Source organism: Bos javanicus, chromosome 10 (assembly GCF_032452875.1).
Source record: "Bos javanicus breed banteng chromosome 10, ARS-OSU_banteng_1.0, whole genome shotgun sequence".
NCBI classification, from domain to species: Eukaryota; Metazoa; Chordata; class Mammalia; order Artiodactyla; family Bovidae; genus Bos; species Bos javanicus.
In genome coordinates, this window is record NC_083877.1 from 95913130 (window position 1) to 95985218 (window position 72089).

Below are 72089 nucleotides of genomic sequence, written 5' to 3' on the forward strand. Positions count from 1 at the left end.
CGCCTGTGATGCAAGAGACCAGGTTTGATTCCTAGGTCAGGAAGATCCCCTGGAGGAGGAAATGGCAACCCACTCCAGTATTCTTGCCTGGAGAATCCCATGGACAGAGGAGCCTGGCGGGCTACAGTCCATGGGGTGCCAAGAGTCGGACATAACTTAGCAACTAAACCATTGTTCTTTATGTTGGATCTTTTCATCTTCCCAAACTCTAAACATTGAACTATTCTTTTTTTTTTTTTTTTTTTTTATTCTTCCAATTTTATTTTATTTTTAAACTTTACATAATTGTATTAGTTTTGCCAAATATCAAAATGAATCCGCCACAGGTATACATGTGTGTCCTGGTCCCAGCACCAGCCCCAAGCATTCATGCATCGAACCTGTGGCAACTCGTTTCACATGATATTTTACATGTTTCATTGCCATTCTCCCACATCTTCCCACCCTCTCCCTCTCCCACAGAGGTTCTATACATCAGTACCATCTTTCTAAATTCCATATATATGCATTAGTATACTGTATTTATGTTTTTCCTTCCTTACTTCACTCTGTATAATAGGCTCCAGTTTCATCCACCTCATTAGAACTGATTCAAATGTATTCTTTTTAATGGCTGAGTAATACTCCATTGTGTATATGTACCACAGCTTTCTTATCCATTCATCTGCTGATGGACATCTAGGTTGCTTCCACGTTTGGCTATTATAAACAGTGCTGCGATGAACATTGGGGTACACGTGTCTTCCTTCTGGTTTCCTCAGTGTGTATGCCCAGCAGTGGGATTGCTGGATCATAAGGCAGTTCTATTTCCAGTTTTTTAAGGAATCTCCACACTGTTCTCCATAGTGGCTGTAGTTTGCATTCCCACCAACAGTGTAAGAGGGTTCCCTTTTCTCCACACCCTCTCCAGCATTTATTATTTGTAGACTTTTGGATCACAGCCATTCTGACTGGTGTGAAATGGTACCTCATAGTGGTTTTGATTTGCATTTCTCTGATAATGAGTGATGTTGAGCATCTTTTCATGTGTTTGTTAGCCATCTGTATGTCTTTTTTGGAGAAATGTCTATTTAGTTCTTTGGCCCATTTTTTGATTGGGTCTTTATTTTTCTGGAGTTGAGCTGTAGGAGTTGCTTGTATATTTTTGAGATTAGTTGTTTGTCATTTGCTATTATTTTCTCCCATTCTGAAGGCTGTCTTTTCACCTTGCTAATAGTTTCCTTTGATGTGCAGAAGCTTTTAAGGTTAATTAGGTCCCATTTGTTTATTTTTGCTTTTATTTCCAATATTCTGGGAGGTGGGTCATAGAGGATCCTGCTGTGATGTATGTCAGAGAGTGTTTTGCCTATGTTCTCCTCTAGGAGTTTTATAGTTTCTGGTCTTACGTTTAGATCTTTAATCCATTTTGAGTTTATTTTTGTGTATGGTGTTAGAAAGTGGTCCAGTTTCATTCTTTTACAAGTGGTTGACCAGATTTCCCAGCACCACTTGTTAAAGAGATTGTCTTTAATCCATTGTATATTCTTGCCTCCTTTGTCGAAGATAAGGTGTCCATATGTGCGTGGATTTAATTTTATTCCATTGATCAATATTTCTGTCTTTGTGCCAACCATACTGTCTTGATAACTGTGGCTTTGTAGTAGAGCACAGGTAAGTTGATTCCTCCAGTTCCATTCAAGATCGCTTATTCTTTTTTGTATTTCCAGCTAGCTCTGTGAAGAATACTGTTGGTAGCTTGATAGGGATTGCATTGAATCTATAAATTGCTTTGGGTAGTATACTCATTTTCACTATATTGATTCTTCCAATCCATGAACATGGTATATTTCTCCATCTATTAGTGTCCTCTTTGATTTCTTTCACCAGTGTTTTATAGTTTTCTCTTTAGTTTCTTTAGGTAGATATATTCCTAAGTATTTTATTCTTTCCGTTGCAATGGTGAATGGAATTGTTTCCTTAATTTCTCTTTCTGTTTTCTCATTATTAGTGTATAGGAATGCAAGATTTCTGACCTGCAACTTTGCTGTTTTCACAGCTGAATTCCTAGAGTAACACCTATCCTGGAAAATTGCTGATCTTCCAAACTCATTCTATGAGGCCAGACAAAGAGAAAACTACAGGCCAATATCACTGATGAACATAGATGCAAAAATCCTTAACAAAATTCTAGCAATCAGAATCCAACAACACATTAAAAAGATCATACACCATGATCAAGTGGGCTTTATCCCAGGGATGCAAGGATTCTTCAATATCCGCAAATCAATCAATGTAATACACCACATTAACAAATTGAAAAATAAAGACCATATGATTATCTCAATAGATGCAGAGAAAGCCTTTGACAAAATTCAACATCCATTTATGATAAAAACTCTCCAGGCAGGAATAGAAGGAACATACCTCAACATAATAAAAGCTATATATGACAAACCCACTGCAAACATTATCCTCCATGGTGAAAAATTGAAAGCATTTCCTCTAAAGTCAGGAACAAGACAAGGGTGCCCACTTTCACCATTACTATTCAACATAGTTTTGGAAGTTTTGGCCACAGCAATCAGAGCACCAAATTGTTCTTTATGTTGGATCTTTTCATCTTCCCAAACTCTAAACATTGAACTATTCTTTTACTTCTTTAAATTCCTTTTTCTAATTCCACAAGTGATTATTGCACTCTCATGGTTTTAAACACATCAATACATTAAGATATCATTAAGTCTGTCTCATAACTACCCCTTATTTCCTACTGAACATCTTCTCTGGATACATAAGAAACATTCCCAAGCTAACTCTTTATTTGCCCCCACCCCACTAGCTTTGTCTTGGCTTGCTATTTTAATAAATGGCAGCCTCATTTTTCTAGCAATTTAGGCCAAAGAAACATTTGGGGTCATCCTTGACTACCTGCTTCTTTTCTCATGCCACATAACTTAATTATCAGTTACCATTGGCATTCATCTCTGTTAAGGCCATTAATTCATACCATTGAAATACCACAAACCATATTCCTCCTCCGTCTAACGCCTTCCATTGGCTCCTTATCTCACTCAGAATAAAAACTTTTACTAGGCCTAAAAGCTCTTACACACTTTCTCCTAGAATAATTATCTTGCCTCATGTCCCTATCACCTCCTCTTCTCTCATTAATTCTTAACTGAGAAGTTCTCTTTGCTGGTCATAAGCCATGCTAATGTGCTCCTACCTCAAGGCCTTTGAACGTAGTTCCTTCTGTGTTAAGTAGCTGGAACACTGACCATCAGAGAAGTCTTCCTTAATCAGCCTGTCTGAAATAGTACTTTACTTTCCCCATCACTTCATCTCTTTATTTTGCTTTACTTTTGAAAAATACTACTATGATGATTAATTTTATGTGTCCTCTTGGGTGGTTACAGTGCCCAGCTGTTTGGTAAACACGAGTCTAGTTGTTGCTGTGAATATATCTTACACATGTGACTAATATCTAAAGCCAGCTGACTTTAAGTGAAGGAGATTACTCTTGATAATGTAGATGGACCTCATCTAATTACCAGAAGCCTTGGGAGCAAAACATGAGTTTTCCTGGAGAAAAAAGATTTCTGCTATAAGTCAAGAACATAGAATCAGAGTGCCCTATGGATTTCAGTCCCAGCCTGCAATATCAACACCTACCTGAATTTCCTGCCCTACCAATAGTCTTGCCAGACCCCACAATCAAGTGAGCCGATCCCTTAAAATATTTAAGGGATATAAAAATCTTCTTAAAAATCCCTTAAAATCTTCTTCTTCATACCACACAGACACACACACACACCTATTGGTTCTATTTCTCTGGAGAACCTTGACAGATATAACTACTTATTACCACCTGCTGTATTATGTGTTCCTTTGTTATTGTTACCTTTTGCTACATCACTAGAATATAAATTTGTGAGACAAGAACTTCATTTCTTTGGGGCATTATTCTTTATCATCTTCTACAAATATACCAGCAACACAAAAGGCCCTTATAAAATGTGTATTGAATGAATAAGTGAAGGTTATTTTGTGAACAACTTAAATCAGGGTAATCAAATCAAAATAAGAGCAAAACAGAACATCAAGTCACCATGAAGTTACTACTGCATTATCTGTTGTGCAACTTTCACAAGCATTTCCAGGAAATGATGTAAAAATAACCAGAAATATCACCCTGTGTATCTTCTTATTTAGCCCCATAATCTTTTATGTAGCTAATAAGTTCCAAGAATTTTCACATTTGTGACATTTAATATTCACAAACATCATACAAGGTTTGAAATTATATTGAAATTTAAATATAAGAAAACCAAGGCTCAAAATGGGTAATGGGGTGAAACATAATTTTGCTGAAGGGAGGAGTAGAATGCTGCATTTAATAAAGAGTCAAATTGAAAAACATAGTTTGTTATTATACCAAATGTAGATAATCAGAAGTAACAAGTATTCACCACTCTTATTAAATTTCCAATGCAGTTGCATGTAGTCTGCCATGATTCATCTTTTTACAAAACAATAATAATATTATGGGTTGGGGAGGTTGTAAAGAGCTACTTCAAGCAATTTATATGACAGCACCTATCATAATTTATAACAGATGTAGAATTTGAAAATTATCAAGTTTGAATCCTTCAAATTCATTCTTGAATTTAAAAGCCAAAGCCAAAGCCATGAATTTTAAATTGACACAAGATTATGAAAATGGAATACACTTATGGACATTTTGAGTTGATATACAGACAAGAGCAAAATCTGAAAAATATTTCTTAGTAGACACCCTGATGTCATTAAGAATATAATTAGCCACTGTGCCAAGGTTACTTCATGTGAGACTTATTTGTATTCTGTCCTAAAAATGTAAAGTTTATATGAAGTTTCCATGTGACCTTCTAACTTTACTACAATGATTTATTGTGATGTATCATTTAAAGCTAAGAAAACAGCTTTAGATATTTTATAGAAATCTTATTCATTCATTTACATTTGTTGTAGAAAGTTCAATTTTATTCTGCTTAGCTCACTATGAATTCACTGATTATGTTATGATAAACTCAACAAGAATAAAACCTGGTAGTAAACACCTATATTCTTTCATGTACCTATTTTTGGAAGAGTTAAAAAAATAATGGGACTTCCCTGGTGATCCAGCGGTTAAGACTCCACACTTTCATTGCAGGGTTTGATCCCTGGTTAGGGAACTAAGATTCCACATGCCACGAGGTGCAGCCAAAAAAGAAACTATATATATAACGGCAATGACACGTCCATAGCCCATCACCAAGTTCTGACTTTTCCTTGATTGTTCCTACCACTTTATGTGGCGGATGCTCAGTAAATCTGAATTAAATGTGAATTACCTTAAAATCTGAGTTCACTGTCTCAAAGGAAAAGATTCATAGTTTAAAATAAGGCACTTAAATTATGCTTTGTTAGCAGTCTATAAAAACCATACATATATATGAGGGTTTATCTTAATCACCCCGATAATTTTCTTCACATCAGCACTGTAATTTGGATGTGTTTTCAAAAATCCAACTATCCCACTGCAAGAATTGATAGCTTGTTTGATTGAAAATTTGATTGCTTGACATTTTACAAATGATGGTGTTCAGAGTCAGGAATTTATCAAATGGCTGCATTTTCCTCATAAGATTTGAGGATTTTTGGAAAACATCTCACTATCTCCATCATTCAAAGGAAAACAGTGTGTTTGCCTTTCATGACCAAAGCATTTACTTTTCTGAAAATGTTTTCACCCAAGGAAAAGGTTTTCATTTAGAAATGTAAACATTTTGGCTATTAGGGTGGCACCAAATAAAAGATTCCTTGATCGCTTGAAATGAGCCATTTAGAAGCCTTTGCCAACGCAGACACAGTCGGTATGCCACAGTGTGTCAAAGCAGCCCACCTCACTGGTGCTCTGTAAATCACACCAGGGATTCAGGTAAATTAAATTGGTTTTTTCACTAGGAACCAGATGTTGCACCTCCAATGACTTTTACTTGGGAAAACAATGCACTATTAAGTGACTATGAGCCATGCAATGAGGAAGAAATATTGCACCTGGCTGTCAAAAGCTATACCAAGTCTCAACCTGCAGCAACAGAAAGTCTTCAAGGCAATACTCAGTCCCCATTGACTGGAATCTGAAATCTAGATTCCAAATATTCTAAATTTCAAGGATGCTTGATAAACTATCAAAAGCAAGTTAGGTCAAAAGCATCTCTAGTAGAGTTAAGAAATAGATTGATGTGTCTAACATAAAACAGGATATGCGTGTGGTGTGTGTGTGTGTGTGTGTGTGTGTGTGTGTGTCTGTGGCAAAAAGACCATATCAAAAAAAAAAAAAAAAAAGACTATTGAAATCAAAGACCTAACTCAGCCAGTGCGTTCAGATTCTAGATGCAAAAGTAATTAAACTGTAGAAAAAAAAAAAAAAGAGAGAGAGAAAGCAAGAGAAGAAGGGAGTTAGGCAGAGGAAAGAATGAAGGGAAACAAAGATAAGAAGAAATAGAGGAGGAAAGGGGGGAGAGAAGAGCAGGGGAGGGGGAGTAAAGAAAGAAGAAAAAAGGAACTTATCATGTAGAAGTTGAAAATATGTTTATCAAGACTGCTGCTGCTGCTGCTAAGTCGCTTCAGTCGTGTCTGACTCTGTGCGACCCTAACGTCAACTATAAATTGTCACTTGCCATCTCCCTATCTACCTCTGCAAGGATTACGCTACACGCTGCTGCAGCTACTGACCTTCAATACCCCTTGAAAGGAGGAGAGTATACCTGAGATACTCTGTGCCCAGGGAAAACCTGGCAAGACAGGTCCTCAGATACTTAGATGTTTTCCTCTCTAACTAATTGTAAGAGCCCAGTTCTTGTATCTCCTCAAATCTAGAGAAGTGCCAAAATCCTTCATGGTGAAGACTGTCCCTTGTGACTAGCAGAAGCTTCATGAGGCTAGCAGGAATTTTCTACAAAAAATTCAGTGCTTGATTGCATGTACTCCCCCTTCACCCAAATCTTTATATAAACTTTATACCTTTATATAAACTTTATATCTTTATATAATCTTTGTACCTTTATATAATCTTTCTTTATATCTTTATACAATTTTTATATCTTTAATCTTTACATGCACACCATCTTTTCTCCCCACCTCTTTGGAGCAGTTTCTCGGAGCTATCTGAAATGCTGTCTCCCAAGCTGTAGTCCCCATTTTGCCCCAAACAAAATGTGACTTGCACCTCTAATGTTGTGCATTTTCTTTAGGTCAACATTAACATATGTCTAAGACCTCCCACATCGTGGCTATGAATAACTGCACTTTTCACTCAACCACAGGACTCCAAATTATTTAAGAACACCCCAGTTTTTCTGAGCATCCTCAAATGAGGGGCCCATATGAGCAAATAGCTTGCCTGCTGCAGTCACCACACAGCAGCCCACAGCCTCTGCCCTGTTCTTCACCTTTGACTCGTGTGTCTACTTGTCCCTGATATGCCTGTGCAGCCAAATGCTGGAAACTCCCTGCCACTGCCCATTACACGTCCTCCTGCCTTTATCCTAAGGACGCTAACCCATGTGGCATAAGGAATCTTCCACGTATCCGAAAGTGTCCCAGAGTACTAGAAGTACACAATACGATGGTTTACAGGAAAGAATAGGAGAATGACCTCTTCTCTAAGTTCCCTATTTCATGGGAGTTGACACAGGCACAGGTGGTGATTACCATTGCTGACATAATCTTCCTTACGTCAGCTTTTGTTCTTTCTTCTCTGCTGCAGAAAACCGAGCCTAACCCAAGATGGCCATGAAACACACAGTTTTCCACATTTTATTCTGGGTTCCTCTACTAGCATTATCTCCCAACCCTGAACTCTTTCCCTTTCCAAATTGGAAAAGAAAACATGTCCTCATGTGCCAAATAGACACAGGTGAAAAGATGTCCATGGGCCAGCAAGTTTGCACTAATACAACCCTAGATCACGTAACTCCTTACATACACGAAAGTGAAAGTTTAGTCACTCAGCTGGTCTGACTCTTTGCCACCCCATGAACCTTAGCTTACGAGGCTCCTCCACTGATGGAATCCTCCAGGCAAGAATGCTGGAGTGGGTAGTCATTCCCTTCTCCAGGGGATCTTCCTGACCAGGGATAAAACCAGAGTCCCCTACATTACAGGCAGGTTCTTTATTGTCTGAGCCCACCAGGGAAGCCTTTCCTGCATACTTAATATATAAATACATACATATTTTATATCTAACTTTACATGTTTTTCCTGGTGGCTCAGGGGTAAAGAATCTGCCTACGAATGCAGGAGGCATGGGTTCAATCCCTGAGTCAGGAATACCCCCCGGAGAAGGAAATGGCAATCCACTCTAGCATTCTTGTCTGAGAAATCCCATTGACAGAGGAATCTGGCAGTCTACAGTCCATGGAGTCACAAGGAGTTGGACACAATTTATCGACTGAACAACAACAGCAATGGATGTATTTATATAACGTGCAACCAGCTCCCATTTTTATGTTATAATATCAGTCATATAATAAGCTTTTTTCCAAATCACCTACATCATAAAATTTGTAATTTCTCTAAAATACCCTCAGTACATTTTATGGAAGGAGGAAAAAGACATTTCAGACAAATTACCCATTTTTTTTTAAAGGAAAGGTATTGACAATCAACATTTCAGAAATATTTTTATTTGATAGCTTCACTGAGTTCACCGATTGTTTTGCTGAGTGTACTATCAACTGCTGAATTTTAAAATTGCCCTAAAATTGTACATAATAGTTTAAAATAAACATGTATTATATTGTACTCTTTGTTTGGTTCGGGAAGTCAGAGGCAATTTTGCTGAGTGGTTGGGGTTTAGGTTGTTTTGTGAGACTGCAGTCAAGGTGTTGGTCAGAGTTGCAGTCATCTAAGGCACGACTAGAATTGGAAGATATGCTTCCAAAATGGTCCATTCACATGGAGGTTGGCAGGAAGCCTCCTTTTCTTGCCAAATGTCCTCTCCACAGGACTGGCCCAGCATCCCTGACATTCATTCAACATGGCACCGTCTTCTCCAGGAGGAATGTAGCCAAGAGAGAGCAATAAGGACATGATAATGCTTCTTACACCCTTGTCTCAGAAGTCAGACACCATCATTTCTCTCACATTCTCTTTACTAGAAGTTAGTAAGTTACTAAGTCCAGCCCGTATCTTAAAATAGGGGAGTTCAGTCTCACTCTTGAGAAAAGGAGTATCCAGGACTTCTGTACATGTTTAAAAATCACCTTAAGAGGAATACGTGAGGCACTTAACAAAAGCTCAAGAAAAGATACGGCCAAGATTAGATGAATCTGGGTCCCCTTAACTGGAGATTCAGACTAAGAAGAAGCTGTTCTTTGAGAGGAAGAGGAAAACATCTTAAGGTATAACAGCATCATTTGACTAATATCTGTGTTGGATCTGTGTAGGTTTTAGCCTGTTTCAAGGTCTTCCTAAAATTGCAATAGAGACAGACAGACTTCATTCTCAACCCTTTAGTCCTTTGCATTGTTGTTAATATGTCCACGATTCCTTTTCTAGTAAATGATGAGAAACTCTCTTATTTCAACAGTGGTGCCTGCACTGGCAGATGGCACTTTGGAGTGGACTGAACAAACCGCTTATAAGAGGCATAAGAATGGCATACACGATTTTCTTATGGGGAAGCCGTAACATTACAGCCCGAACCACACTGCCGTTGGCATGGCAGTTCAAAGTACTCAAATGGACTAGAGGAACATTAGAAGACAAGTGAATATGTTACAATAAATTACATTATGATAAAAATCTGTTTCATCATTACATCTTAGGGATCCCTCAATGTAACAGCAACACAAAAATACACTATTTCATTTTTCCTTCCCTGAGATTAGCAGTTGAATATGCAGGTGGCAGGATGGATAATAGACACCTGGTTTAGCAGAAGCGAGTGGCAACAGTGGCAGCAGGGGCAGCACATTTGTATAACATTACCAATTCAGCTCCAAGTATCAGATTAGCACAGTATTAGACTCATTCATCGGAATATGCTCGGAGGCCAACACTTTTCTCAGCAAAACTTTCAATGAATTTTAAGCAAAATAATATGGTATTTGTCACTGTATGTATCAAAATATGCCATCCAATGATATTAAAATAATCTTATGTTCAGCCATAACCCTCATGTAATTTACAAAATCAAAAATTCATTTGAGTCATGGATCAAACGGAGCATTCTAAAATGGCAGCCCAACTGCTGTTATCCCAACTTTAGACGCTCATGGAAAATCTTGCAATGTCAGCATTTAAGAGAAACTCTGGCTTCTGTCTATTCTAATTCAACTTCTAAAGTATTTAAATTGTGACTTGTTTTCCATTTGTCACTCAAATATCACCTATGAGGTATATAAAATGATTCATTACCCAATTCAACTATACCAAAGCAGTGTCTAGTCTTTCTTCTTCTGCCAAACAAGTGAGGCATCCTATTGATAGAGTTGGTAGGAACGTCCATTTTAAAATAACTTCTTTGAGTTTAATATTTAAACTTTACTTATGAGGATATGGTTACAGTAGGGCCAGTGTTTTATTTTTCCACAAAACCTCATGATGTTTGCTTTCGCCTTGTAACAGATCACACTCAATCCTGGTGAATTAAAACTACCACCATGTTTGACTCACAGTTCTTTGGGTGGACTGGATGATTCTTCTGGACTGAGCCAGCTCAGCTGACCATGACCATGTGTCTGTGGTTGTCTGACGGGTCAGCTGGAGGATGAACAATCCAGGATGGTGTCACACCTGCACACCTGGCAGATGACAGCCAGTCACTTGAGACAACAGGGAGGAGGGTGGAGAGCCTACCTACAGGGATTTCATTTTGCACCCGAGGGAGCAGTATATGAAACACAGGGCGGGAAATGTTTGTTGAGGCATGTTCATATATTGTTCCACAGCCTTCCACACACACACCAGGGATGCCCCATGCACTATTTAGATATTATAAGAGTACTTCACAGGGTTATTTTAAGGGAGTCATGACCCAGAGCAACACCCATTATAGTCCTTCCTTTAAAATTAATTAATGGAAGTACATCATAATACACTGTCTAGCCCCATGGAAATAATGAAAGAAGGCTTTATAAAATTCAGTCCACTGGCCCCCCTCTCACTCCACTCCCTCTGAACCCTGACATCCAATCCACCACCCTCTAACTCTCTGTTGTCTCTGGAATCCACACCTCACTATCAGAAACACAAATGTCAGTTTAATCTCTTTATGTTACACATGTGTCCAATATTTCAGATCACACTTGCCAACATTAGTGTGAAATATCTACTTATGATTACATTTGGAAGATAGGGATTCAATCCTCCTCTGATTATCTACTACAACAGTAGTGTGATTGAAAAACTACATGCCAAGAAAAATTATCTAACTTATGGTGCATGTTCAAAGCGAAAAGGAAAAATATTTGTTATTCCACAAGGAGGATGAGTCCACTTCTACAAAATCATAAAGATCAAAATTTTAATTTGTCTAGGGTAATTATTTTATTTGCATTAAAAAAATCAAGCATACCCCCATTTTAATTCAGTTTGGCTTGTTTTAAGAAATTGAAAACAGCACTTTGAGTTTATATTTATAGCTCTGTTACTTTAAGATGAATACATTTCAATGATGAATAAAGACCAGTAAATTTTTGAGCCTTGAATCTTATTTTATATGTCTTGGGAGGCAATAAATGTTCTTTGAACCAACATTGTTGGTGAAAAAAAAAACATAAGAAAACTTTTGTCTTCTTTTTATTTTTCCCATTCTTTCTACTGTTGTCCCTATAACATTATTTCTTACTCTCCTCCTCACAAAACACCACAAACAAACATGGTATAGAAATTATTCATAATTACACAAACAAATCATTTCCTTCTATTTTTCTGTAGACTAAAATAATAACTCATCAAGAACAGCTTATGCAAGCAGTTCTTTGCAGGGCTCAAAGACTCATGTCTACTAAATGATGATGATTTCACTATATCATGTAGAAATCCATTTCCAATTGTGCAGTGTTGGTATATTAATTACTAGTTGCTCCGTTTTAGAAAAAAAAAAAGGAAGCAGCCATCAAGTATGCCCAAAATATATTAATGATATCTCTATGTAATATATATTTTCATGTTTATTGGCATTTATTCATTTGACAAATATATATTAGTAGTATTAATCTTGTGCTTAGTCACTCCATTGTGTTCAACTCTTTGTGACCCGTTGGGCTGTAGCCCAGCAGGCTTCTCTGTCCATGGGGTTTTTCAAGAATACTGGAGTAGTTGCCAATACCTTCTGCACAGACTCTTCCAAACCCATGGATTGAAGCCATGTCTCCTGCACTGCAGGCAGATGCTTTGCCTGCTGAACCATCAGGGAAGCCCCGATATGCCTTGCAGTTAATCTCACTATATTTCAAGTACTCTGCTAGAAATTTGTAATAAAACATTATATAAGATACAATAGGAGAGACAAGCTTATTAAAGAAAACTATGAAGGCAGAAAAGACAAGCCACTTTACTATTGCTAAGGCTCAGGAGCATCAGAGAAGATCCTACAGAGGTGATGAGTGTAAATAGGGAACAAATGGAAGGTTTAAAGGTTTACAAAGAGAGGAATAAACAGTAAATGAGATAGAACTGTGTCTAAACCCAGAGGTGTGAAAGGCCTTCATGCAATCTGGACCCAGTAAGTGTTTTGATTCTGTAGAATCCTAGGTCCTTGTATAGTTACAACAGGGAATGAGGTACAGAACATTCAGTTCAGTTCAGTTCAGTCACTCAGTCATGTCTGACTCCTTGCAACTCCATGGGCTGCAGCACCCCAGGTCTCCCTGTCCATCACCAACACCTGAAGCTCTCTCAAACTCATGTCCATCGAGTTGGTGATGCCATCCAACCATCTCATCCTCTGTTGTCCCCTTCTCCTCCAGTCTTCAATCTTTCCCATCATCGGGATCTTTCCCAATGAGTCAGTTCTTCACATCAGGTGGCCAAAGTATTGGAGTTTCAGCTTCAGCATCAGTCCTTCCAATGAATATTCAGGACTGATTTCCTTTAGGATGGACTGGTTGGATCTCCTTGCAGTCCATGGGACTCTCAAAGTATTGGCAAGGGCCAATTGATGAAGAACAGTTTTATGCTGGATTAAATAGTTTAACATTAACCTTGAACATATCAAGTACCAATAAAGAGTATTAAGAGAGATGTGGATGAGGAAAATTAATTTGGAAGCAGCATAGAATCTGGATTGATCAATGAAGAAATGATATAGAAAGCTCCCCTAAGTGAACACTGGGACGAATTTTACATTGCAGGAGGGTAGAATGGGCTCTACAAACACAGAAAGTAGAACAAACAATGTTCCTAAATAGGAGTCCCAAGAGTTGGACTAGGGAGACCCCAAAAGTACAGGGAGACCACACTGCAAGTTTGATCAGTTTTTACATAATTGTGCCTAAGGCAATGTTATCCAATTTTTAGTCTCCATTCACAGTCAGAAATACAGTCATTTTAACTTATGAGCCATACACAAGTCTCTGTGACTCTCCATTGCCTAGCCCCTACCCCTTGCATACACCTCTATGTTCAGAAGTCTTTACAAAACCATTACCCATAGTCAATGACATGCACTGTGAAATTGTCAATTCTTTCATATCTATTTCATTTAGAAATGATAGATAAGATCACCTAAACTGACTGTACAACCTTCTGCATGGTGATCAGCAATTTGAACAACACTAGTTTAGAAAATAAGAGAGTTTGAATCACTTGAGTTTGTGGTTGCCTGTGTCCAGGTCCAGCCAAGTGTATGCTGACTTGAAAGGCTGCTATAAAACAGCTCTGGAGCAATTAAGACAGAACTCGCCCAGTCAGCTGCACTTGATACCCAAGAAAAGTCAACGGCTTCTGAATTAATTCTATTCTATCTCTAGCTACTTTATCAGCCACTACTGAGGTATCAGTGGTTCCAACAACATATTTTCTGTAACTAATAAATCTTCCCTGGGCATATCCGAGCACTGTATTTTACAATGGGTTAACAGTAATTATAGAGTTACTGTTACATGAATTGGATGGAGTTCTAATTGATCTTTTATCAAACACTATTTTTTATTTATATCACTTGAAAAACATCCCCAAAATGCGTTATATATGCATATATATATGATATTTTCAATACTAAGCAATTGATGCTTTTGAACTATGGTGTTGGAGAAGACTCTTGAGAGTCCCTTGGACTGCAAGGAGATCCAACCAGTCCATTCTAAGGGAGATCAGTCCTGGGTGTTCATTGAAAGGACTGATGCTAAAGCTGAAACTCCAGTACTTTGGCCACCTCATGTGAAGAGTTGACTCATTGGAAAAGACTGATGCTGAAAGGGATTGGGGGCAGGAGGAAAAGGGGACGATAGAGGATGAGATGGCTGGATGGCATCACCGACTCGATGGACATGAGTTTGAGTGAACTCCGGGAGATGGTGATGGACAGGGAGACCTGTCATGCTATGATTCATGGGGTCGCAAAGAGTCGGACATGACTGAGCGACTGAACTTAACTGAACTGAACTGAAGCAATATATGTCATTATCACTCCCAAAACCACAAAGATTAATTTTTACCAAGCAATCTCACTCCACTAATACTTTTTTATTCTTTTCTTTTTGAAATGTTTCAAATAACACTCTAATATGAATTAGTTTCTTCTTGTACCATGAGTTATACTGGAACATTTGGAGATATTTATCCTTTATCCATAGGCTTCCCAGGTGGCACCAGTGTTAAAGAACCTGCCTGCCAATGCTGGAGATTCAAAAAATGTAGGTTGGATTCCTGAGTTGAGAAGATTCCCTGGAGAAGGAAACAGCAACCCACTCCAGTATTCTTGCCTGGGAAATCCCACAGACAGAGGAGCCTGGTGGGCTACAGTCCAGGGGGTCGCAAAGAGCCAGACATGACTGAGCTGCACACACACATCCCTTATTTAGCTTTGCTGTATCCACAACTGTCTGTGTGTACACCTGAAAGTGAGTCTTACAAGCCTTTTTCAACCTGTTTCCTTAAAAATACAAGTGATAGTTTTTGTTGTTGTTGTTTAGACCAACTGAAATTTCAGTAAAACAAAATCCAGGCAAACAGAAGTTTTTTGTTTTTTGGGTTTTTTTTTTGCCTGCTAAAAGCCTTTTACAACTTAGACTTTGGAGATTGAAGCTTCATTTAAGAAATATTTCTTGAACACCTGTGGTAAGGCAGGTGCTATGCCAGATGTGAGGAGTGTTGAGCAAAACAGACACAGTTCCTTCCCTCATGGAGCTTTCAGTCTCAGGAAGAGGCAGGTAGCAAATAAGTAGTTACAAGTTGCCCAGGACTCTGATCAGGAGAGAGACCAGCTCATGCATTTGGTGGGCCTCAACTTGACTGGAGATTTCCCTGGTGGCTCAGTGGTAAAGTGTCTGCCTACAATGTGGGAGGCCTAGGTTCAATCCCTGGGTCAGGAAGATCCCCTGGAGAAGGAAATGGCAACCCACTCCAGTACTCTTGCCTGGAAAATCCCATGGACGGAGGAGGCTGGTAGGCTACAGTCCATGAGGTCACAAAGAGTTGGACACGACTGAGTGACTTCACTCACTCACAGAGTAGAAAGCTTCCATTCCACTTCATAAAAAAAACAAACAAAAAAAAAAAACAGTATTACTCGATGCTCTGTGGTGACCTAAACAGGAAGGAAATCCAAAGAAGAGGGGATATATGTATACATACAGCTGATTTACTTTGCTGTACAGTAGAAACTAATGTAACATTGCTAAGTAAGTATTGTGCATGCATGCTCAGCCATGTCTGACTCTTTGCAACCCAATGGATTGTAGCCCATTAGGCTCTTCTGTCTATGGAATTTTCCAAGCAAGATCAGTGGAGTGGGTTGCCACTTCCTGCTCCAGGGAATCTTTCCAATCAAGGGATCAAACCCATGTCTCTTGTGTCTTCTGAACTGGCAGGCAAAGTCTTTTATCACTGAACCACCTGGTAGATGATACACAACTATACACCAAATTTATATATATATATATATATATATATATATATATATATATAACCTACATATTTATAAATATTTGTAGTAAAATTCCTTAATATTTACAAATAACCAACCTTCTCAGGAGAAGGCAATGGCACCCCACTCTAGTACTCTTGCCTGGAAAATTCCATGGACAGGGAAGCCTGGTGGGCTGCAGTCTATGGGGTCACTAAGAGTCAGACATGACTAAGTGACTTCACTTTCACTTTTCACTTTCATGCATTGGAGAAGGAAATGGCAACCCACTCCAGTGTTCTTGCCTTGAGAATCCCAGGGACGGGGGAGCCTCATGGGCTGCCGTCTATGGGGTCACACAGAGTCGGACACGACTGAAGTGACTTAGCAGCAGCAGCAGCAGCAGCAGAAGCAACTCTTCTCAATCTCACCTATCCCATCATACACATATATTTAGTTGGTTAGTCGATTAGAGAACTCAATATGATTTAGACTATGTTTATTTCAAAAACTGATTTTATTCTTTTAATTAATATAATTAGGCTCATAATTCACAGTATGAATTTGTAATCAGGCCCCTGAAAACTTTATGTCCCATCTTGGCCTAACCTGCTTAGGCTAATTAGTATTAAATTTTAATTTTCTAATTAATGATAAGCTAAATTTCCTTCTTTGTTAAAAATGGAGATAATGAGAGTATCACCTTATGGAGTCATCATGAGAACTGAATAATCCAGAACTTTTCACATAGCAAGGGTTTATTAAATGTGAGCTATAGTTATTTCAGCAGAAATGTGTGACCTCAGTGCTTTGACATAATAAGCTTCTAACTACATCACCTTCCATCTCTCAACCTGTGCTCTTAACCTTCCATCTCTCAACACTGAAAAGCTTGACTGAACTGCTGGAGTTCATATGAAGGCTGGGGACGGGCTTCATTATTTTGTTAACCATTTGCAATACTTTTTAAGTATATCATTACCTATTGTCATGATTTATTTATTATCGATTTCATAGTGTAGTTTTATAAATATATTATAGTTACTATATTAAGGTTATAATCAAGATATATAATGTGTCCTCTCATCGTCTTCATTCTTTATCATCCTCAGGAAGTAAAAAAGTTTCAAATCAGCAAATCCCCACCAAAATGTAATTAATTAATTAAAGCAAACTGTCCCAATGTATTACTTTCCATAGCTTTGCACACTGAAAACCATTTGGACTTACACAACAGTATTTTCTGAAACAGGGGAACAAAGATTCAAAAATGAAAAATGATAATAATAAAAAAATCCATGATACTGGTTTAAATTCTTCAAGGTCTTTGATTCTGCTCTGCGTAATCACTACAAGGCCAAAAACAATATGTCTGTATAACTGTACTATCACGACAGTTTGATTTGGAATATTGTAAATTTCAGGAATACCTCCACTTTAATTATTATCTTATATGCCTAGAAAAAAATTGTTGTTGGGGCTAAAGGAATTTCTTAGCAAATAGTCCACTCCCACCTCCTGGCCTCATGTTCTTTTCCTCTATCATCATAGGTAGTGACTCATTCGGTTAATTGTACCACAAACAGAACGTCAATTACAGCTTGAGTCTCAGTTTTCAAAGCAAAAGGCTCTGCAGGTTGTTTCAGAAGCACTGGCACTGCAGCGCTGCCAGAGAGGAGCTCAAGGAGAGGCCCACAGGAAGACACTGGACAGGAGGGCAGGGTGGTGGGGGTGGGGGGGGTGGGGCTTTAGCTTCTCTGTAAATATAAACCCAGAGCCAAATTATATTAGTGGACATTGAACAAAATTGTCCAGACCTTTCCAAATCCACTTGCATTTCCTCTTAATTTAAAAAGACATTCTTTACCATGTGGACTAGTATTTCCAAGTGAAAGTGAAAAGTCGCTCTGTTGTGTCCGACCCTTTGCGACCCCATGGACTAGATTCTCCAGGCCAGAATACTGGAGTGGGAAGCTTTTCCCTTCTCCAGGGGATCTTCCCAACCAAGGGATCGAACCCAGGTCTCCTGCATTGCAGGCAGATTCTTTACCAACTGAACTATTAGGGAAGCCCAAGGGAAAAATACTTGGAAAAAATTATTTCCAAATATTTATACTTAATGTCACATATTCGCATTTTAGATAAAACCTGGAATTTTTTCCTCAGATTTTGATTCTAAAAATTTGTGAATTCAGCCAGCCTGAGTTCAAGGACTGACTAGTTCCAGGAATGTAGCCAGTTTTGCCATGTCTCAGGGTCTCAGGGTTCAATCCTTTCTCCTATAAAGAGAAACATTAGACTTTATCTTACAGGCTTGTTGGAAGATACAAATGAGGAAGTAGATATCTTATTTAGGACCTCCCAGGCGAGTCAGCGGTAAAGAATCCGCTTGCCAATTCAAGAGACGCAGAAGAATTGGGTTCGATCACCAAGTTGGGAAAATCCCCTGTAGGAAGAAATGGTAACCCACTCCAGTATTTTTGCCTGAAAAATTGCATGGACAGAAGAGTCTGGCAGGCTACTGTCCATGGGGGTCACAAAGTTGGACATAACTGAGTGAGCATGCAATTCTTGTTTAAGAGTACACAAATAATAACTACAGAAAAATATGAAGAAGTTTTTTTTTTTTTCATTTACAATCTCAATAACTAATTATGCATTTTTAACTGTCACTTCCACAGTCTCTTTAATGCTGCAGAGCAGCATCCTCTTTCCCATCTTACATCCTGTGTCCTGTGCACTTCTGCACATCTTTCCAATGTTTTATCGTCTCAAAATGCAAAAACCAGGATTGCCCACACCATCACAGGTGTCTGCGTGTAACCCATCTCTTGCCCTGAAGGTGATGCTTGATTGGCATTCCAGTGCCTTTCCTGACAACATCTCATGCTGTGTTGTCCCACTTACATAGTTATGGAAGATGAAAGGACTGGGAAAAATTGTGCCCGTTTTAAAACACATTCCTTAATCCACTCTGCTGGGCCACGGTATGGAATGATAGAGAAGGACAACATAGGTGAGAAGGCAGACTCAGCAGCTGCAAGGCAAATGCTACAAGCATGATCCACGAGCCAAGAACAGGAATCAATACGTCAGAGGCCTCTTTCTACACATACAGCTGAGCTGTTTCACTCTTCGCTTTACACTACGCTGGCTGACACTAAACCTTATCAGGGACTGTTCTGCTCACTGACCCAGGTACTTAAGATACGTTTATAATCTATTCTTATATGACTGACTCTGCATTTCTGAAAAGCAATAAGGTCAAGTATAAACTCAGAGATTTCACTCAGTTGCCAGCCTACCCACTTTAAAAAGTATTTCTTAGTGTGTATCGTCAGTGTTTATAATTGCCCTTAGAGATAAACACGACACTTTTGCTATTCCATATTGAAATCAATTGTCTCCATAAAAAATCAACAAATGAAAACTATCCATTCCAGGAATAGCAATTTTTATAATGTGCCTGCAAGGAAGAGCATTATAGTGCATTTTTCAAGTATGACCAGATCATGTATCCCACTTCACCTTTAGCTGTACAAGAACACACCTACTCCAAACCTTGCAAAGTAGCTTAGATCGAAGAGCCTTCCCTTGAGGAAAGGCTGTGGCCACCTGCGTGAATGAGTCATATTTACATTAGGGCTTGCAGAATTGGTTAAGTCGCTATAATTGCAAGAAGGTAGGCTTTGTCATCAAACTTGCCCAGGATTGACTCTCAGCTAAGGACTTAATGTGTGTGTGTGCGAGTTCAGTCATGTCCGACTCTGACCCTTTGGACAGTAACCCACCAGGCTCCTCTGTCCATTGGCTTTTCCAGGCAAGAATACTGGAGTGGGTTGCCATTTCCTCCTCCAGGGGATCTTCCCAACCCACAGACTGAACCCGAATCTCCTGTGTCTCCTGCATCACAAGCAGATTCTTTACCCACTAAGCCATCGGGGAAGCCCCAAGTATTTTTCAGATGATTATTTTAGAAAGTTAGGAACATCTCTGGTCATTTTCCACATTAACATTACCAGGTATACCATATCGTTAAACAATTATTTTTAAATAACTTTCTTCTCTTTTCCTGTAAGTTTTTAACATTTTTTAAAAAGATTTATTTGATGTGGACCATATTTAAAGTCTTTACTGAATTTGTTACAATACTGCTTCTGTCTTTTTTTGTTTGTTTGTTTGTTTGTTTTTTCGTCAGGAGGTATGTGGGATCTTAGTTCCTCCCACCAGGAATTGAACTTGCAGCTCCTGCCTTGAAAGGTGAAGTCTTAACCACTGAACTGCCAGGGAAGTTTCCCTATGAGGCTTTTTTTAACCAAGCCTGCTTACTTTCACTATTCTTTCCCCAGCAACTCATCCATAATCATTTCCTCAGGAGTCTCTAAAGTTTGCCTTCCTGCTTGTATAGATTTTTCTCTATTCTTCAATTTATATAGATATTTCTCCATACTTCAATTTGTTGGCAATTTGTTAACTTGTTCCCTCTTTCAGGAGCACTTTCTGATTCCTCAGCTTCTGTCTGCTTTGCTGCATTACTTGAAACTTGTGTTGGCAATTTCTCTGAGATCCTTGCCCTGGTGGTCGCCCTCCTACCATGAGGAGGCCCTAGACAAACCACCCTGCCCAAGCCCTGCTTAAGGACTAGCTTTGCTCTGAGTTTATTAGCATCTTTCCCACAAGTTTCTTGAGTGATAGGGCAAAATGCAGTATCTACAGCAAAAGCCAAGAGGTGTGCCACGTGGCAGCCCTGTCAAAGTCAGGGCTTGAGTCTGCAACTGATTTCTCTGATAGAGTCCCTGCCCTCAGTAGTGACAACTTTATGAACATAGATAATTTTTTAAGAATTCTGAGAGGAGAGCCTGGATGAACCCTGAGCTTCATAGCTGATAGCTTTTCTATCCTTAAAATGGTTCATTTCGATCAAATCAGACTTGACCAGGTCTCAGATTCAACTATATTTCATGTGGGTGCTAGTCTTCCTATGAATGCTTTAGAGAAAACTGGTTTAAGTTTGCAGCAAATCTTACAGCTTGCTGCTGCTGCAAAGTCGCTTCAGTCGTGTCCGACTCTCTGCGACCCCATAGACGGCCTCCTACCAGGCTCCTCTGTCCCTGGGATTCTCCAGGCAAGAACACTGGAGTGGGTTGCCATTTCCTTCTCCAATGCATGAAAGTGAAAAGTGAAAGTGATGTCGCTCAGTCGTGTCCGACTCTTAGCAACCCCATGGACTGCAGCCTACCAGGCTCCTCCATCCATGGGATTTTCCAGGCAAGCTTGATTTCCCTCTTTAATACTGTCCATGGCCACTCCCCCACTGCAGACATTAGAGTCAGTTTTGCCCTGCACAACTCAGGGGGCAAAACCGATACACCCTTGGCCAATCGCCTTGGCATGGCCAGTGAAGCCGTTTTCTTCATGATCTGTCCTGATCTACCCCTCCAGCTTCAGTGCCTCCCACTTGTCTTCAACTTACACACTGCACTTGTGCATAATAAATTGTTTTTATCCTAAAGACGCCATGGTCTAATGTTCTGTGGCCTTGTAGACACGGCTTATACTTTAGGGAACGTTGCTACCATCTTATCTGCTATTTCCACTCAATCTTTAAGTTTGAGTCTCCTCCCCTCTGGAGATTTTGTCTGGAGTTAATAGTTTTCCTCTCCTCCCTGATCGTCTTCTACTTATATTTTCTTCTGGCTTAGTGGGTTTGTCTGTCTCCTCTCTGGACTTTAAAGACCTTTGGGAGCAGCCTGTGCTGTGTTCATCTCTGACTCACCGTTCTTGACAAGGACGTGGCCCAAGGAAATTCTAAAAGGGTTCATATGGCAGACTCAGAAAACATGTTCCCTTTGTTCCATTGCTCGTTCCAGCCTTCTGTCACTTACACACTGTGCTACGTGGTCCAATTGCTTAACCTTTCTGTGCCAAACTTTTTTCAACAGTAAGTGAAGTTTGCAACAGCGTCCATCATACAGCGTAATTGTAACTAGTAAAGGACTTAATGCATGAAACATGCCTATAAGGTTGGGTTAGTCACTCAGTCCAGGAGTTAATATATGTAACATACCTATAAAGGTGTGTGTGTGTATTAGGCACTCAGTCAAGGACTTACTACATGTAATATGTCTATAAACGTGTGTATGTTAGTCCGTCAGTCATGTCCAACTCTTTGTGACACCATGGAATGTAACCTGCCAGGCTCCTCTGTCTATGGGATTCTCTAGGAAAGAATACTGGAGTGGGTTGCCGTTCCCTTCTCCAAGGGATCTTCCCAACCCAGGAATCGAAGCCAGGTCTCCTGTATTGAAGGTAGATTATTTACCATCTGAGCAACCAAGGAGGTGGTAAGTGATAAACATACGTGAAATATTAGATATTAATGTTATATTGGTATAATCACTATGGTTATTGTATTATTGTCTCTTTCATGATATTGCCAACAAGTAGTTCTCAAAATTTGGGATGCTAGATAAATGCTTTTAAAACCCAGAATGCTGGACTTCAGGGTCCTGGGCTCTGCATTCTTACAAATAATTCCACATTTTTTAAACACCTTTCCAGCACTGTGATAATTCTGGAAGAGGTCATAAAATGTCGAGTAATCCTAAGATTCTAAACTGTCACATAAAGATTTTAGTATTCCTTACGGTGATTAATACGCACACACAAAAAAACATACATACCATCGCCTTTAGCTACTGAAATTAAGGCAAACTATTTTTTTCCTAGACTATCCTCAGTGTCAGAAATGTGTATATACCTAAAATTCATTATCTTTCTTTACCATATTAGGCTGTTTAACACTCTACTTTTGCTGTCTAGCATTTATAACATTAACAATATCTCATATGTTTATTTGAAGCACTCTGCAATTTAAAATCCACTTGCTTCATGATTTTTGTACATCTTTTACAGATAAATCTAGTCATTCAAACAACAAAGCAAAATTAATTTTACAGTAGTGATGTTGAAATACACAAGGAAAGACCAATAAAAATCTGTATCTTGCAAGTTTTCTTGCACTGTAGGTCAAATAATAAACTATCCTCCCCAGTATCTGCATTGTAGTTGAAGTTCTAGAAAATTCTATCTTCACCATTTATTATACTCAAGGCAGGTGTTATTTGCTCTAAAAACTTGAACATGCTGTATTACTAAGTGTGTATAAGGGAGAGTAGATTTGTAAAGCCAACAATTTGGAACAACTTCAGACAAAATTTCAATTGATTTTTATTTGGAGTGTAAAATTCAGGATAAAACTCAACACATTCCTTCTGGACTATACGGACAATAGCTAAAGAGTTTTTAAAGTCACATTTGAATGTGTCCATTCCTGTTGTGTGCTTATAGGAATACTCAGTAAATAATTACTTTAATGAAAAATGGGGTTAAGAAAAAATATAAGTTCAACATCGTGACAGAGAAGTATTTTTAAAGTATGTATTTCTGTAATAAGATCTTTTTGAGTCTAAAACAGCAGTCCCAGGCCATAATGTTCTTCTTTGAGACTGTCTATGATAGCCATAAGGTGGAAACAATGAGATATCAGGGAATTACAGCACATGTTAAAAGCATCCTTACTAGGAAGGGATAGTTCAGACTTAACATTAAGCTACAATTCTCCCTATTCTGTATATTCTGTACTTCACTTTTAAATTCTCCATTTAATACCAAGAGACACATTCAAATACCCAACAGATACGAAATACAAGACATAATGCTTACTTGGAAGTAGAACAAGTTAACTTTCAAGACAGTTGGTTACATTATGTTTGGTATCCTGTTTTAGGTTTCATCTTATTTGGCTTTTGCTCCTGAGAGTGCATAATATGACAATCTATAAGATTCCTTTTCCTCTTCAATACGTATGTTTTCTGCGTCTGCTATGTGCCCAGCACTGTTCTCGGTGCTGGGACAAGAGAGAGCCAAAGGCTTGACCATCACGGAGCTTACATTCTGGCCCTGGGAACAGACATCCATGTTAAAATGAATGAATATATTTCAGATACAGTGAAAAATGCTAGGAAGCAAACGAATTCAGGGCAACAGCATGGCTGAAGGGTAGCAGGCAATATGTATCTGGGAAAGGTGAAACAGGGCCACCCAGAGAAACTACACTTTATCACAGACAACAGCGAAAAGGTGAAACAGGGCCATCCAGAGAAACTACACTTTATCACAGACAAAAGCGAAGGAATTTGTCTTGCAACTGTCTGTGAGGAGCGCTTTAAGCAAAGGAACAAGCAGGCACGAAGGCCAGGAAGGAGAAGCATGTTTACTAAGTTCACACTGTTGACTTTTCTATTTGCTGCCTCCAGACACTCTACCTACTTTGAAACTTAGAAAGATTAATCACCTTCTAGCTTTTCAGCCTCTGTCTCAAAGGGCTAAGTTTTATTTTCTTTTTTTTTTTTTGTCTTGTACTAATTTTCTTAAAAAAAAAAAAAAACAATTACAAAAGCAGTACATGACTTCTGGTAAAAAATTAAAATTATATAGCAAAAGCTTCCCTCTCCAATCTCCTGTCTTACAAGTAACCACTTTAGCTACTTTTCATATCCCATTATTTTTCATTATGTTTTCTTTGCATTTACATATATACTTACACATAAAACAATCTGTGTGTGGGATTTTTGTATGTATTTTGGCATATGTGTATACACACACACACACACACACACACACACACACACACACACCAGGGCTTCTCTGGTGGCTCAGACAGTAAACAGTCTAAGCCCACAATATGAGATAGCCAGCTTCCAATCCCTGGATCGGGAAGATTCCCTGGAAAATGAAATGGCAACCCACTCCAGTATTCTTGCCTGGAGAATTCCATGGACAGAGGAGCCTGGTGGGCTACAGTCCACGGGGTCGCAAAGTCAGACACAACTGAGCAACTAACACACATATATACACCCTAGAATTACCACTCTTTTCTACTCATAGTCAGATACAAAAAATAAGTCCACAGCTCAACCCTTATTATTTCTACCTTCTTTGCTTAAACACTGAATTCACCATAGTGAGTTTAGTCCAAATAGCTACTATAATTGAATTCTTAATTACATCTACCACCAAAATGTATTCTGAGTCTGTCATCACTGTGATCCTTCTCTGTTTATCTTACTTTTTGACTCAAGCTACTAAGTATCTAATGTTCACAATGCTGCAGGTAGCATGACCTCATGAACACATGACTTCACTGGCTACGACTTTCTTTCTCTTTTCTAGTAAATTCTGCCCTATATTGACATCTCTGGCTGCATTATTTCTATAATCGACCCAAAGCAGTCAGTTTTGTTTTATTCTGATGGTTACAGGCTTGAGAAAAACCAAAGTAATTTTATATCTTTTGTTTGCTTGGCTCTTTGAACTGCCCAGGGCTTTGCAAAACAATTTTAAAATATAGTTATGATGGTTTTCTCAAAGTACATTTTAAAATTTCTCATAAATGGCTTTTTGGATTGTTCCACTGGACTAATACAGAGAACCAAAAATAAAAGAACCATTTTTTTTCACTTCCATGAGGCAAAAAAAAAAGTTTTAGTAGGCCAAAGGACTTTAAAAGTTATTTGCTTTTTTTTAAAATTTTCTTTTCATGAGCAACTTACAAAAGGGCTCCACCAATATTCACAATTATGCTTACAATTTTCTTCCCACAACTAATTGAAGATACAAAACTCGCACCCACAAGCAGCCACAATGACCACAGAATGACAATGGAGTGGCCTATGGTCAGCAGTGATTCATTATGCCTGAAATGTTTGCAATTAAACTTAATGGAGGGGAAACAGACCTCTCTTTATAAGCGGTCGTCTCCTTTTTCCCATTGATTCAACCACAGTATTAAACACATATAAGAATATATTGTCTCTAAAATTCACAATTTGATTGAAGTGTCTGTTAACTCAAGTTAACACAAACAAACTCAACTATCTGTTTTTAGCAGTATTTTGTGAAATAAATAATTGTTGTTGATTTAGATTTTCCAAATGTTAATATAGATCAGAGTCAAGAAAATCAGAATGAAGGTACAGGGCATTAAAAGGAAGCTATAATTATCTAAACACACTATGGCAAAAGCAAATTCCAAAATATCATTAAAGATCCCATAAAATATTTTTTTAAAGCCTGTAAATAGAGTTGCTGTGATCAGACATTTCCCTCCCATACATACTTTAAAGAATAGGAGACTGAAAGAAAACAAAACCAATAAAGTAAAATATCCATAAACACCATCAGGAAATCATCAATTAAACTGACCCTAATAAGTTGTTTAATAAGGCTTTATACTAACAAAGATCCCATTAAACCACAGAATGAACAAACACCACATCACTGTCGCCAGTCCCTTTACCTCTTTTATTTCCTGTCATACACAAGCTAGAAAGAACACAGAATATACTTGACTATAACCTGTCTAGATTTGTTAAGTGAACAAACTTTCCTTCAAACCCAGATCACACCCAAATAAAACTTCCCATTCTATTGACCCAAATGTAAGGACATGCAAAAATGTCAATCTCTTCAGCCCATTGTTGGATTCTCATTGATACCAACCTTAAAGTCTTCTAAGAATTCAGAATGAATTTAGACTAAGTTATTTCCAGAATGTAGAATAAGAGTCTGCCACTATATAATTGTGGAATCAGGCTCCAAATAACAGAATAGAATATATAATCAGAAAATTACTGAGTTCTCTGAAAAAGCAAAAAAAAAAAAAAAAAGAAAAAATAATATGGAAGTGTTCAATTCCTCTTGCAAATATGCAAGAGTAATTTTCTGCAGTTGAATTTAGGATTCTTTAATCATTTAAGTACCTAGTATGATATTTGAAATATTTTACTCATAAAATTCTGTTGGTTTTTAGAATTTTAAATGTATATTTTGTTACTTAATGAGAATGTTATGGTGTAAACATCTTAAGAAATTCAAGACACAATAGTTTATAAGGCTGAGATTTTATATAAAAGCAACACAAATTCCGCTAGCCAGTAGGAGGAGTCAGAACGGATCTCTAGATCTTCTGAAATTATATTCTTTTATTCTCTCTTCTTCCTTTGCAATTTTGTTGTTCTATTCTAACTATATTTCTACCATGTATTTGCTTTTTCAACCTGTATTCACCCAAGACGCATATTTTGTACTAAGGCATTTTTCCGGGCACTTACCTGGATACAAAAGGAAAATAAGACAAAAATTTCCCATTATATTTTAATGCAAACAAAGGAATTATATACTGTGATATGTTAGAAGGCCCTAAGTGTCAGGCAGAAAACTAAATCAAGAGTTTGGACAGAGGGTAATTGTAATTATAATTACGGGTATGGGCACTCTTTGTCCCAAGGGACCGAAAGATTAGTTAGCTCCACTAAGAATGACTGCACATCCTCTGTGGTCATAGGCCCAAGCTCAAGCAAGATCCATTTCACCTTTACAAGCACACAGACATGGATATTTATCCCACACAACTGTTAATTACATGTGGCTTTTCCCATGATTAATTAAATGTGGCCTTGACCTTTGTCTTTTCTTTGCTTCAAGTTACAGTCTTTGCACCAAGTCAAACCATTTTTTTTTTTTTAAATAGATTCTTCATCTCCCTTCGGAACTCCTGGTGGTATTCAATTACATTTTTCAATTTTCTTGTTTTGCTCCTTTTACTGTGAGACATGCAGCGCTAACATGAATTCCCTATCTGAAAAATTATCCATTTTCTTATCCAATCTTCTGTAATTGACAGGTTGTCCCACTGTGCAACACAATACATGGTTTTACAAAGTATACCTTGTCTACCAAGGCATTCATAGGGCTGGAACAGAAATCAGGTATCATCTCAAATAATTATTCTCAACTCTGGCTTGATTTTTGCATCACCTGGGTAACTAAAAATATTGATGCCTGGACCTGGAATGCCTACCACAAGTTTCATTTCAATTGTCTGAGCTAGGACTCAGGCATCGGATTGTTAAAAATCTCCGTAGGTTCTTCTACTGTTCAGTCAAGGACTACAAGAAACTGGAATGAGCCTTTTTGTTCAACCTGAGTCAGTATCACTGGCATAAAGTGGGAGACTTTTAGAAATGCAGAATCTCAGGCCCCATCCCAGAACTACTGAGTCTGGGATTTTTTTTAATTTTTTATTTTGTATTAGGGTATAGCCAATTAACAACACTGTGATAGTTTCAAGTGAAAAACGAAGAGACTCAGCCCTACATACATGAGTATCCATTCTCCCCCAAACTCCCCTCCCATCCAGGCTGCCACATAACACTGAGCAGAGTTCCCTCTGCTCTATAGTAGCCCCTTTTTGGTTATCCATTTTAAATATAGCAGTGTGTACATGTCCATTCCAAACTCCATAGCTATCCCTTACCCATGTCAGACTCACAGACTTAGAGAATGAACTTATGGTTGCCGGAGGGGAAGGGTGAGGGAAAGAACCTGCATTTTCAACAAGATCCTAGGTGATCTTTATGCATACTAAAGGTAAAGGAGCATTGCCCTAGATACACATTTCCATTTTGCAGATAAGGTAATTAGAAATCATTTGCCCTGCCCGCGGTTGGTATAGCAAACTAGGGGAGGGTTTTGGGGTGTGAACCCAGGTGTTAGGTGTCTCCATCGTGAGCTGCCCGTCTTGGCTACATATGGCCCTCAGTACAAAGAACTGTCAATTATTGCAAGTGACTGCAACCATGATGCAAATGGGAAAAGAAAAAAAAAATCCCTCCATGGACTAATTAAGGAAAGAAGAATATATATTATTTTTAAATAAGAATTATAAAATACTTTAAAATAAAAATCACTTTTTAGAGCAAAAATGACTTGAGTAATTAATACTGATAATGTGTTCCTACTTTAATGAATATATATAAATTTGCTTGTCATAAAGATCTTGTAGAAACCTTTAGAAATATATATACCAGTCAAGCAATACATTTTCTCAAGGAGACTGCCCTATGGTATTTCTTTTGCTTTGTTTTACTTGGTTAATCCTTTTATCAAAAACTGAACAAAAGTAAACTTTTTATAGACATTAAGTATCATAAATTCTAAGATAGTAAAATTAGCTTTAATGTGATTTTCCCATTCAGAAAAGCAATTTGATTGATGTCAAAACATTTAAATATGGTTAGAGCATATAGAATGTTCTAAAAACAAAACAAAACTTTTCTTTTTAACTAAAGAAAATGCCTAGAAGAATTTGCAACCTAATCTGTACCCATTCAGCTATTCATTACCAAACGCAAAGACCTTTGAGCCAAAAGCACACTTTATTAATAAAGATTGGCTTAAACAATTTTTGTGTGGACATTTCAGTTTCTTAATCTTTATGGAAGAATATGGCTACATCTCCCCTATTACCATAAATATTTTCCTATCAGGTAAAATATTTAAACATCTATTTTCAAAGAGTAGAAACTGTATATTTAAGTTAAGCAAAATCATTTAAAATGAGGTAGTTCTCACATTTATCATAATTCAAAACTACAATAAAAAGTCCTCATGTGGAGTTACAGTGTTGTGTTCTACTACATACTAGTATCTTTTTAAAAAATTTGAATCATTATTAATTTAAGTAAGTAATTATTTGGGTCCTTATTGACTAAGATTTTATTCCCCCCTTAAGGAAGCTTGGGGCTTTCCAGGTGGCACAGAGGTAAAGAATTCACCTGCTGTGCAGGAGACACAGGAGACATGGGTTTGATCCCTGGGTTGGGAAGATCACCCAGAGAAGGAAATGGCAACCCACTCCTATATTCTTGCCTGGGACATCCTACAGACAGAGGAGGCTGGCGGGCTACAATCTATGGGGTCGCAAAGAGTTGGACACAACTTAGTAACTAACAGCAGCAGCAGCAATGAACCTTGAGAAATAATTGTTTTCTAAGCTAGTGTCATTTGTCTTATTTGAGCTAGTAACTATCTTCATTGATTTTGGATGAACTATCTCCTTAGCTGTTACACTTATGCCAAATTAATTTCACATCAAGAATATCTCCCTAAAAGTATATCTTTCACCCATATCCTTTACTACAGGTTTATATGATTTTTATCATAATTTACTCTCCACTCAACTCTTATAAGATTTTCTTTCTCATTCTCACAATCGGGATATATTGTACTGTTTGAATCTACAAATCCCATTAAACTATTTCTAAGTCACAGGCTGCAAATCAGAACTGGCTGTGCTGAATTCAGAACAAGAATAAAATGCCCCAAAGGGGGAAAAAAAAAAAAAAGACACTTCAAGAGATAATGAACAGAGCTTCCTACTTAGGAAATGCTTGAAATCCAAAACTTGAAATTGAGATCCAAATGTTGTTGCAAACATTTTGAAAATAAAAGTGCACACACTTTTGATATTTAAGATGTTAATTTAAAAATAACTTGAAAGGGCCTTTCCTCAATTTGGCCTGTGCTAACTACAGAAAATAGAAAAAGAAGAAAAGGGAATCAGATCTATAAATGGAGAGAGAAAAACAGATTTCCGGAGAAAGGGAGAGAGGAGAAAGGAGGCCGTTGAGCAGGTAACATTTCAAACCTGGAAAAATACAGTAGTTAGAAGCATATATTAACGAGGACAAATGTCCTTTGATTGCTGTGAGTGGAAGAAACAGGGAGGGCTGCTTTAAACATCCCGGCTTATATATAATGACCCACACAAACTTCATTAAAAGAACATTACAGCTGTTTCAGGAAATTCACAGTTCAGGGTGAAATATACCATATGTCCGCGATACCTACGCACAGCAGGGTGCATGGAGATAGCTATTAGGCTGACTCCCTGTTGTGCCCAGGTACTGCATGACATATGGCGCCTTTCACCCTTGACTAACATTTCCTTCCTTGCATTGTTTCCTGCAGTAAGTTGAATGTCTTCTGAATATTGTTTCCCAGTCTAAGGATTGAGTTTTCATCGACCACTATCCCCCATGACAACACACATATATGCATTCATATATGTATGTTGACATTCCAAGTGTTGGCTGTCGGGGAAAGTTTACTACTATGTTGACATAAGCATTTATTAAACTTTAGTCCTCAATGAATACGGTCAAAAGATATATTTATATTCCTTAGCATATCTTCTGTAGGGGAAAAAAAATCACAAGGACAATGAGCTTCTCCTTGTGCAGAGAGATTTTTCTCTGGGTAACCTATTGTACTTGGCAATACATCACCATACATCATCTAATCAATCTGGGAACAAGTTTAACATAAAACAATGACAATATTGTTGTAGGTGGGCTGCAAAATGGAACAAGGTGTTATCTCTAAACTAAAGAAGGAAATGTTATAGATAATGAGAGAGGGGGAAAAAAAATGTGGTTAACCAAGAAGGACTCTTAGGAATGAAATACAAGAAATTCAGCATTTTCTTCACCATCTGAAGCAAATGTATTTTCTGAAGTTCATCCTAATATTCAGGGGCTTTCCTGGTGCTCAGAGGTAAAGAATCCACTTGCAATGCAGGAGACACAGGAGATGCGAGATTCAATTCCTGGGTTGGGAAGATCCAATATGCAAACATACTTCTGACCAAATTTATTGAGGACTAAAGTTTAATATAATGCTTATGTCAAAATAATAGTCAACTTCCTCCCCCTCCGACAGTCAGCGTTTGATCAAATGTCTACATTCGATGAATATTCAGGTAAGAAATATTGTATAATCCTACTTGCTATCCCCAGTGTGTAAGACTCGGCTAGAACACTTTTGTTCATTATTTCCATTAATTCTTTTTTTTCCCATTTGTTTAACTGAAGTATAGTTGATTTAGGCATATAGCAAAGTTATACACATACATACACATGTTCTTTTTTACATTATATTTCCTTATAGGTTATTATAAATGATACTGAATATAGGTACCTGTGTTATACACTAGGTTCTTGCTATCTATTTTAAATATACTAGTATCTATCTATTAATAAAGAGAAGGAAATGGCAACCCACTCCAGTACTCTTGCCTGGAAAATTCCATGGATGGAGGAGCCTGTTAGGCTACAGTCCACGGGGTCGCAAAGAGTCGGACATGGCTGAGCGACTTCACTTTCTTTCTATAGTTTCTTTTGGAGAAGAAAATGACAACCCACTCCAGTGTTCGTGCCTGGAGAATCCCGTGGACAGAGGGGCCTGGTGGGCTACAGTCTATGGGGTTGCAGAGAGTCCGACATGACTAAACAACACACACACACACACACACACACATGCCTGTTAACAGCAAATTCCTAATGGATCTCTCCCCTTCCCTTTCCCGTTTGATTCTGTAAGTTTGTTTTCTCTGTCTGTGAGCCTATTTCTGCTTTGTAATAAGTTCTTTTGTATTACTGTCTATAGGACTGTCTATGTTGCTGCAAATGACATTATTTCATTCTTTTTTATGGCTAATATTCCATTGTGTGTGTGCACATAAACATATCATATATATGTATAGCATATTTTCTTTATCCATTCATCTGATGATGGACACAGGTTGTTTGTGTGTCTTGTCTACAATAAATTGTGCTGCTATGAACATTGTGGGGGCATGTTTCTTTTTGAATTAGAGTTTTCATCTTTTCCAGATAAATTACCAGTACTGGGATTGCTGGGTCCTCACCAGTATTCTTATTTGTAGATTTTTTAATGATGGCCATTCTGACCACTGTGAAGTGACACCTCACGGAAACTTTGATTTGCATTTTTCTAAAAATTAGTGATACTGAGCATTTTTTCATGTGTTTGTTGGCCATATGGATGCCTTCTTTGGTGAAATGTCTATTTAGGTCTTCTTCTTATTTTTTGATTGGGTTGTTTGTTTTTGATATTGAGCTGTATAAGATGATTGTATATTTGGAAATCTATCCCTTGTTGATCATGCTGTTTGAAAGTGTTTTCTCCCACCGTGTAAGTTGTCTCATTTCGTATATGGTTTCCTTTGCTGTGCAAGACCTTTTTAACGTTTAATTAAGTTTCACTTATTTTTGTTTTTATTTCCATTATTCTAGGAGATGAATCCAAAAATATGGCTGTGATATATATCAAAGAGTGTTCTGACTATGCTTTTCTCTAGGAGTGTTATAGTATCCAGTTTTACATTTAAATCCTGACTTCAGTTTATTTTTGTATATGGTGTTAGAGAATGCTCTAATTTAATTCTTTGACATGTATCTGTCTAGTATTCCCAGTACTATTTATTGAAGAGATTCTCTTTTCTCTGTTGGATATTCTTGCCACCATTTTATAGATTAATTGACCATATGTGTGTGAATTTATTTCTGAGCTTTCTAAATTGCTCCACTGATCTACGTGTCTGTTTTTGCACAAGTTACACACTTTTCTGATCGGTATAGCTTTGTAGTATAGTATGCACTCAGGGAATGTGCTTCCTTAAGCCCCATTCTTCTTTGTCGAGACTGTTTTGGCTATTTGAGTTCTTTTGTGTTTCCATACAAATTTTCTTTTTTTTTCTGTTGTTTCAGTTCTGTGAAAAATGCCATGGGTAAATTTATAGGCAATCTGTAGATTGCCTTGGGTAGTATGGTCATTTTAACAATATTGATTCATTCAGCCTAAGCATATTCAGGTTTTTTTTTTTTTTCATCAGTGTCTTATAGTTTTTTGGAGTACATACAGGTCTTTTGCCTCCTTTAAGCACGCCAGCATACTTTTGGTCTCTTTTTCTCACAATAGGGAGATTTGTATAAAGAGATAAGACATAAGATACATTTAACCTGCATTTTAAGAAAGTACATTTATTATATTTTTAATCCCAAGGCCTTTGGAAATAACAAAATAGGTACCACCAACCATATTTCACTCATTTTGGTTGGTTAAAAGGAAAACAAAACCTAAAATGCTTCAGCCTTCTTCCCTCGCTTATGCAATGACTTAATCCTCACTCATTTTTCTCTCACCAAATCCCCAAGACACAGCACTGAGTGGAGAAAAGTATAGAGAAAAGGGAAAAGATGGCAAGGAAAGAAATTGAAGAATAAGAACAAATTAGACCAATGGGAGAGGTCAGAAAAGGCACCACATATCTTCAGGGGGATGTAACTGCTGGGCCACTGAATTCTGTGTATGACATGCCACCCTGCGCTTGGTCACTCAGGGAAAAGGCTCGCCAACACCTAATGTGAACTAAGAACATATCATCTGTGTGTTCAAAGCAGAGTCCTGGTGGGGATGGAACACAAGGCAGCTTATAGCAGAGCAAAGACATGAACCCGGAGGAAAAGGAATCTGCTGGAGTTGAAGTTCTGCTAATTTCTTCTCATTGTGTGGTCTTGGCCAGTTTACCTGACCTGACCTTCAATTGCTTGTGAAGACTCCTTCATTGAAAGAATCATACTTAAGTAGAGTACCGTGGGAAGACTGAGATCGCCCACATGAAAAGCATATTGAAATGCATTATGCATATGTTCGGCAAGTCCTCCAATCTCGCGGCTCAGCAGCAGTGAGGTGAAAAGCTTCTGAGACACCATTTCCTATGAGCTGGTGAAGTTTTCCAGCTGGGGTGCAAAGGCTTTTGCCAGGATTGGCCCAGAGTGTTTGCTGAGAGAAAATTAAAATGAAAATAACCTAAGTTTATTTAACTATCTTAACTTTCCAAAAAATGTATTTCTTCCATGTCATATATGATTTATTCCTAAACTACCAGGAATCTTTTAAACCAGATATTCTCCCCACTTTCTGAGCATGCCCCAGTCATGAGAATCAGACATCCTACTTAAAACAATCTGCTTGTTGACTGAGAAAGAATTAGAGCCCAATCAGCTTATTCTCAGTCCAGAGAAGTTTCAATCTGTAGTTTAAACTGAGTGTGTGTTAGTCATTCAGTCGTGTTCAACTCTTTGTGATGCCATGGACGATATCCCACCAGGTTCCTCTCTCCATAAGATTCCCCAGGCGAGAGTACTGGAGCGGGTTGCCATGCCCTTCTCCAGGGGATCTTCCCAACCCAGGAATTGAACCTGGGTCTCCTGCATTTCAGGCAGATTTTTAAATGTCTAGGCCACTAGGGAAGCCCTGAGACTGAGTAAGTTCACTTCAGCTACTCAGACATGTCTGATTCTTTGTGACCCCATGCACTGCAGCATGCCAGGGTTCCCTGCCCATCACCAACTCTTGGAGCCTACTCAAATCAATGCCTGTTGAGTCGGCGATACCATCCAACCGCCCCATCCTCTATCATCCCCCCTCCTCCCACTTGGAATCTTTCCCAACATCATGGTCTTTTCTAATTAGTCCGTTCTTGCCATCAGGTGGCCAAAGTATTGGAGCTTCAGCATCAGTCCTCCCAGTGAATATTCAGGACTGATTTTCTTTAAGATTGACTGGTTGGATCTCCTTGCAGTCCAAGGGACTCTCAAGAGTCTTCTCCAACACAACAGTTCAAAAGCATCGATTCTTCAGTGCTCAGTTTTCTTTATGGTCCCACTCTCACATATATACATGACTATTGGAAAAACCATAGCTTTGACTAGATGAACCTTTGACTAGATGACTTACGGACCTTTGTCGGTAAGTAATATCTCTGTTTTTAATATGCTGTCTAGGGTGTCATAGCTTTCCTTCCAAGAAGCAAGTGTCTTTAAATTTCATGGCTGCTGTCACCCTCTGTAGTGATTTTGGAGCCCAAGAAAATAAAGTCTCTCACACTTACCACTGTTTCCCCATCTATTCGCCATGAAGAGATGGGACTGGATGCCATGATCTTTATTTTTTGAATGTTTAGCTTTAAGCCAACTTTTCCACTCTCCTCTTTCATCTTCATCAAGAAGCTCATTAGTTCCTCTTCACTTTCTGCCATAAGGGTGGTGTCATCTGCATGTCTGAGGTGATTGATACTTCTCCCAGCAATCTTGATTCCAGCTTGTGCTTCATCCAACCAGGCATTTCACATGATACACTCTGCATATACGTTAAATAAGCAGGGTGACAATATACAGCCTTGACTTACTCCTTTTCCTATTTGGAACCAGTCTGTTGTTCCATGTCCAGTTCTAACTGTTGCTTCCTGACCTGAATACAGATTTCTCAGGAGGCAGAACAGGTGGTCTGGTATTCCCATCTTTTTAAGAATTTTCCACAGTTTGTTGTGATCCACACAGTCAAAGGCTTTGGCATAGTCAATAAAGCAGAAGTAGATGTTATTCTGGAATTGCTTTTTCTATGATCCAACAGATGTTGGCAATCTGATCTCTGGTTCCTCTGCCTTTTCTAAATCTGGCTTGATCCTCTGGAAGTTCTCAATGCATGTAATGTTAAAGCCTGCCTTGAAGAATTTTGAGCATTAATTTACTAGTATGTGAGATAAGTGCAATTGGGTGGTAGTCTGAGCATTCTTTGGCATTGCCTTTCTTTGGGATTTGGATGACAACGGACCTTTTCTAATCTTGTGGTCACTGCTGGGTTTTCCAAGTTCACTGGCATGTTGAGTGCAGCACTTTAACAACATCATCTTTTAGGATCTGAGATAGCTCAGCTGGAATTCTATCATGTCCACTAGCTTTGTTCATAGTGATACTTTCTAACACCCACTTGACTTCACACTCCAGGATGCCTGGCTCTAGGTGAGTGATCACACCATCGTGGTTATCTGGGTCATTATGATCTTTTTTTTGTATAATTTTTCTGTGTATTGTTGTCAGCTTTTCTTAATATCTTCTGCTTCTGTTAGGTCCATAGTGTTTCTGTCCTTTTTTAGAATGTGCCATTTTCTTTATAGAAAAGAGAGATGACTTAAGCTGCATCTTGTCCCCCTTGGGGTTAGGGAGCTGTATTTGAGTCATGGGTATAGAAATTTATCAACCTCACTTTTGCCAAATTGTCCATTCAATAACTGTCAAGTTTCATTTCTGTCTTTCACTTGAGGTGTTTAGAGGCAGGTGAGTTCTACATCTCCTCTTTTTAGCAGCCTGATTATCAAAAGGTATGTAAGCCTAGCCTATGGTAAAGTAAGGGATAAAACATGTCAGAGGCTAAAATAACAGTCTTATATCCATGGCATGGCAGGTCTGACCTTGTCCTTGTCATTTTTATTTGGGGACCAAGACTGACAGATAACAACTAAATGGAGCACTGCCAGAGGCCATGGCAGAGGGCAAAGGGGAAGAACCCGAGAAGTCTTCTAGTGGCACTTCGATGCTCAGGCAGGAACTGCCTCTCACAACGTACTAACCACAAACACCAAGATGCAACATCCCATGACAGATGAAGAGTCAGAGGAATGTGCTGCAAAGCATTAATAACTCCCTTCGTATTTCACAATGAAAGCAGGCCTCAGAAAAATTTCCCACACAGGCAAACATGTATTAGCAATCAACCACAAAGTCAGTCATATGTCTGTTTATTTGCTTATCATATTTTTTTGTAAAGCCCAATTTTCATTTGGGCTTTTCTACACTTTTTGGCCAATCCAATAGAGTCCAGTCAGAAGACATAGTCCTGCATGCTGTAGGAAGAACACAGGAAATGACTCTCCAGACCTGGTCAAAAGGTTTTTAGTTTGCTGAGCTGGCTGGATTATCTGAGCTACAGAACCCAAATAATTATGGTGGTAGGACCGTGACATATCTTGAACCTTATCCGTTTCATCTATAAAAAGTAATTTCTAGCAAACTATATACTAATTAACAAAACATTTGGTGTCAGTTTCAATAAGGAGTTTGAAAAACCTGAATAGTCACCTCTGGCAGTAGAGTTCTATTTAGTAAATCAAATGCTGACTGACTGTCCCTTGCTGCAAAACAAGTCACCTTACAGCTCAACAGCATACAAAAATAAACATGTATTTCTCATGCTTCTAGCATGTGCAGCTCATGGGGGTGAGTCTTTCACCAGTCTGTGAGTTGGCTCTGCTTCACACATCTCCCCTCTATCTCCTAGGAGTAACAGACTTCCAGGAATGTTCTTGTCTAACTAAGGCAGAAGCACAAGAACTCAACCAGAAACATGCAAGGAGTCCTGAAACCCAAGCTCAGAACTGGTACACATCCATCACTGGGCCTAAGCAAGTCCCACAGGTGAAATGTGTAAGTCGCTCAGTCATGCCTAACTCTTTGTGATCCCGTGGACTGTTGCCTGCCAGGGTCCTCTGTCCATGAAGTTCTCTAGGCAAGGTTAGGATCAAAAGGTAGGAAAGTTCCAGGAGGGCATTTCAAAGTAACATGGAATTGAGAAGGGGTATTGAACTCAGGTCTCTTGCATTGCAGGCAGTCGCTTTACCCTCTGAGCCACCAAGGAAGCCCTACAGAATAATTCCAGGGCTTCCCTGGTAGCTCAGTTGGGAAAGAATCCTCCTGCAATGCAGGAGACTCCAGTTCGATTCCTGGGTCAGGAAGATCCCCTGGAGAAGGAAAAGGCTAAGCACTCCAGTACTCTTAGGCTTCCCTGGTGGCTCAGAGGGTTATGGAATTTAGAAAGATGGTAACAATAACCCTGTGTACAAGACAGCAAAAGAGACACTGATGTATAGATCAGTCTTATGGACTCTGTGGGAGAGGGAGAGGGTGGGGAGATTTGGGAGAATGGCATTGAAACATGTATAATATCATATATGAAACGAGTCGCCAGACCAGGTTCGATGCCTGATACTGGATGCTTGGGGCTGGTGCACTGAGATGACCCAGAGGGAGGGTATGGGGAGGGAGGAAGGAGGAGGGTTCAGGATGGGGAACACAGGTATACCTGTGGCGGATTCATTTCGATATTTGGCAAAACTAATACAATATTGTAAAGTTTAAAAATAAAATAAAATTTAAAAAAAAAAAAAAGGAATCTCCCTGCAATGAAGCAGATCTTGGTTCAGTCCCTGGGTTGGGAAGATCCTCTGGAGGAAGGAATGACAACCCACTCAGTATTCTTGCTTGGAGAATCCCCATGAACAGAGTGGGCTATAATACCTGGGGTCACAGAGTCAGACATGACTGAGAGACTAAGCACAGCACAGCACAGAATAACTGCAGTGATGACCGCACACTCCTGTTGCTGCTGCTAAGTCACTTGAGTCGTGTCCAACTCTGTGTGACCCCATAGATGGCAGCCCACCAGGCTCCCCCGTCCCTGGGATTCTCCAGGCAAGAACACTGGAGTGGGTTGCCATTTCCTTCTCCAATGGAGGAAAGTGAAAAGTGAAAGGGAAGTTGCTCAGTCCTTTCTGATTCTTCATGACCCCATGGACTACAGCCCACCAGGATCCTCCCTCCATGGGATTTTCAAGGCAAGAGTATTGGAGTGGGGTGCCATCGCCTTCTCCTACAGAACAAATAAAAATTGACTCACATATTCATACATGACTTTGCTTTTCATTCCAGTTTTCAAATTTCAAAATCCCACTGCTTACAGTGGGTTCTGATTTGTGCAGAACCCCATCACGTGACTCCTAGCTGGGGTCTCTGACAATTACTGCTTTAGTAAAAATCAGTATTTTCTGATAGCTCTAAAGTGTACTAGGCAGAACAAAGGAAAGGAATTAGATCATTCTTCCAGCAGCTTGAAGCAGAATAAGGCATCAAGATAAAGGACTTAATTCTACAGCTATTCTGAGTTAAGATCAAAGACAGTCAATTCTTCAGAACATGAAACAAAAAGGTGATATGACATTTTGTCCCCTTCATGTATAAAATTATACAGATGACTCACATTTGTTTGACCATATACCTGTAGTTTATGCTTTACAGAGCCTGGGCTAATAGAAAAGAAAAATTGATTCCCTGTGAGATGTTTAAAAATCAGTGGGTTGGAATGTTGCTCCGAGTATATAAGTTTCACAAAGAATAAAAAGGTTCTGAAGAGAATTTTAGCTTCATCTGATATCTGGTCATATTGTAACCATAAAAGTCTGTTTGTAGGGAGAAGGGTCTGGGGAGTGACAAAGTGCTACGTTCTCCTGATCAGGAAGTCCCAGAATAAGCTTGAATAATCCACGTGAAAACTACAAGATGTATCATTATTTTCTCTGAATTTTATTAAAGCAATTTTAAGGTTTATTGGCAGCAGATAAAAGGTGGTATTACAACCTGGTTCGTGTTGGTTTCTGCCACATAAAGGAGATCTAACACTGATTTTGTGCAGGAAGCATATGCCCCCTTAATTACACAGAGCATTAAGTTACTAACAGGAGAATCGAGACCCATATGGCTCTTTAGGATCAGAAGTCAGAAGGTAACAGAGAGTAGGATTTCCGTGCTTTCTAACTAACAGAGCTGCTGTGCAATAGAAGTTTCTTTTATAACTAGAAACCAGTGCAGAATTTCATCTTTTAACTCGGCTCATTCAAAAGCTTTTTACATTGTTCTAAGAATGGCTGTGGTACTGTAACACCCACTTAGATCGTTTTGACCCAGTCTGTCATATCTGTGGACTAGCACTTACTGGACTGCATCATGATGTCACCGTTCATCTACTCACAGAAGCGTGGGCTCTTCTAGGTCAAGGGCTCCAGCTTAGGCAGTTGAGTTTATTTGTCCTCAATCTGAACACACTCTTCCTTAAGACTCAGTCATCTTTGATGTCTCTAAAGACTGGATGAGGTTTATCCCAAAGCTCTCATTATGTTACTATAGAGAAAGTTAACATGTAGAAATAATGAAAAAAAAATGTGAATATTATTTTCTTCTTATATATAATAGATCTTAATGATGAAAGATAATAAGTGACCAGAACGTGAGTGCTGTTTAGAGGGTGAAAAGGAACCAAATGGCTTTATTTTGAAGTTGATGTTGATCCCAGGATAGGATTTTGGAGACCTATTTTTCAAAGATGACTTTAATAGACCATTTTAACTTCTAAGTCATGAGATTCTCAAAGGTGCAATATTGAAACTTTTTTTTACAACTTTAAAATAATGTTTATAATACCCGCGTGTTTATGTTCCTTATGAAGATGCAGCTACAAGAAAGATGACCCTTAATAGATAAAGGACAAAGTAAGGGGATCTAAGCCATTATATTCCCTAACACACACACGTCTTTCACTTCATTCTTTAAAACTGTTTCATTAAGTTCAATGAGGTATCAGAAAGACCTACTCGTGCTTTTATCTTATTTATGGTGCTTCATGGAAAAATCAGATTTTCTTTAGTTCTGAAACATCAGAATTACATTTTCAAGTAAAGGAAAGGATTTAAAGGGATATCACTACTTCTTCAAACAAATAATAATATACATAATTTTAAATTATTATTTATCAAAGTTACTATATTAAGCAGCCTTTTTCAACTCAAAGTGTATCATGGGTCATTGAACATAATGATAATCATAATTTAATACATGTGAAGTAAGAGAATGGATAATGACTAAAAGTGAAATTAAATCAACAGTTCTTTGAAATAAATGTGTAATTTAATTTAAAATAAATGTGTAATTACTGTATCATTAAAATAAATGTTATATATTTGTAAAAATTGTGTATGTGTGCCCTATATACACACAAGAAGATAATGTTTAATAGGCATATAATTTTGGAGATTGCTTATAACAATTTTGATTCTGTCTCATCTCAAGGATCCACTTATTAGGTTAGTTGAATCTGAGATGCCTAAGAATGTAATACAAAGACATCATTTTGTTCACATGTGGGAATTTGTTGATTGCATTTTACTAACCTTCGCCAAATGTGATTACAACACTACGTGGTTCCATTTCACTGAGTTTTGTTATGAAAAATTTTTATGAAACGTATTGCCACGTTACACCAGCCACTGGGAAACAAGCCCAGGAATCTCAGTGCACACCTGCGTGTGCTGCACTTATGTATATGCTGGAGAATAAAACTTCAAGGGCAGTGTACAGCCATGGTGCCTTTGCCTGTAGTCCCAAACTGGATAAGTCCCAAGGAGTAGGAGATTAGGGAGAAGGTAAAGAGTTACAATGAGTACATGTGGAAAGTATCTTCTCACTTGTAAAGAAATAAGCACACTTTTAAATTATTCTCATTGTTCTTTAAGGTAAGAAATATATTCCTCAGTTTTATTTTGTTCTCGAATTCATTTTCTCAATTAAAACAAAAATAGGCCTTGGAAATGTAAGTAATTAAAAGACAATAATAAAACCAAATAAGCAAAGAACAGAAAGTTTATGCTACATTTACCATAATAATTGAATCTTCTAGATGCTATGGAATAAATAAAAAAAAAATTTTGTTGTACAAAAGTCTCCATAATCTGTTCTGATCCCAGTGCTACATTCTTGCTAATACATGCCATATCCTGCATTTTGGCTGGACTGCACCAGACTGCAAGCAGTTATCAAAACCTGTGTCCTTATTCCACCTTCACAACGGATGTGCCTGGAACTTTCCTGGTAACTTCCTACTCATATTTTCAACCCCAAATCAAATGACCCCATGGAACAAAACCCATGCAGGCTTTTGTGGGCATCAGTCCCTGCCCCTCAGCATATGGTAGCACATGCCCCCTCTGCTATCGCTCCTGTGACATGTAAAAGTCAAAATTATTCACCATCCTCTTAGACTGCAAGACTGTAAATGTAAAGAAATGTTATATTTACTTTTTAATAGACCTTTTGTTGTTGCTGTTGAGGGGCTAAGTTATGTCTGACTCTCTTCCGACCCCACGGATTGTGGCCTGCCAGGCCTCTCTGTCCATGGAATTTTCGAGGCAGGAGTACTGGAATGAGTAGCCATTTCCTTCTTCAGGGAAATCTTCCCGACAAACTCAGGGATCAAACCTGCATCTCCTGTGTCTCCTGCACTGGCATTACCACTGAGCTACTTGGGAAGCAACAGACCCTTCAGAAACCTCATTAAGCAACATGTTCGATACCAAATTTAACAATTTAACCATTTAAATTTTAAAAGTGTAGAAACTTTCTAACTCTTCTAGTCTAATACAAAGCCATATTTTTAAAAGGAAAGGTGTCTTTAAATCTACATACAAGTGGCATAATCAGATTATCGTATTGTGCTCTACAAGATCATTTTAATGTAGTGGAATTGATATTTATCTCTCTAATGTAAAGCGCCAGCTTCACTCAGCCTATAAAATCCCTGAGAATATAGTTCATACCATAGAACTCTGGGACTCAACAAACCAACTCCAGTAACCAACAAAAACAAACATCAATAAATGCTTGATTATGTCTATGTTAACAAATGGCAACTGGCATATATTCCCTAATTATTATGTAACATAAATAATTGTATGATTTTTTTCTCTTTTTCGGATGCCTTAATGTTCTCTAGTTTGGTAAATTGTCACAGAGTACTTATTCCTTTTGTCTAAATTCCCTTCCTAGCCATTTTGCTGAGAATATTTTACATACCTTTGAAGATTCAGCTTACCCTTTCCCAAGTAAACTCTCGCACACCATTTCCATCCCTCCACCCCAAGCTAAGTTAAACACTTCCAACTCTATGTTTACACCAAACTTAATAAACAATAATGCAAAATGTACAGCTCACTGAATTATCACTGGTATCTCAAAATATGATACCTTTACTTGAAAAGTGCCACACAATCTTCATGTGTATATCCCCCCATTTTCTGATAGAACTCTGCATATAGTAATGTGAAAGTGAAAGTCGCTCAGTCACGTCCGACTCTTTGCGACCCCGTGGATTATGCAGTCCATGGAATTCTCCAGGCCAGAATACTGGTGTGGGTAGCCTTTCTTGTCTGCAGGGGATCTTCCCAACCCAGGGATTGAACCCAGGTCTCCGGCATTGGAGGCGGATTCTTTACCAGCTGAGCCACCAGGGAAGCCCAAGAATACTGGAGTGGGTAGCCTTTCCCTTCTCCAGGGGATCTTCCCGACCCAGGGATTGAACCCAGGTCTCCTGCATTGGAGGCGGATTCTTTACCAGCTGAGCCACCAGGGAAGCCCATAGTGGATTCTCAATAAATATTTTGCACATAGTAGATTCCCGACAAAAGTGGATTTAATGAACTAATGAGTGAATGAATGGTGTTAAAGACAAGCACACACACCAAATCAGGGTGCTGTGGTCCTTTCTGTGGCATGAGTGTGCAAGCAGAAAACTGTGAGCAAGATCAAATGTATAAATGCTGCTTCTAAACCATTTGATCACTGCATACTGCCTGACTCTTAAGCACAAGTTGAAGTCCACTGAACACTGTAGGAACTCAATAAATAATAAAAAAGGATGAAAAGGCTATTTTACTAAATTGACTACTTATTCTAAACCTTGATCTTTTTGAGAAAAACACACTCACATCAAAGTAAATATCACTGACATAATTAAAATTCAAAGATCAAAAATATATTCAGTTATTATACCATACGTTATTAGGATACAAATACCCTTGCTTGCATGATGTGCTATAGAAACTGGGAAGAGAGCTCACATTTGCATACCAATGTGTAAGTCACCAAAAGGAACAGTTATAGAAAGGTATCTTTACCTACTATAAGAGGAAAAAGGGAAATTCTTTGAAGCCATATTGTTTGATTAGAAGTCAAGAAATAGTTGAATAAAAATGCAATGCAGTTTCCTTAATACACTTACTATAAAAAAGAAGTCTTTAAATGTGGCCCAATTGCTAGCTTATCTTTAATCAACTTGTAACACAGGTCATAACAGAAATTAAAATAAATTCTTTAGTATTGGCTTAAATGTGAGGTCTCAAATACATGGTCAGCAAACTATGACTTACAGAAATACATATATCTGTTCTGTTAACATCACGCAGTTTTAAAGAGCCCTGAAATTAGTCAGACGACAATACAAGTAGTCAAGCCCCTACTGCCTTGTAATGTGTGGTTACATCCACTCCTCCCTGACATAAATCTGAATTTGTGACCATTGACTTAAAACGCTACTTTTGTTTCTTTTTTAAAAAAACAGTGATCAAAGGACTTCACTGGTGGTCCAGTGGCTAAAACTTCATGCTCCCAGTACACGTGGCTCAGGTAGCATTCCTGGTCAGGGAAATGGATCCCTTAAGCCTCAACTAAAGAAATCGCATGCCGCAACTAAAGACCCCACATGCTGCTGTGACCATTGAAGATCCTGTGCACCACAAGCAAGACCTGGTGCAGCCAAACAAATATTAAAAAAAAAAAAAAAAAAACAACCTGTGATCAAAGAAGAGACCTGGTTCATCTTTTCTGCTTCGTCTTCTTCCTCTGCTTGACTCTTAAATGTTGCAATTGTGCTCAACAGTCCTGGAGGCTCTTTTCTTCTCCCTTTATACTTTTTACGTTTAAGTATCCTTTCAAAGCCAATGACCACAAATGGATTTCTCAGTCCAAGACCTCTCTTTAGATCTCAAAACTACATACCGTACTTCATTCTTGTATCCCTTTCGAAAACCTTTTATGTATTTGGAACGTCAGTCAGTTTAGTTCAGTTCAGTCGCTCAGTCGTGTCCGACTCTTTGCCACCCCATGAATCGCAGCACGCCAGGCCTCCCTGTCACCAACTCCCAGAGTTTACCCAAACTCATGTCCATTGAGTCGGTGATGCCATCCAGCCACCTCATCCTCTGTCGTCCCCTTCTCCTCCTGCCCCCAGTCCCTCCCAGCATCAGGGTCTTTCCCAATGAGTCAAGTCATTGCATCAGGTGGCCAAAGTATTGGGATTTTCAGCTTCAGCATCAGTCCTTCCAATGAAACCCAGGACTGATCTCCTTTAGGATGGACTGGTTGGATCTTCTTGCAGTCCAACAGACTCTCCAGAGTCTTCTCCAACACCACAGTTCAAAAGCATCAATTCTTCAGCACTCAGCTTTCTTCACAGTCCAACTCTCATATCCATACATGACCACTGGAAAAGCCATAGCCTTCACTAGATGGACCTTTGTTGACAAAGTAATGTCTCTGCTTTTTAATATGCTATCTAGGTTGGTCATAACTTTCGAAGGAGTTATGTGTCTTTTAATTTCATGGCTGCAGTGACCATCTGCAGTGATTTTGGGGCCCCAAAAAATAAAGTCTGACACTGTTTCCCCATCTATTTCCCATCAAGTGATGGGACCAGATGCCATGATCTTAGTTTTCTGAATGTTAAGCTTTAAGCCAACTTTTTCACTCTCCTCTTTAATTTTCATCAAGAGGCTTTTTAGTTCCTCTTCACTTTCTGCCATAAGGGTGGTGTCATCTGCATATCTGAGGTTATTGATGTTTCTCCTGGCAATCTTGATTCCAGCTTGTGCTTCTTCCAGCCCAGCGTTTCTCATGAGGTACTCTGCATATAAGTTAAATAAGCAGGGTGACAATATACAGCCTTGACGTACTCCTTTTCCTGTTTGAAACCAGTCTGCTGTTCCGTGTCCAGTTCTAACTGGACCTGCTTCCTGACCTGCATACAGATTTCTCAAGAGGCAGGTCAGGTGGTCTGGTATTCCCATCTCTTTCAGAATTTTCCACAGTTTATTGTGATCCACACGGTCTTTGGCATAGTCAATAAAGCAGAAATAGATGTATTTCTGGAACTCTCTTGCTTTTTCCATGATCCAGTGGATGTTGGCAATTTGATCTCTGGTTCCTCTGCCTTTGCTAAAACCAGCTTGAACATCGGGAAGTTCACCATTCACGTATTGCTGAAGCCTGGCTTGGAGAATTTTGGGCATGTGAGATGAGTTTCTAGCGTGTGAGATGAGTGCAATTGTGTGGTAGTTTGAGCATTCTTTGGCATTGCCTTTCTTTGGGATTGGAATGAAAACTGACTTTTTCCAGTCCTGTGGCTACTGCTGAGTTTTCCAAATTTGCTGGCATATTGAGAGCATATTACAGAGAGTAAAACACTTTACACAAAGTCTAATAATTTAAATATGAATCTCAAATTTGAAAAAATACACGTGTGTGTGTTCATGTGTGTGTGTGTGTTTATCTTCACAAAAGTGCCAAATTAGTGTCTAGACTTAGCCAAGCTGGAATGTGAAATTAACCACAGCAGTCTCCATCCCTACCACCGTTCTAGGCAATTGGTAAACCAACCAACTAGCTACTTTACTTTCAATCTCCTGGCCTGTAGGCCAACTTCCACACTGCTGTCAGAATTATCCTTTTTAAAATACAGATTGGGTCACGTCACTCTTTCCTATTTTATATATCAAAGTGGTTTTCAGCCAAGTTACAAAGATGTGAAGCCATTACAGGCACTTCTAGTCTGGTCCCGCCAACCTTATCAGCACTTATTCCATTTTCTCCCTTGGAATCCAAACTCTTAACTCTATTAACCCTCTCTCAGATCTTAGAATGCTTTATACTTCCTTCCTTCCTTCATATACACCTCTTTTTCTTAGAATGTTCCTCCCTCAACACTTCAGCTGATGAATTCTTTGTCCTCCAGGAGTTGTTCAAATGTGACTTCTCCAGCCAAAAGGCTATCCTTCATATCTTTCATTATAGCATGCATGTCTCTTGCCAGCATTATCACAGCCTTTCAGAATTATATCCTTCACTAATGGAATTGCTTGAGGTCCATCACCACACAAACAGGCCTCTGTGAGCCAACACCTTCCCCCAATGCCACAACATAGTCAATTCTGTGTGGGGGAAAAAAAAAAAAAGACTTTCTCTATTTGGTCCATTCTGATATACTTGTTATCTGGCACAATATCCTGCGTGTAACACTCAAAAACGGCCATTGAATGAATCAGCAGGTAACTAAGAGAATGAATGAATAGATATCATTGTCTTATGTGGTTAAACTCCTTAGGCAAAAATAAATGTTTTATAGGAAGCTAGTTATCCTTTTTACATAGGAGAATTCTGGAAAATATTATAATAACCATTTCTTTCCATAATGTACTACATTTGCATCTATATGTTCCAGCTGTATCATACCTCTTTTTACCAGATAAGAAACTGATGTGAAACGACTGTCCGCTGTCCAACGCGATAGAAGAAATTCAAATACAAAACAACAAAATCATTGAACACAATTTTAACAGTCAACAAACAACACAGAAAGCAACCTGAAAATGGTTAATATTTATTTTAAATGATAAAACTCTAGCTAAGATATGGCCAAGTATGTCAGTAGAATATAACTGAATTCTGGAGGGTGAAAGTCCTGAGTGGTGTATTTCTGCATGCCCTGTCCGTCAGATAGCCTTAGGCTCACCAGTGTGTGGCCATGTTCAAATAAAGCCTATTATGTGGCATAGAAATAGGAAGGAAACACTTCTCATTTCTATTTTAATATAAGCTTTAACAACTTAAGTAAAACTTAAAAGCACATCAATACATACTTTCCCTTGTTCATCCTGAAGTTACATATTAAGCAAAAAGATTCTTTACATATGTTTTCTCCACACTTCTTTGTTCATGTCAATCAGGTTATATAGACTTTTACAAATTTTTCCCTCAATTCTAAACAGAATGGGTTCAGAGTTTACGGATAAATTTTATCAGGGCTCAGATTCCACTCAGGGAGACAAAAATAGGCTTTTTGACTTAGTTTGGAGCAATTACTTGCCAATGTTTATCTCAATCCATCTCTAACAGTTTAGTTAAAAGTACAGTTTTAAAATGTATAGTATATTTTATTACATCTCAAGATTGGAAGGAGCAATAGTCTCAACAACAAACACAGATATTTCCAAACTAGGAATCATTCGCTCTTTTTTGTGTTTACAAATGCTTTGTTGGCTAATGTTGAACTTCTTATTGTAAACATTCCTGAATAATGCAGTGGCAAGATCTTATTTGAGCTGTTTATCTCTGTTAAACTTTGTGTTTTTCTCCTCGTCCATTACAACCAAAAGTCAACTTTTTCGTACTCCCTTGCCTCAGAGCTATAAGGAAAATAGCAGAAACTACTTATAGACTTATTTTTTTCCTTTGTAAATACCGGGTTTCACTGATAAGAGTAATCACTGTCTCAGGAGAAGACATAACAAGAGAAAATCCTTTTGGAAACTGGAGAAGAAGAGAACAATTCCCTCCTGGTGTAGGAAGAGTATAAGGTGCCCAGTGGTCTGAACTGTATTTTCCAAAGTCATGAGACCTTTGGTTGCAGGGAGCCTCAAACTCTGGTTGAGACTCCAAGGTCTCAGAGAAATTCTTTCTGGTGCCCACAGGGAGACTAAACCCAGTCCTAAAGCTTGCAGCCTGGCTAACATATCACCAAGAATGGCACAGAAATTTCAAAACTCAAACTCAAAAACATAGAGAAAACATGAGCTGACATACTCCCACTACAGATGTTATATTGTGAAGTTGAAGACAGCGGTTTTAATTAATAGATGGTGGTTTAAAATCTTAAAGGAAACAATGCTACAGATCTTGGCTGTGAAGTGAAGTGAAAGTCACTCAGTCCTGTCCAACTCTGTGAGACCCCATGGACTATACAGTCCATGGAATTCTCCAGGCTGGAATACTGGAGTGGGTAGCCTTTCCCTTTTCCAGAAGATCTTCCCAACCCAGGGATTGAACCCAGGTCTCCTGCATTGGAGGAGGATTCTTTACCAGCTGAGCCACAAGGGAAAGTGAATAAAACTGGAATGGGTTGCCTATCCCTTCTCCAGGGAATCTTCCTGACCCAAGAATCAAACTGGGGTCTCCTGCACTGCAGGTGGATTCTTTACCAACTGGGCTATCAGGGAAGCCCCACAGATCTTGGCTGTCTAACCACAATGACATTAAAACCCAGGCTGTACCTAAATAATCCTATATTGGGCTTCCTTCATAGTTCAGTCGGTAAAGAATTTGCCTGCAATGCAGAAGACCTGTGTTTGACTCCTGGGTCAGGGAAGATCCCCTGGAGAAGGAAATGGCAAAACACTCCAGGATTCTCACCTGGAGAATCTCATGGACAGAGAAGCCTGGCAGGCTACAGTCCATGGGATCACAAGAGTCAGATACAACTTAGTGACTAAAGCATGAAACCATGAAACATCCTATATTGGAATAGAAAGTCTGTATATATATGTTTGTATATATGTGTTATATATATGTAATTAGAGAGTTTGTATATATGTTGTATATATCCTGACCAGATTAGAGATTAGGCATCTACAGAATAACCAATCTAGAGAATTTATTTTTACTACCTCTATTGATCAAAATAAATGAAATCACCTGACCTTGAATCCATGTGACCCACAAACAGAAGACATTACAAAATTAAATTTACTAATGAACATGACAAATAGGTCAAATGTGACCCAAATATGATCTGCATGTCTATTTTTTCTGTGTTTTGGTTAGGGAAAATGATAAATCTTAAATTAATTATACTAAGTGAAATAGCCCTTAAGTCCCTGAACACTTTTCTTTAAGGTATACATACTTCTAGATGTATTTTACTTGGACAGATCTTTTTTTTTTTGGCAAGTTCATGGTAAGCACTCAATAAATACACACTGAAAAAATGAATTAATAATATTGGTAATAAATGGTCATCATAAAATATCCAAATGCTTTGGAAATAGAGAAATTACGAAAACATTTCTTCATTCCTCTTAGAGAAAAGTGCTACTGAGTTAATGTTCATCTTTCCAGTCCTTTCCAAACTTTCATATAAACATACAGATGTTCATGTAAACATAATCTAAATGAATTCACACTACAGATTTTCTATAACTTGTTGAACTGTATCCCCCACAAGATAAATTGAAATCTTAAATTCCAGTGTGTATGAAGTCACCTTACAAAGAAAGAGGGTCTTTGCAGATGTAATCAAGTTAAAATGAGGTCATCAGAGTGGGCATTAATACAATGTTGCTGCTGTTGCTGCTGCTAAGTCCCTTCAGTCGTGTCCGACTCTGTGCAACCCCATAGATGGCAGCCCACCAGGCTCCCCCGTCCCTGGGATTCTCCAGGCAAGAACACTGCAGTGGGTTGCCATTTCCTCCTCCAAATCCAACGCCAGCGGTAAAGAAACAGAGCTACAGAGACACACAAAGAGAACGCCAGGTGATTAAAGAGGCAGAGACGGGAGTGATGCCTACGAAACAAAGATCGCTGGTGCTATCTAAGCAGGCGGAGGCAAGGAAGAATTCCCCTAAAGGTGGTGAGGGAGCATGGTCCTGACTACATATTGATTTTGGAGACTTCAGAACTGTGAGCAAATAAAATACCTGTTCTTTTAAGCCACCTCATTGTGTAGATTTGTTATGGTAATCCTGGAAAGCTAATGTCCTTGTTTTTCACTAATAGAAAGTTTTAGACATCATTTCTAGTTTCCATAATAGTGTATATAGTTATTCTCTATTTATTGTGTAATTACACTTACTGTAATGCATTTTAACACAGTCTTTTGCTCAAAGTTAGCGACTGGCAAGCACTTCTTTTTTTTTTTTTTTTGGCAAGCACTTCTTAAGGTTTCTTTGGGACATGCTTTGCTCATGGTGAAAGTACTTGAATATAAAATGCTGCAAACATAAATCAAAATTCCCAAGACACATACAGGTACAGAGATACATAAAGAGAATGCCAAAGATATACAAAATGTCCTCCTAAACACTTATTTCAATAATGCTGTGAACTTATAGTACTTGGATTTCTTTTCACCTTGAAATTTAAAATACTGCATTAGATTAGCCTATCACTAGGAAGTTATTTATGGATAGAAATAATTCTTTCCCTTTCACTTTGCCTCCCTCTCTTTCCTTCTTTCATTCCTTATATTTTTTTTCATTAAAGTGTAATATACAGGTCATAAGGGTACCACTGAAAGAATTTCTATGAACAAACACAGCCATATAATAAGAACATAGATCAAGAAAGGGTATCTTATCAGCACTCCAGGAACCACTGTCTTGTTTCTCTTTAGTTACTGCCCCCATCAGTCCCAATTTGGGATTTTATCTGTTGTTAATCAAGAATTGGAGAAGGAAATGGCAACCCACTCCAGTATTCTGGAAAATCCCATGGACAGAGGAAGCTGGTGGGCTTGCAACATGGGGTCGCAAAAGTAGGAGAGGATTAGCAACTAAACCATCAACCAGCCAAAACTTCCATGTAATTAAGTCTCACCATAACCTCAGTATATCTAAGTGTTCCAACTTCTAATCCACCCACCCTACTGGGTCCTGCTTAATTTTCCAACTCATTTTCTGTCCTTTGTCACCTCCTGGTCTTCACTGCAGCCGCACAGAATCACCACAAGCTCAGGGACCCATGTTGCCCATCATTCTCATGAATCACCATCACGCCGCACAGAATCACGACAACCTCAGGGACCCATGTTGCCCGTCATTCTCGTGAATCACCATCACTCCTGTAATTCTTTTCATCTTAAAACACCTTTTTGATACTCAGCTTACCTCCATCCCATTCTGTCGTTTCTGTCTCACCAGATGGTACAGATCTTTAAACATCACCTCCCCCCTACCTCTTTCTGTTCCTTCCCCATGATTTTGTCAGGGACCCCTTCTAAGTTCTTGAGCCTACCTTATCAGTGTTGTAACACTCACCACACTGGAAGAAAATTGCCTGGTTCCTTCTGCTGACAGCTAACACTCTCAAAGGACTATCAGAATAACCTGTTGATCGAACAAAGCCAAGGTTAACTGGTACATTGCGGTAGGGGAGAACACCAAATTTACCTACTGTGCTTTACTTACCTGTGTTTCAGAATGTTGGGGGTCCGGAGCAGATATGTATTTCATTTTGGAATCTGTGTGCAAGTAGTTAAAGAGGAAATGGATCAGGACTGGAGAGAGTTTGGAATATAATCCTTTAAGATTGGTGGACGCAGAGACAGGAAGACCTACTCCCGAGTCTTAAAAAGGAGATTCTTATTTAGTAAGTGCTCTTTTTGCCCAGATGAGCAACCTGCAATCCTGAGACTGCTTGCTTGTCGCTCAAAAGACTTATTTCCATCAAACAAAGGGTTTCAGGAATTTCTTGAAGCAGAGAGTAAAGTCTTATTTTGCTCTGCTTCCTTGGTGGCTCGGCTGATAAAGGATCCGCCTGCAATGTGGAAGGCCTGGGTTCCATCCCTGGGTCGGGAACATAACCTGAAGACAGGAAAGGCTACCCACTCCAAGATTCTAGACTGGAGAATTCAACAGACTGTATAGTCCATGGGTTGCAAAGAGTCAGACACGACTGAGTAATTTTCATTTTGCTTCACTTTCTTCAACAGCAAGGTGGTTGGGGGGACTTTTCTGGTGATCCAGTGGTTAAGAATCTACCTGCCAGTGCAGGAGACCTGGGTTCAGCCCCTGGGTTAGGAAAATCTGCTGGAGAAGGGAAAGGCTACCCACTGCAGTATTCTGGCCTGGAGAATTCCATGGACTGTATAGTCCCTTGGGTCACAAAGAGTCGGACACAACTGAGGACTCTCTCTTTTACTAGCCTTTATCTAACTAATCCTGATCCTGCCCAGGCGGCTAGTCAGGTGCCCTGGCAATGCCATCCCTCCAGGAATGGTGCGGCCCCTCCCACGATGTGATCACAAAGGCAGATGTCGTCTCCTCAGCGTCTCAGGCTCAGTACCTGCAGCGCTGTGGGTTCTCTGCTTTTCCCTCCGGTTCTGAATTCTGCATTGTGTCTCTTTTCTGGCGAGGTTTCCCACACCTTCCTTTTCCCACAAAATGGCAACCCACTCCAGTACTCTTGCCTGGAAAATCCCATGGACATAGGAGCCTGGTGGGCTACAGTCCATGGGGTCGCAGAGTCAGACATGACTGAGCGACTTCACTTTCACTTTTCACTTTCCTGCATTGGAGAAGGCAATGGCACCCCACTCCAGTGTTCTTGCCTGGAGAATCCCAGGGACAGGGGAGCCTGGTGGGCTACCGTCTGTGGGGTTGCACAGAGTCGGACACAACTGAAGCGATGCAGCAGCAGCAACAGCAGTCTTTTTCTCTTCCCGTTGCTCCGCGCGGTTTGTGGTAGCAGGAACCGATGGATGCACTTTGATTTGACTCTAAGCAGATAACGTGTTGTTACCTCAGTGTCTTTCAACCGAGTGACTGGAAAGTGTGGGCACCACACCACAGCACTTCATGCCCTGAACTGTTGTTATCAGTCCGGTTGTTGTTATTAATCACTTAGTCGTGTCGGACTCTTTGAGATGCCATGGACTGTAACCCACCAGGCTCTTCTGTCCATGGGATTCTCCAAGCAAGAATCCTGGAGTGAGTTGCCATGTCCTTCTCCAGGAGATCTTCCCGACCCAGGGATCAAACCCGGGTCTCCCCCTTCATTGATACCTTCCTCTGAATTCCAGTATTACTTTATATCTCCACTAGTCAGTTGTCATCTGTTTTCTAACAACTTGTGTACACATTCTACCTTGTCGGCGGTGGTGGTGGTGTGGTCACCCAATTGTGTCTGACTCTGTGACCCCATGGACCCACCAGGCTCCTCTGTCCATGGAATTCTCCAGGCAAGAATACTGGAGTGGGTTGTCATGCCCTCCTCCAGGGGATCTTCCCAACCCAGGGATTGAACCCTGCTCTACTGCAATGCAAGGGGATTCTTTACCATCTGAGCCACCAGGGAGGATGAGAGGAGGGGGCTAAAGGTTTGATTAGAATGGGTTGGACAGACCGGAGGAGGGAACTAATTGGGCTGAACTTAGGACTGAACAGCAGCCGCAAGATGCTGCACGAGACTTAATGAGTTAGCTCTTTTGATCCCAATAAATGCAGATCCAGAAACTTTTATTAGACTGGCTTACAGAGGTGGCCTCTGCAGGTAATGCACAAGTGGCAGGGCCCAGGTTTCAGCCAGCTTCCAGGCTCCTCCCCCCTTCTTCCCTCTTTCTTTTTCCCTTCCTCCCTCCCTGGCTTCCTTCTCTCTTTCCTTCCTTTCTTTCTCTCCCTCTCTATTTTTTCCTTCTTTCCTTCCTTTCTTTTCTCTTAAGATTAAAATAGCTAAATTGTTGGCCTCTTTATTGATTTCAGCTCATATATTTGGCTTGAAAAAACATGCAATGCATAGTTTCATTGAAGATCTAATTATCTTCTTCCAAAGACAAAAGTAGAACAGGAAACTAAAATATTCTTCCAGTCTCTAAATGCTCATTAGAGAGTCAACTTCCGTGGTGCCTGGCACAGGACAGTCTGAAGAGTTGGCCCCACAGAATAGATTCATGTAAGCAAAACCAAAAATATGCTATGTGTCTCTCTTACAAGACTCTTACAAGACTCTGAAGTCACATAACTAACAAGTCCTTGTTCAGTTGTTAAGTCATGTCCGACTCTCTGCTGCTCTATGGCCTGTAGCTCCCTAGGCCCCTCTGTCCTATGGGATTTTCCAAGCAAAAATACTGGAGTGGGCTGTCACTTCTTTCTCCAAGGGATCTTCCTGACCCAGGGATGGAACCTGGGTCTCCTGCATTGCAGGCAGATACTTTACCACTGAGCCACCAGGGAAGCCCACCTAATTATCACACTTATTTTTTAAATCATCTGCGTGCTTCTCCTTAGAATCATATCCAGAAAATCTAGAAACAGCTCCAAATTAGAATGTGGCCCAAGTGCTAAGGCTGCCTATGGCTCTTGCTACAAAATAGTTTCAGTCTAATTTGAAAGTCTGCAAAGAATGACAGAAATTAACAGATTCTGCATGATTTGAAGCAGACTTCCGGGAAGGACCTGGAGAGCCAAGAAATCCACATGCTTGCTTGGTGGCATGTCTCAAGGAGGCAAAGACAAGACTGTTCTGGATATTCTGCCACACTGACATAGAACAGAGAATGAAGAGGAAGGTGACGGCATCCACAGTCAAGCTATGTTGAGGCAGGTGTCTTAGGCACCCTTCCTCTCACTTTCAAACTCATGGTCCTTGAGAGCAGGCATCTATGTAGTCCACCATGACAGGTCTACACTCACTGCTCACGGGAGTAACTACCTAGAGACTGGCATACTGAGTGAAGTAAGTCAGAGAAAGAGAAATAAGGTATGGTGTGCCTTGTGTGGAATCTAAAAAGAAGTGATACCAAAGAACTTACGAAACAGAAATGGACTCACAGGCTTACAGAAGGAACACATGCTTGTCAAGCGGAAGGGCTAGTTAGGGAGTTTGGGATCCACGTGTACACACTGCTATGTATAAAATGGGTAACCCGGCTTCTATGGTGTCTTAGTGGTAAAGACTCCTCCTGCCAACGCAGGAGCCACAGGTTCAATCTCTGGTCTGGGAAGATCCCACATGCTACAGAGCAGCTGAGCCCGTGTGCCGCAACTGTCGAACCTGTGCTCTAGAACCTGGGAAGGGAAGCAAGAGAAGCCACCACAAGGAAAGGCCCACATACCACAATGAGAGTAACCCCAACTCATCACAATTAAAGAAAAGCCTGTGCAGCAACAGAGACCCAGCAGAGCCAAAAGTAAATAAATAAATAAAATTAAGTTAAATAAATAAAATAATATAAATTATACATTATACCATTATATATTTATTTTATTATATAAAATTATATAAAAAATAAAATTAAAATGGATAACCAACAAGGACCGACTACGTAGCACAGGGAGCTCTGTTCAATGTTATGTGGCAGTCTGGTTGGGAGAGGAGTTTGGGTGAGGATGAATACATGTGTATGTATGGCTGAGCACTCTGCTGTGCATCTGAAACTACCACAGCATCGTTATCCAAGTATACTCCAATATGAAACAAAAAAGCTAAAAAAATACAAATATTAACACTCGAAGGAAGCAGGGTGTGAAGTGAATAGAGGCTCCAATGAGCTATAAATTAACCTGAAAACCTTTACTGAGAAGCATTGTCAGGATCTACCCCCGCCCTCAGAAGTGTTGAGCTCAGGGAAATGGGGTTAATGGTGAAAATTGAGAAAACCAAGATTAAAGCTCAGAATAAGAGCCATTGCTGTGGAGACAGTAGGTTGAAGGGAGCTGCCTAGATGTCAGAGGTCAACAGCAAGCATGAGCGGCAGATAAGCCAACGCCAGCAAGGAAGGATGTAGCAGCTGAGGGTCACCACCTCCCAGAACATACCAAAGTCACGCACATTTTCAAAGGTCCAAACACAGCCACCACTCTGTGGAGAAGGCTGGACCTGGAATCCAGAGCATACTGATCTCAATGGACAGCTTCTTTGACTTTTTCTGTTGCAGACAGTGCTCAAGCTTTAACACATTCTTGGGGCTTTGCCCTAGAAATTCATATGGCAACAGGACCACATTTGACAACCGCTAAGGACGTCAGCTTTCCCCATAAGGAAGAATTCCCCTTCTGTTCTAAATCCTTCATGATCAAAACTTTTAAAACCCCAGCTGGCTACATTTCAAGTAATGAAGATTTTTGAGACCCTTAACTGGGATATGGAGACTCCAGAGAGAATGATTAATTTTAGGATTTCTATTTCTCATAGTTTCAGAGAAATAGTTTCAAGAGCCAAAGTTCTTATTTCAAGAAACTACATATATTTGTTACTTTCCACAACAAATATGAGCACCAAAATTTGAGCAGTGAGTAATATAGTAGAAATGGGCATGGATGAAGAACAGTTTTCTGTAGTTTTATTAAAAATGCATACTAACCTGGATTAAAATTACAGAGCTATCAGTCCTCTTGTTTCAAAGAGTGTGTTGAATGCCAGCTGGGTTCAGAGAAAAAGATTACCTATTTTCCTCTCTGCGGAGCTCTAATGTTGCATTGCTTGCCAGGTGCAGGAGCGCCTTGATCTGTCCCTGAGGAATGAAGAACAGGCCACAGATGGAAGTTAGACACCCAACCTGGGTCCCAGAATGGCTCAGAGTCAACTCAAATTGTCCCCAACACTGGAATCCAATGTTCTGCAAGTTACAGTTGTCAGTGCTCACAGCTCAGCACCTTTCTTACCTCCAGTTGGGTATAACAGAAGCAAATTAAAAAACACAATACACAAAAGCCAGAAAGGCCACACAGAAGTCAGTCAACCTCATGCAGCAGAAGAGATGAAGCCAGATACTTGATGTGATTAGATAACTGTCTCAGGTAAAGAGATTTGTTTAAGCTGTTATGTCAATTACCTGACTATGTAGAAATGATTCTGTGCCAAGGAGCTTAGCCAGAGTTAACAAGACATTAATCTATTAATTCAGACTAAACATTAAGACTGAGTTTGACTCTAAGACCTGATATTTTGATTTGTGCAATGAGGCAGGAGTTCTGTTGTAATTTCTTCAATAATGCTAAATTTGACTACATTGACTAAAGGGACTAACATTTCTAATCCAATAAGTCAGTTGTATAACTAAGATTTTAAAGTTTTTTTTTTTTTAATTTTTAAAAACCTACATAACAGCAAAATTCGAACTTCTACAATAGCAGATGTGTCATTTTCAATCCCTTATTTATGAAACTGACCTACATACACAAAATATTAGACAATTCCTCCATAAAAATGGTTCAGGCTCTATTTTGCCTGAATAAAAAGTTTAAAACTGTGTCTCAAAATTTCTCAGATATTTGGAATATCTCTGCTCTCTCAATTTTGGATTTTTAAGGATATAAAAGTAATCAAAGTATTCTTCTATTAATACCTCATAATGTCAATATATTTTGGATTATGTGAGCCTTCTATAATGTCAAGAATTTTCCAAAGCTTCAGCTAAGTAAAATAACCTTATGGGGGAATTTTTATTTTTTTAATTCTCCAATTTAGAAGGACGATTTGGGGAAAGAGACTATTCCTGCCTAATCACACTGTAATTAAAAATTACTTTCTAGAATAACTGATCCTTTTGATACTTTTACGTTTATCTCTTTCTTCCTAGTAGAAGAAGTAATAGTAGAAGTAGTATACCCATGAGGTGGAAAGTAGACTTTGAAAGTCATCAGGTTTAATGAACCTACAGTACAAATGTAAATGCGACTCCAAATTCTCCTTAAATTAAGAGAAACTTTGACCTAAACTAAATCTCTGCCCCCACCCACCCACCCCCACCACTCCCGCCTTAATCAAAATATAGTCGTGGGGGCTTTTTTGGTGGCTCAGTTGTAAAGAATCTGACTGCCAATGCAGGAAACACAGATTCAATCCCTGATCTGGAAAGAGTTCACGTCCTCAGCGGCAACTAAGCCTGTGCACCACGATTACTGAGCCTGCGCTCTGGAACCCTGGGAGCTGGAACTACGGAAGCCCGAGTGCCCTGAAGCCTGTGCTCCACAGTAGGAGAAACCGCTGAAGGAGAAACCTGTGCACTGCAACTGGAGAGGAGCCCCTTCTCGCCACAACTAAAGAAGAGCTTGCATGCGAAAGGAAGACCCAGCAAAGCCAAAGATAAAATAAATAAACATTAAAACAATTTCTAAATACAGTTTGTATCAGTTGGTGGAGCCATGATGGAAACAAATTTCAGAAGCGTAATTGAAAATGACAAGGAAACAGGTAATTGTTCAAAGAGGTCATCTAGAGTACAGGACCAGTAGTATATCTGTGAACTGGATCTGGGCAAGCTAATCAAAATCAAAGGCGCTTCACGCCCTTCCCTGTAATTGGAAGGTACATTCTGTCCACTATTTCCACAGCGGGAGCTGGACCCAGCCTTAGAAAGTAAGATGTTGTTGAGAGCATTGGGACAGAACACGCAACTGAACAGAGTTAACACTTCCATATAAACAAGATTCCGGGTAGTGGGCTTGAGACCTACTCATGTTGTAGCTGCCTAAGACAATTCTCCTATGTAAGCTCTCTTCAAGAAAATTAGAGGTACCAAAGGACATTTCATGCAAAGATGGACTCGATAAAGGACATAAATGGTATGGACCTAACAGAAGAAGAAGATATTAAGAAGAGGCGGCAACAATACACAGAAGAAATGTACAAAAAAGATCTTCACTACCCAGGTAATCATGATGGTGTGATCACTCACCTAGAGCCTGACATCCTGGAATGTGAAGTCAAATGGGCCTTATAAAGCATCACTAAGAACAAAGCTAGTGGAGGTGATGGCATTCCAGTTGAGCTATTCCAAATCCTGAAAGATGATGCTGTGAAAGTGCTGCACTCAATATGCCAGCAAATTTGGAAAACTCAGCAGTGGCCATAGGACTGGAAAAGGTTAGTTTTCATTCCAATCCCAAAGAAAGGCAATACCAAAGAATGCTCAAACTACCACACAACTGCACTCATCTCACACGCTAGTAAAGTAATGCTCAAAATTCTCCAAGCCAGGCTTCAGTAATACATGAACCGTGAACTTCCTGATGTTCAAGCTAGTTTTAGAAAGGCAGAAGAACCAGAGATCAAATTGCCAACATCTGCTGGATCATGGAAAAAGCAAGAGAGTTCCAGAAAAACATCTATTTCTGCTTTATTGACTATGCCAAAGCCTTTGACTGTGTGGATCACAATAAACTGTGGACAATTCTGAAAGAGATGGGAACACCAGACGACCTGACCTGCCTCTTGTAGGTATGCAGGTCAGGAAGCAACAGTTAGAACTGGACATGGAACAACAGACTGGTTCCAAATAGGAAAAGGAGTACATCAAGTCTGTATATTGTCACCCTGCTTATTTAACTTATATGCAGAGTGTATCATGAGAAACGCTGGGCTGGAAGAAGCACAAGCTAGAATCAAGATTGTTGGGAGAAATATCAATAACCTAGATATGCAGATGACACCACTCTTATGGCAGAAAGTGAAAAGGAACTAAAAAGCCTCTTGATGAAGGTGAAAGAGGAGAGTGAAAAAGTTGGCTTAAAGCTCAACATTCAGAAAATGAAGATCATGGCATCTGGTCCCATCACTTCATGGGAAATAGATGGGAAACAGTGGAAACAGTGTCAGACTTTATTTTGGGGGGCTACAAAATCACTGCAGATGGTGACTGCAGCCATGAAATTAAAAGACGCTTACTCTTTGAAAGATAAGTTATGACCAACCTAGATAGCATATTGAAAAGCAGAGACATTACTTTGCCAACAAAGTTCCGTCTAGTCAAGGCTATGGTTTTTCCAGTGGTCATGTATGGATGTGAGAGTTGGACTGTGAAGAAAGCTGAGCACCGAAGAATTGATGCTTTTGAACTGTGGTGTTGGAGAAGACTCTAGAGAGTCCCTTGGACTGCAAGGAGATCCAACCAGTCCATTCTGAAGGAGATCAGCCCTGGGATTTCTTTGGAAGGAATGATGCTAAAATTGAAACTCCAGTACTTTGGCCACCTCATGGGAAGAGTTGACTCATTGGAAAAGACTCTGATGCTGGGAGGGATTGGGGGAAGGAGGAGAAAGGGACGACAGAGGATGAGATGGCTGGATGGCATCACTGACTCGATGGACGTGAGTCTGAGTGAACTCCAGGAGTTGCTGATGGACAGGGAGGCCTGGCGTGCTGCGATTCATGGGGTCACAAAGAGTCAGAGACAACTGAGCGACTGAACTGAACTAAACTGAAGCTCCCTTGCTAATTGAACCTCCCACCTATCAGATTGGAGTGGCTGCCTCTTTCTTTGGTGTCTCCTTGCCCTCCGTGTACAGGGTCTGGTTTCACCCAGGGAACTTCCAGGGATGAGAACCAACAGTGATTAACTCCAACTGTACCTAACTGTACCTCAATACAAAATATTTTACCATAGTGTGTGTGTGTTAGTTGCTCAGTTGTGTCTGACTCTTTGTGACCCCATGGACAGACCAGACCGGTGAGCTACAGTACATGGGATTCTCCAGGGAAGAATACTAGAGTAGATTCCCATTCCCTTCGCCAGGGGACCTTCCCAATCTAAGGATCGAACCCACGTCACCCGCATTGCAGGCAGATTTTTTACCTTTACCATCTGAGCCACCAGGGAAGCCCCTTTTACCATAGGCATGAGCCTAAATAACACACTAGTATTTTGGGAGTTTTGTTGCTGCTGCAGCTGCTGTTGCTAAGTTGCTTCAGTCGTGTCCGACTCTGTGCCACTCCATAGACGGCAGTGCACCAGGCTCCCCCGTCCCTTTAATGACTGCAATTAACATTGTTTGTGTTGTTTAGTCCATAAATTGTGTCCAACTCTTTGCCACCCAATGGACTATAGCTTGCCAGGCTCCTCTGTCCATGGGATTTTCCAGGCAAGAATACTGGAATGGGTTGCCGTTTTCTTCTCCAGGGGATCTTTGCGACCTGGGGCTCAAACCTGTGTCTCCTGCATTGACAGGCAGATTCTATACCACTGAGCCACCAGGGAAGCCCACAATTAACATAAAGATATCCAAATTACTTCTGAACTTTTTTTTTCATTTTTTAATCTCAGGAGACAGACTGATTTTAGTACACCTCTTAGATCCCAATCTCTCACACATTTTTATCAGATGCACTTATTATTAGTACCTGGATAATAAAGGTACTGTCTGATTGACCATACCAAAGGATATTTAGTAACACTTCATCAAACTACAATTCTTCCCTCAAAACTTCCAACCTATTTACAACATTGCCATCCACTACTTGTGATTTAGGTAAGAGCTGTCCTACAGAGAATGCCCATGAGTGGCCCCGCTTTCATCCTTGCATAAGCGTATGCCTTCTGCTCTGGTCTCCTGAGGTCTTTAGAAAGAGCCAAATAATAATCACATACACCACCTTCCTCTTAATTAAAAATTCAGCTAATTAGTTCGTTCCCTAAACTACAGAGCCAGGAAAGTGAAAGTCGCTCAGTGATGTCAGACTCTTTGCGGCCAGAATTCTCCAGGTCAGAATACTGGAGTAGGTAGCTCTTCCCTTCTCCAGGGGATCTTCCCAACTCAGGGATCGAACCCAGGCAGATTTTTTACCAGCTGAGCCACCAGGGAAGCCCTGGAAGTAGGTCTTAATTCAAGACATAGTCTATCATGAATTAATAAGTTTTTATATAAGCAAAATGTATAATTCACACCCACACTCACCCCAGCCACTGGGTGTTGGCACATGAGCCAATTCTCATCTAATGGCAACATGAAATATTTGACAAACTATTCTGCTTTGTCAGCCCCATTCTCATTTTGCTATGCTACAAAAATCTCAATATATTAATCCTTCCCCCTCTGATTTGGAAAGGAAACATCTACTCCTAGCTAAGTGCAAAAATTTCCGAAAGCAATCCTTCAGAATGTATTTTATTATGAGTGAGCACAAACCTCTACATTTGATTAAACTAAAAGTTGAACACACTGATATAAATTATTACAGAACACAGGGAGGGGTCGTAAAAGCTAGCAAGAATCATCAGATTATAGAAATGACTTTATAAGAGACATGATTCTCTCTTCTGCTTTAAATGTATCTTTTATATACATATATGTAAGCATGAATATGACTTTTCAAGTTTATTGCAGGAAACATCTATTCCTCTCAGTTCTGATTTTTTTTTTTTTTTAAATTCCTGATATTTTCACATTTCCTTTTGCCTTTGTTTTGGCATTTTGCTCTCTGGAGCCATTACTCAAAGTGATACTTAATAGCCAAATAAGAAAGCAACATGTTTCAGTAATGCACATGACTGCTTAATGATGCAAGATCATCTTAATTCCCTCTCCTTGGGTTTTATTTTCCTTTAGGGGGCAACAATTCTAAAGGCTTAACTCTGTCTCAGCTGGTGAAAGTTGAATTGCCCTGCTGAGTGCTGTGGCATTTTTTTCTCTCTTCTGTTGGTCTGAGGAATAAAATCCCTAATGCTCTTTTGAGAGGGAACCGTTTGAAAAGTGTTAGTGGTTTGCTTCCAAAATTTTGTTGCTTGGAGAATTGAGCTAAACACAAGGGGACAGATAGGCTGCTGTTTCCAAGACCTCTTAAAAGACATAAAATCACACCAAATGATATGTCATTTTACAGATTTCTCCCTTTAACACCGTTTTCCCAAAGGCTGACCTGCTAGTTAAATCAGGAGAGAGGAAGTAGGGCTGATCACTCGAAATAGAAGAGGAAGGATCCCAGAGAGCCCTAGAGTGCTGAATTCCAGGTTTATTATCAAAGAATGAGTAATGTGTGCACCGCAGCATGAGTGGCCGCAGAGTCACCTTTATATAAATATCCAAGCTGCTCAGGCTCCAAGCCCCATGTGTTATACAGTCACCCCCCCCCCCGCCCCCGCCCTGCCCTTCCCACCATGGCTCTTAGGTTCCAGATAATTCCCAAGTTCCCTAACAGTGCTTGATTCAATGCTTGCAATCACTCTACGGCTGCTGAAGTGGGGATTCTGACATGCTTACCGAGACCAGACTCTGAAAACTCAATCCTGCGTCTTTTCCCCAGCAGAGTCGAGTGTTTCCAAATGTCTTACATCCTCCAAGAAATACAGAGTCGACGAGAAAAGGGGGCTAGTTCCTAAAGCTCCAGTCCTCTGGTTGTTATGAATCTCTGATCAGATCTCAAGCTCTCTCCCACTCCCTGAAAAAACCTGATGTCTTGCTTAATTGATTATCTCCCCCACTGGTGCTGGTGATCTTCTGGGGAAATGATGCTTTCTGCAGGATCACTTGGATAAAATTAAACTCTTCCTTAATCATCACCATTTTGCCCGAAGTGTGAAACAAACTCAACCACTGAGATCATGGAAATGCTTCCTGATAAGGTCTTTCTAAGTCCCAAAGACTTAAGGGGCATTTTTTGGCTGGGTGGCTCAGATGGTAAAGAATCTGCATGCAATTCAAGAGACCTGGGTTCAATCCCTGGTTTGGAAAGATTCCCTGGAGGAGGGCATGGCAACTCACTCCAGTATTCTTGCCTGGAAAATCCCATGGACAGAGGAGCCTGGCGGGCTACAGTCCATGGGGTCGCTGTGAGTCAGACATGACTGAGCGACTAAGCCGCAGCATAGCACTAAGTACCACACTCCCACACCCACCCCCAGCCCCACTCCACCAGCATCAACTACAGTTCCTTAGAGAAATTAGGTGCAGAGTGCAGTTTAAAGTCTACACTACTGACTTGTTATTTAGTCACTCTGTCAAGACGATTCTTTTGTGGCCCCATGGTATGTACCCCTGCCAGGCTCCTCTGTCCGTGGAATTTTCCAGGCAAGAATACTGGAGTGGGTTACCATTTCCTTCTCCAGGGCCTCTTCCAAACCCAGGGATTGAACCTGGTTCTCCCGCATTGCAGGTAGATTCTTTACCACCTGAGCCACCAAGGAAGGCTGACTGTCTGCCAGACTGCTCAAATTCATGACCATTGAGTCAGTGATGCTTTCTAACATCTCATCTTCAGCTGCCCCCTTCTCATTTTGCCTTCAGCCTTTCCCAGCATCAGGGTCTTTTACATTGAATCAGCTATTAACCTCAGGTGGCCCAAGTATTGGAGCTTCAGTGTCAGCCATCAGTCCTTCCAATGAATATGCACGGTTGATTCCCTTTAGGATTGACTGGTTTGATCTCCTTGCAGTTCAACATAAAACTGTTTTCTTTCTTCTCTGGTCTTTCTTGCAAACTGTCCCTGTGTCTTCTGTCTGCTATTCAGCACCACAGGGTACCACGAAGTCACTCGGCCAGTGTAGACCCTCCCAGGCTTCCTGGACCTGGTCTTGGCTGTGATCCCAGGATGCTTAGAGCAGCACACTGCTCTCAGGGTTGTTCCCACAGCTGAAGGACTGATGCTCTGGGTGGGGACAAAGCAGATCCAATCTCCCCTTCCCAGGGCCACCTTCCCAAGCTGTATCTGAGTGACCACCAAATGGTTGCAATCTCTATCTGAGGGTATACCCTCAGATAAAAACTGATAAAAAGAATCACTCTCCACCCACAGTCACTGAGTAAAAACTTCCAGCCCTGGAAAAAGATGACTATAGCCATCTCTCATTGTGAATGAGAAGGACCCTATGAGGCTTTCCTGAGACAAGATTTCTCCCCTGCTCCCATATCATCTGCTCTAACTAATAGTATTTGGTGCAAATTCTCTGAGTTGTTTTGCTGATGTGAATTCCTCCCCTTCTCAGATGGAAGATGTTAACTACTTGATGACCAAGAGCACAGGGCTCAGGCCTCCTGGAGGTAAGGACAGACAGGGAAACACCCTGTTCCCTCATCATTAGCTAGTCAGAGAATTTTGCACAATCTGATCATGTACCCTGGGAACCCACCCTCCAACTTGGCCTTAAAAAATGCTTTGCCAAACACTTCAGGGAGGTCCTAGCTTTTTAGGGCACAAGCCACCTTGTCTCTGTTCATGGCCTTGCAGTAAAACTTTCTGTGCTTCAAACTCTGACAATACAGTTTGCTTGACCTCACTGTGCATCAGGCACATGAACTTGAGTTGATATCATCCCAAGATGTGGCAGGGTACCCATGTCTGATCCATACCTGCCCTCCCTGTGCCTATTACAGGACCCTGTGGGGTGAGGGTAGGGCAACAGAGAAAGAGCTGGCCGTTGAGCAGAAGCAAGGAGGGGGAAGCCAGGTGATCAGGACTGATGAGTCCAAGAGTCAAAGGATATTCCTTAAGGATGTGGGGAGACAGTGTAGGCCAAGCAAACATTCAAAGATAAATTTATTTTAAGTATCAGGACTGTAGCCAGAGATCACTAAACACAAGCCAGGGCCCTTCTGAGTATAACAGCCCAAGGCAAATGCATGGGTCCTGTGCCCTTGAAATAAGCCTCCCTTAATCTGGTATTCTCTATTCTCTTGGCCAAACTCAGCAATGCCAGTTCAGCCTCTCTGGGATAGTCAGAGTGGGACCGAGCAGATTTGCTTTGACAATTTGGGAAATGTTAGTCATGCGAAATAGTGTTTACAAGTCTGTGTTTCCATGCACCAACAGCTCAGTAAGGAATAAAATCGACATGCTGATCTGATTTTCATCTACCTGAGTTCCCTCTCATCCTTGTTCCTACTCCTGCTCACTCTCCCTCAATGAATTATGGACTCTATGTGTCCTTCTGAGAGCAAGATATCCACAGGGAGTGGTTCTTCTCCCCGCTGCTCCATGGCACACATCCCCTCTGGGGATCTCCCAAGTGTAGGGAGACCTCCTCTGGCCCAAGGTTGCTTATCGCCAGGAAGACAAGCATGTCTATTCCAGGGTCTGATTAGCTTTCACACAAAGCTGCATCCTTCATCTTAGCCTTTCTTAGTAATTACACATTTATTTTGTTGTTGTTCCGTTTCTTTATAAGCAATTTACAGCTGGCCAAGGGAAAGTAGAGCTGTTTATTGGATCCTCTTAGATTCCCTTGTAGCTCAGTTGGAAAAGAATCTGCCTGCAATGCGGGAGACCTGTGTTTGATTCCTAGGTTGGAAAGATCCCTGGAGAAAGAAATGGCAACCCACTTCAGTATTCTTGCCCTTGGAAATCTCATGAACAGAGAAGCCTGGGAGACTACTGTCCATGGGGTTGCAAGATTTGGACACAACTTAGCAACTAAAAACCAAGATACTCCAAAACACACATGAGATTTTCCTCAATCATTCATCCTTGGCCTGACCTTCCTGTGACTTTTGATACTTGAGGATTGGGTGCTCCCTGTGAATGGATGGAGGCTTCTCCAACATCTGAATTTCAGAAACCTGTCTCATCTTCCTTCAATTCCTTTTCTGAGTTTTCCTTCTCATTTTCAGCCAAAACTTTTCCTTTGCTTATTTCATAAAGACTCTCTTTCCCAGCATTCTTTCTTCAGCATTTTGTCATTATACTCCCTCTCTTTAAGAGCCATGACCACTGATACACCAATGATTCTCTAACTTCCTTCCCTAGCTTGACATTTCCTACAAAGTTCAAAGCTAGTATATTAGTCTTTATTAAATATCTGTGTCTGGATAGGAAAGTCTTCTAGAAAATCTATGGTATCGAGTGAACTAATCCTGTTTTCCTTTTTAAATTGGCTCCTCCTTTTATACCCTCAACAAGATGAAGAGCTAATGCATACATGCAGTGTTCCCAAGCCAGAAGCCCTAACCTCCGAGATTCCCATGTGATATTCCTTTCTACTCTTAGCACATTCACCAAGTAACCAACTCCTGTAAGTAGTGCATTCTGTATATTTTAATTTGTTTTTTAGTATGATCCTTTCTCTCAGTTCCCCTTATCTCACATCATCGTTATTACATAAATGTGCACTAAGAAATTTTCCTTATTTAAGAGATTTGTGTAGAGAAGCAAAAGTTTCCATCAGAAGATATTCATTGATCAATCAACTGCAAAATCAATATATTCTCTAGGTTTATATCTGCTTAAACAAGTTTCTTTCTCTATAATTTATATTGTCTCCTTTGAAGAATTCATCTTTCCATGTTTACAGTAATTGCGAATATCTGGCTATACAACATAAATTATACCATGCAAATTGATTTCAAAATTATGTTGCTTACTTTGCAAAAGAAGAAAGATTCAACAGAATAAATGAAAGTGTTGAAGAAGATCTCAAATGTCAAAACAATCACAAGGTATTAGGCAGACTGTGTACTGCACAATTGCAGGGGAGGGGTGGCATTGTCCATGTGATGATCATAATTGTGCGTTTATTATGAAAAAACTATGTTTAGGAAGGAATACTTTTCCTTCTTCTTCTTTTTTTCTAATCCAACAATAGTTTCTGTGTAGTCAGGAAGTAGAACTGCAAATCATACACATGGCCATTTCAAATGGGAATTGAGTAGGCTTTGATCACTTAGCAATTAGGTAAAGTGAAAGTGAAAGTCACTTAGTCATGTCCGACTCTTTGTCGCCAGAATTCCCCAGGCAAGAATACTGGAGTAAGTAGCTGTTCCCTTCTCCAGGGGATTTTCCCAACCCAGGGATCGAACCCAGGTCTCCCACATTGTGGGCGGATTCTTTACCAGCTGAGGCACAAGGGAATCCCATCAATTATGTAAGATATAATCAGTAGGGATTAAAATGGTGTGCATATCAAAGAATTAAGATAAATACCTTGGAAAAAGTAATAAAACTCTCAAATATATTTACAAATTTGGCCCTCTTTGAAGTTAATGATATTAAAGTCAAATATACATTTCAGGACCCCAAATATTAGTTATTATATAATTTTATAAGCAAAAGTATGCAAAAAGTATTAAAACTTCTAGTTCCTTTTTACTTATAAGAATCCCCATATAACTTCAAAATAAAACCTGACTGTGATTTAATATAAGCCAAAGTAAACTTTTTTTCACAATGTTACTTTTATCTTTTAAGATAAAACCATCATGAAAAAATGTATTCCATTATTTACATGACATTTAAATTACATATTTAGTGGGTCAACACGAAATAGCAATCTGCTTAGATTATTTGTCATTGGCTGAGAAAGACTTACCATACTTATCTAGCCCCACACAATGTCTCTAAAAGAGAAATCCAACAAGGCACTCATTGCTTAAGTTCCTTCACTGGCTCATAAATGCTCTGTGGGTGCATTTTAAGTCCCAGTAAAGTTCTCCATCTTTTTCACTATTCCAAGTCTTATCTTCAGGCTCATATCTTGTAACTTAACCTCAGTTCAATTCAATTCAGTCGCTCAGTCGTGTCCAACTCTTTGGGACCCCATGAATCGCAGCACACCAGGCCTCCCTGTCCATCACCAACTCCTGGAGTTCACTCAAACTCATGTCCATCGAGTCGGTGCCCTACCTCAAAAGTACCACCACACCACTTATTTATTCCTCAACACCTCAACAATTGAGATCTCCTCATGGCTCCTAGAATGAATCATACTGAATCAAGCTGGCATTTAGCCATGTAATTTCTTCTTTGACTACTTTTTCTCACCTAAGATCGTTTAATTTTCATCCTTCAAAATCATGCTGATGGTTTCACTTGCTCTGAGAAGCTTTCTTTGACAAACTGCAGGCCAAACTCCTCGCTTTGTAACCTCTCAAGAAAGAATGGTGCTCAATCTTCGCAGGAGCATCTGCAGTCAGCACGTACGTCTTTTGCTGCATTCAGCACCTTGTATTTCAAATCTCTCCTTAGACGTGTGAGCATCTAGAAAAAAGAGACTGTATCTGTACACTGTGGTACCCATAAGAGAAATAAGGGGGCTTCCCAGGTGGCGCTAGTGGTAAAGAACTCTCTTGCCAATGCAGGAGCGATAAGAAATGTGAGTTTGACCCCTGGGTCTGGAAGATCCCCTAGAGGAAGACATGGCAACCCACTCCAGCATTCTTGCCTGGAGAATCTCCACGAACAGAGAAGCCTGGAGGGCCACAGTCTATGGGGTCACGAAGAGTCAGACACAACTGAAGTGACCTAGCATGCATGCACACAAAAAAATAAGAACATTGGACAAAATGTTAGTCTTTCAAAATGGATCGAAACTGGCACAGGTCAAAGGAAGGGCCTTACCATTGTTTCCCCCCCCAGTTCTTCAGATCCTGTGTGTGAGGCTCCCTATAATGAGTGGACTGAGAGATCCCAAGGATACAAAAGTCTCTATAAACATGGAACTAGGAAAGACTGCTTCTTCCTAGTTTTTGTTTGTTTTAAATTGTTATTGGAGTGTCATTGATTTACAGTGTTATGTTAGTTTCAGGTGTACAAAAAAATGAATCAGTGTTACATGTACAGAAAACCACTGCCTTTTTTTGGGATTATTTTCCCATATATAGGCCATTGCAGAATAGTGAGTAGAGTTCCCTGTGCTATACAGCAGATTCTTATTAGTTATTTATATTATATGGAATACTGCGTTTATGTCAATCCATCTCCTTATTTATTGCCCCCCCCCTTCTCCCATACCCTCTGGTAAACATGAATTTGTTTTCTACAGCTGTTTGATTTTACTCCTTTTTGTTGTTGTTGTTGTTGCTGCAGATTTTTTTTTTTTTAATTTTTATTGGAGTATAGTTGCTTTACAATGTTCCCTGGCAGTACAGTGGTTGAGGCTGCCTCTTGAAATGGATGAAAGCTTTATTTCCTGCCTACCCACAGACCACATCCTTAACAGACCACAAAACCACCTTGTTGTTTTATTTTGCTCTTTTAAAAGATAATAGTTAACATATTTTCCCATCCAACTTTGTGTTGTCTAAACAATATAAGATATTACAAATTTGATATTTTCAATGGTAAATAAGAAAATCACAATACAAGTTACTTACATTTTTGGCACTCATAACTTCATGACTTTATTTTTTGATATCTGTGGAATATTAAGGGAAAACTATTTCTTGCCTACTTTCTCCATCTGTGAAAGTTTTTTCCCTGTCTTTTATTATTTTAGCACAGTCACAACTGAGAATTCAATGTACAACCAATTATTTTCAAAAAAGAAAAGATGTAAAACTAAAATTGGATACACCCATCACCTTGGGCAGATACCCTAAACAATAACAACTTATTTCTATGGCCTGGAGGCAGAGAAGGAGTCCGAATAATGAGTTAAGGTCAAATCTTACACTTAGTCTAAGAAAACTTTCAGAAACATAAAAGAATAGGAGGCAATCCCAGAATTTCATCACAGGTGTTAGTTGAGCTGTCTAAAAACGGAAATGAGCGTCTGAGATGGATGATTTCAACTGGTCAAATAGGTGAGTAGTCAACCATATTATAGCTGATATGTGATAGGTCACAGACACTGCTGGGAGCCCAAAAAAAGTTTCTCAATCCCTATGGGAGGTAAATATTTGAAGAATAGTAAAGCTATAGCTAAGAATGAAATCGGGCATTAAGCAATTCAATAAAACAATAATTCAGATCCAGAAATCAAAGAAAAATTCAAGTTAGGTTAAGGGTTGGGTTACTGGATATAGAATAATTTTGTAAAACCAAACTAAGTTAGGGTCAGAAAAATTTCAAGAGTAATGTGCTTACATACTAGGGATGGGATACGGATGGGAATTAGAAAGCTACTTAAATATCTTTTACCACAGGGTATAAATTACTCTAAATCTTGATCCCCTAGCTGACACTTTTAGGTATATAAGATGTGAGCTGTAAAAAGCCTGTGGAAGAGAAATATAAGAGAAAATTCAAAACTTAAATTTAAGGTGAATATGACATCAGACATTATTCAAGCACAGGGAACAGGGTAGTTTAAAGCAGAGATATTAAAATTTGAAGAACATCTTAATCATCTGCAAATCATTTTCATTTAACTCAATAAACTTTAAGCAGATTGAAATTTATTGGCTCAGCATTTCCAGACAAAGGATAAAAATGATGTACAGAAGATGACGGATCTAGTTGGTACCCAAGAGCAAGGAGGACCAATGACTTTAACACCTCTGAGACTCTCTGCTTCCTCCATCTTTTATCTGGGCTTTCCTCTGGCTGTCAGCTGGCATACA